General features: G+C 44.3%; 2 protein-coding genes across 5 annotated transcripts in view; one reads left to right on the top strand and one right to left on the bottom strand.

Annotated features, from left to right (window-relative positions):
* The first annotated feature begins 43,095 nt into the window (after positions 1-43,095).
* Bsx (brain specific homeobox) lies at positions 43,096-47,617 on the top strand. The gene is made up of 3 exons (XM_076924538.1): positions 43,096-43,484; positions 45,338-45,534; positions 46,471-47,617. The coding sequence occupies exons 1-3, from the start codon at positions 43,223-43,225 to the stop codon at positions 46,708-46,710; spliced, it is 699 nt and encodes a 232-aa protein (XP_076780653.1). The 5' UTR covers positions 43,096-43,222; the 3' UTR covers positions 46,711-47,617.
* Positions 47,618-64,899: 17,282 nt separating this feature from the next.
* The window catches only part of Jhy (junctional cadherin complex regulator), a 60,741-nt gene continuing 53,551 nt past the window's right edge, over positions 64,900-72,089 (bottom strand). For 3 of the 4 annotated variants that reach the window (XM_076924782.1, XM_076924783.1, XM_076924784.1), the window contains exons 7-9: positions 67,657-67,737; positions 66,808-66,936; positions 64,900-65,343 (exon numbers count right to left, since the gene is read on the bottom strand). In XM_076924782.1, coding sequence (XP_076780897.1) covers positions 65,143-65,343; positions 66,808-66,936; positions 67,657-67,737 — 411 coding nt within the window. In that variant the 3' untranslated portion in view covers positions 64,900-65,142. Of the gene's footprint in view, positions 65,344-66,807; positions 66,937-67,656; positions 67,738-72,089 lie in introns of those variants that run through there. The other variant, XR_013107496.1, reaches the window with a different exon arrangement.

A 72,089-nucleotide genomic window follows, 5' to 3' on the forward strand; every position in this document is an offset into this window, starting at 1 on the left:
CGTATATCATGTCTGAAAGGAGTTAGGAACATCTCTCCTCTCCCAGCTTATCTCAGTGAAAAGCAAGTAGATTCTGTTTTCTAGACGGCTTTCAAATCTGTCCATGTCTCTTTGTGTAGCTGGCCATCATCTCCTGTTCCTCTGGTCACCACAAAAGCCTGAAGCTGACAATCCTGGCTCCCACGGGGCCTCTGTCAGTCTCTGCTGAAGTGGGATCTTCCCCTCCTCCTCCTCCCCCTCTCCCTCCCCGTCCCCCTCCTCCCTTCCTTTTTATTCTTTAGTTGTTTGTTCACTTTTTTGGTTTTTTTGGATTTTTTAAATGTATATAAATGTTTTGTCTCCATGTATATCTGTTTACCAAGCATGTCCCTTGTGCCTGCAGAGGCCAGAAGAGGGGCGTCTGTCCCCTGAAAATGGAGTTCTGGATGACTGTGACCCATCATGTGTGTACTGGGAATTGAACTTAGATCCTCTTCAAGAGAAGTCAGTGCTGTTAACCACTGAGCCATCTCCTCAGCCCTGTTTGATCCTCCTGCATCAGTCTCCTCTATGTTGGCATTGCAGCTGTACACCACAATGCATCGCTTTGTTTTCATTGTTGTTGTTTTCATTCTCTAATAAAAAAAGATACTTATTATTTTATCTTATGTATATGAAGGTTTTGTCTGAGTGTGCGTATGTGCATTTTGAACGTGACTAGTGCTCCAAAGCCAGAAGAGTGTGTCAGATCTCTTAGAAATGGAGTTATACATGGTTGTGAGCCACCATGTGGGTGCTGGGAATTGAACCCAGGTCCTCTGAAAGTATGGCCAGTGCTCTTAACTGCTGTGTCAATTCTTCAGCCCCCTTTTGTTATTTTTGTAAAGCCCAGACTGGCCTCAAACTCACTAAGTCACTAAGGATTAAACACCACCCACACTCTTGAGAGGGTTTCACATTGTGTCCTGGCTAACCCGTCTCTCTCTATGTAGATCAGGCTGCCCTCCAACTCACAGAGATCCACTTTCCTCTGAGTCCCATGTGCTGGGATTAAAGGTATGAACCACCTTGCCCAGAGACTTTGAACTCTTGATCCTCCTGCCTTCAGCTCCTGACTTCCGGAAATATACACATGAGTCACTGGTGGATCTTTGCTTTTTGTGCTTGCCTTGGAACTGTGAAGGTTAACTTTAAGTGTCAGCCTGACAGTGTAGCATTGCCTGGGAAAAGAACCTCAAGGATAGATTATCTATATCGGGTTGGTCTGCAGCCACTGCAGCCACATCTGTAGGCACTGTTGTAATGAAGTTAATTGATGTCAAAAGACCCAGCCCACAGTGGGCGGCGGCATTCCCTTGGCAGGAGTTCATGAGAATGGAGAGCAGAGCACAGGCAAACAGGCAAGAAAAACACATGTCCTTATTCCTGCTCCACTCTTGACAGTGGATGTGATGTGACCAACTGTGCTCCTATTCCTGTGACTTCCTCCAGAGATGGACTATAATCTGGAATTGTGAGCTAAAATCAACCTTTTGTTCCCTAAGTTGCTTTCTGTCCAATTTTTTATTTTTGTTTGTGTTTTAATCAAAGCAAAAGAAAAGGAAACCAGATCGAGAACATTTTATTAAGTACCTCCCTTGTCCATATGTTTGATAACCATAATTACATATATACATATATATGTATATACATATATATGGTATTGATTCTTTAGTCATCTCTACCAAACTTTCAGACTTTTGTTGAAGGTAAGGATTATGTCAATGAATAAATGAGTTCATTAAGGTACAGGGATGTCTAAGGAGAGCTGTGGTGCTGACCCCTCTGATATGCTAAGAGTTCACTAGTGTGAAGGCTACATGATTCTTTGTTTGTTTGTTTGTTTTGGTTTTTTGAGACAGGGTTTCTCTGTGTAGCCCTGGCTGTCCTGGAACTCGCTCTGTAGACCAGGCTGGTCTCGAACTCAGAAATCCACTTGCCTCTGTCTCCCAAGTGCTGGGATTAAAGGCGTGTGCCACCACTGCCTGGCCCACATGATTCTTGATATCTTGGGAGAAAGGGAATATTGCTCAGGGTCTCATGTAGCCCAGGATGGCTTCCAACTGGCCATATAGCCAAGGATAGCTTGGCTTTCTATTACTCTGTTTATTAATTGGAATACTATAGTAAGAAAAAGCTATTTTCTCTTCTTTGTTTATTTTTCGTTCATTTAAAAAATTTTTCTGGGGCTGGAGAGATGGCTCAGTGGTTAAGAGCACTGACTGCTCTTCCAAAGGTCCTGAGTTCAATTCCCAGCAACCACATGGTGGCTCATAACCATCTTTAATGGGATCTGATGCCCTCTTCTGGTGTGTCTGAAGACAGCTACAGTATACTCACATAAAATAAATAAATTAAAAATCTTTAAAAAAAAAAAAAAAAAAAGAGCCGGGCGGTGGTGGCGCACGCCTATAATCCCAGCACTTGGGAGGCAGAGGCAGGCGGATTTCTGAGTTCGAGGCCAGCCTGGTCTACAGAGTGAGTTCCAGGACAGCCAGAACTACACAGAGAAACCCTGTCTCAAAAAACAAACAAACAAACAAACAAACAAACAAACAAAAAAGAAACTCAAAAAAATTTTTCATTGTTACCCAGGCATGGTGGCTCAGACCTTAATTCCAGTGCTGGTGGTCCACATCCATCATTCTAGCACTTGGGAGGCTGAGGCAGGAGGACGTTTTCAAGTTTGACCCTAGCCTGGGCTACAAAAAAGGTGGGAGGCTGGTAAGAAGGCTCTGGATATTAAGTGCTCGATGCTAATGGGTCTTAGTGCTTCTTTATTTGTTGGGCAACTTTGGGTATTATTACCCGCGTGTGTACAAACACACAGGTTTCTGTCTGTGTCCCTGTATCCATCGAATCTAATCTATCATCTAACTAATAAAAGCCGTGACTTCATACTGATAACTCTAATTCTAGTCCAATGTGAATAGTTCATTCTCATCCCCTTAAGGAAAAAAAAAAAACCCTAAAACTTTACATTTCTGTCCCCAACAGTAAAAGCCTTGCTGGTTCTTATTCATAATATAATGACTTTTGGTTCAACTTTACATGGTGTCGTTTCACAATACCTAACTTCTATCCTGCAACAACCAGATTTCCCACGTATACACACAATTGTGTGCACTTTACTTAGCGTATACTGTTATTTATTCACGTGTTTTATGTGTATGAGTGCTCTCTTTAGAAGAGAAAATCAGAGCCCATTAGAGATGGTCTTTGAGCCACTACTGTGTTTGCTGGGAATTGAACTCAGGACCTCTGGAAGAACGGTCAAGTGCAAGTACTCTTGACTGCTGAGCCATCTCTCCAGCCCCCAGAACATACTGTTAAAGAACGCTGGTTACTTATGGTAATTCTCTTTTTCCCCCCATCTTATTTTACTGTAGTTCTGTTATTAGTTGGTAATTAAATCATTACATGTTTTTATGGTTTGCAAGCGTGTGTGTGTCTGATGTGTGTGTGTTCTCCTATGCATGGGGCCACATGTGTGTGCCAGTGTGTGGATGTGTTTGTGGAGGCCAGGGGCTGACCTTGGGTATCTCCCTTGACTGTTCTCCATCTTACATATTGTGGCAAGGCCTCTCACTCTTCAGCTATAAAGCTGGTCAGTTTGGCTAGTCTGGCCAGCCAGCTTGCCTCAGGAATTCTGTATCTGTCCCCTACAGGCTAGGATTACTCGCCATGGCCATGTGTGTGGGTGCTGGGGATTTGAACTCCAGACAAGCGTGTTGTCAGCTGAGCATCTCCAGAGCCGCCACTAAAAATAGCTATTTATTTATGTCGGTAGGTGTGTCCTATAAGACAGCTTATAGGAGTTCTGTCATTCTAGCTGGGGTTTGAACTCTGATTGTCAAGTTTGGCAACAAGCCTTTTTAATCCACTGAGCCATTTTGTGGGCCCTGGAAATAGAATTTTTAAAGCATGTATGGAAGGTGGGTATGGCCGTTTACATCTTTGTGCTTTGGAGGCATCTGCAGGAGGATGATAGCCGTAGTGAATCTTCCAGGCTGGGAAGTGCTACATAAGGAAGACACTGACCAAAAGTATTGGTCAGAAACCATTAAGTAGGAGGGGCTACAAAGCCACACCCTTAGCTGAAAAGCTATTTGTAAGTGCTCTTAAGGATGGAGGGTCAGTTTTCTCAGGGAAATGGCCCCTGTTAGGCTGCCCAGGCTCCAGCGGATAGCCCTGTGTACAAACAGGCTGCGTTCATTAGACATAGAAGGTTAAAAATTGGACAAGAAGCGGGGTGGTATGGTGGGGGGCATTCAGGAAGGAGTTGGAGAGGGGAGGAGGGGTTGCTATGTTCAAAGTTCATTGTATATGGGCATTAAATTTTTCAAAGAATCAATAAAAATGAGAGAGAGAGAGAGAGAGAGAGAGAGAGAGAGAGAGAGCGCTATCATGCATATGTAACTGTTTCTATTTGTCCAACTCTCAGCAGCTTTGAAGAAATAACGCCAGACTAACTAACTGTGCCGGAGCTGGTAGGGGAGGGTGGAACCCTCATCTCTCACTGCCTTCCCTCTTATAACATATGCTCTGTTTCTCCATCACCGATTTCTTTAGAGAGCTACAAAAATATTTGCGCACGTTCTTTCAAGTCCTGAACGTCTGTCTAGCCCAACTGCACTGAACGCCCCTCTGCGTAGGCTTCAGTCCACATGAGATCTTTTGCCGCCTTTGGGTCTGGGGTATGGTGTGTAGAGGGATGGGGGTTTCTATGCCAACTGTGAACCACACCTCTATCAAACCCCTTTATCCCTTTTTGTTTCCACTTGCTGGAGGAGGCCACCAGGTGGCGCTCCAGAGTCTACTGGTGCCTCACTTGAAAATGCAGCTGCGTTGCGTTAGGTTGACTTTAAGAAGCGTTTGTACCCGGAAAAAGACAAGAGAGGGTTCTAGCTTCCTGTTGAATTTCATTAAGGAGTTTCCTACCGTTTAGGTCATCAAGTGTCGAAGTCACAATGGAAGCATTTAGCCTCTGACCTCTGTTTGGAAACCTTAGGGTATTTCTGTTTTTCTTTCCATAAATTCCCTTCACAGAAACCTAACTAGCCAGACCATCCTGGGAGGGGCCTGAGGACACTAAGAGCAGACTTGAGATAGAGACAAATTTCACTGACTTTTGTGATCGTGTTTGAATTTGGAACTATGTGCAAATACTATTTGTTAAAAACAAATTCTTAGCCGGGCAGTGGTAGCGCACACCTTTAATCCCAGCACTTGGAAGGCAGAGGCAGTCGGACTTCTGAGTTCGAGGCCAGCCTGGTCTACTGAGTGAGTTCCAGTCCAGGACAGCCAGGGCTGCACAGAGAAATCATGTCTTTAAAAAAAAGCAAAACAAACAAACAAACAAACAAACCCAGAAACAAAACAAAACAACAACAAGACCTCCAAACAAAGAAACAAACAAGACAAAACCAAACTAAAACAGCAGCAAATCCTTTCTTTGGAAAAAGATAATTCACCAAATGTTTGCTCCTCCTCTCTTCTCCCACACACTCACTCTCTACTTATACTTTCTCCCCCACAAGTACCATCATCTCTCCTGTGAGAGGCTGTGTTCCTCAAACCTAGTGGGAGCTTGAATCTGAATAGTTCTGAATCTCACATATATTTCCCCAGAATATATATATATATATATATATATATATATATATATATATATGCCTATAGCATAGCTCAATTTACAAATTAGGCACAGCAAGAGACTAAACACTGTAATGAAGGTAAAATATAGCAATTATAACAATATACTGTCATAAGACTGTCAGCATCCCCACTGGGGACTATTATTAAGTAAAATACTCAGTGTGAAGTAAAAACTTGAACACAGGCACCATGGTATGCCAAAGCCGATCTGATGACCGACATGATTGTCAAGTAACGAGTGGACAGGCAACATAAAAGCCATAGTTACACCAGATACCCTTTCTGGAATGGATGAACTGGGTACGACATTTCATCATTTGACAATTTGAAACTTATGAGTTGCTTATTTCTGAAAGTTTCAATTTAGTAACTTTTTTTTTGGGGGGGGGGGCATGATAACTACAGGTAACCGAATCTACAAATAAGGGTAGACTGTGGTGCTGTTTGAATACTCGTGCAGATAAGTGGTTTCCTTACAACCACGCAATATACATATAAAGGCATGGTGCTTTAACTGGACTTGTAGGAACCCCGAGCTGCACCTCAAAAGTGTGTAGTGCCCCCCATGTGAATGTGTAGTCATATATTTCTGTGTATATACCTGTGTACACACTTGCCTTTGGTGCACTTTTACCCCCCACCCCACAACCTGTGCCTGCTTCCTGGGTGGGCACCTGCAGGCAGTCCTCTGTGTGACTATGTCTGGATGGATACAAACATACTCACAAACATTAGTGCCTTTGTGTTGGGAGCCGACTTTTAGCAGAAAGCGGCTAGAAAGCAGCTATCCACGTGCTAGCCACGCCTGTAAGGCCTACGTCATATCCACTCGCCTACAAGGCACGTGGCAAAAGTGTATAAATACCCCAGATTTCCCTTCAATAAAAGAGACTTGATCAGAACCTCTGTCTTGTCTCCATTCTGTGTGTCTCTTCCCCTTATCCCCACTCTCTCTCTCTCTAGACCCTGACAGGAAGACCCGAAGACCCGGAGTGGCAGTTTGAAGCCAGGCAGTGATGGCGTAAACCTTTAATCTCAGCCTTTGAAAGCCAAGCCAGGCAGAGTGGAGCAGGCTGCAACATTGTAACTATTCAGGCATTGTTTTTTGTCTTAAGCCAGGTAGAGCAGAGTGGTTGCAACACCTTTGACCTGCCCTTCTCCTCAGTCCTCAGCAGTGCCAGCTTCCTGTGTGTGTGTGTGTGTGTGTGTGTGTGTGCGCACCTGGGCAGAAGCCCCCTAATGTGGAGAAGAGGCGGAAATGGGTTAAAAGTATCCTATTCAATACAACTAAATAGGCTTAATTATAGGTGACTGTAAAACTCTGATCAGCCAAGGACTCATTAGCTATTAAAAAGAAGAGGAGATAGTAGGCCTGAAATTAAAGGACCCCAGTGACAAATGCACTCAGACACTTGAGAGAAGGGAACTCGGGGGCTGCGGAAATGGCTGAGGGAATAACATGTGCGTGAGTGTGAGGACACCCGTGTAAAAGCTGGGTGCACGCACCGGCGGCTCGTCTGTAAACCCAGCGCTCGGGAAGCAGAGACAGGTGATGCCAGGACTGAACTGCCGTGTGCCGTCAGCCAGCTCCAGCTTCAGTAGAGACGCTGTATTAGGAATTGAAGTGTGTGTGTGTGTGTGTGTGGGGGGGAGGGGGTGATCAAAGAAGAAGCCTGAAGTCACCTTCTGGCCTCCACGAGTGTGCACACTTAGTACACACATATACACACATGCAAAAAGGAAAAGAAGGGAGATGCTTTCTTCCAGTTAAACAAAGGTTAGCAAGCCAGGATGGAAAGGCAATAACCAAACAAGGGGAGTCTTGTAGTCTTGACCTTCCTCAGCCTAGTGCCCTGTACTCCCCATGACTCTGGGGGTCAAGAGGATGATTCCCAAATTCAAGGTCAGTCTGAACAACCCAGTGAACTCCTGTCTTATAATAGGAAAGTGGCTTAGCACAGTCAAACAAACAGGGCCTTTCTCTGGGGAGTGTCCTCTTCCAGGTACTTCTGGGTCTCTCCTCTCTCTGGAGGTTGTACTTAAGTAAGCAGGGTACGGTAGGAGGGACTCTGCTATTCTTGTTACTCTGTCCCCTTCCATCTCTGAGATGCTTCTGTGCGTCTAATCAAAAGCTTTTCTCTGGGGACCATAAGCCTCGAGCCCACGGTATCTTACCCTCTTGTTATCCTGACTCAGCCACCCACTAGCAAGCAGGATGCTCTGTGGGGGTCACTTGTGCTAAGCAGACGGGGCTGATAACATCTGTCTTCCAGAGCCGTGAGCACACAGGGTGTCTACTGAGAAAGACCCTGTCATCAGCGTGCTCTCACACTGATTAGCTTCTGGGAACCAAGTCCAACGGTCCTGAGGACAGGACTTGTCTCTAGTCATCTGAGCTTTCAGATTGCTGCCACATTTTTCTTATATGGTGGGACTGGAGAATTATTCTCATCATGGGACACATAGATTCTGGCCTACCCAGGACAAAAGCCTCAGAAATGGCATATAGCTACGGTGGCCGTGTCGGTAACCTTGGTATGTATTGCCCATTTGCTGTGTAGCAGGTACCAGTGTAAGCATAGATTGTTTTCATACATGTAGTCCCTACACCGCCTGCAGTATGGTGTGTATTATCTGTATCACATCTCAGGTTAAAGAACTAACTTGGGCCGGGCGGTGGTGGCGCACGCCTTTAATCCCAGCACTTGGGAGGCAGAGACAGGCGAATTTCTGAGTTCGAGGCCAGCCTGGTCTACAGAGTGAGTTCCAGGACAGCCAGGGCTATACAGAGAAACCCTGTCTCGAAAAACCAAAAAAAAAAAAAAAAAAAAAAAAAAAAAAAAAAAAAAAAAGAACTAACTCAACGTGACACTGCTGTGGTCAGGCCGGTAGCACCTGTGATACATCCGCACTCCCAGCTGTAGCACTTAGGTAGTCGAAGATAGATGGCATTTATTTTTAAATTTTTAAAGATTTATTTTTGTTTGTGTGTGTGTGCATGCCTCCTATAAGTGTGTGAGTGCTTGTGGGGGCAGCTAGGCTGGCAGAGAGCAAGCTCTGGCAAACCACCTGTCTCGGCTCCCTCTAGTGCTGGTTACGAATGAAAGTGTCCATACCCAGATCTTTACATGTGACACAGATTCAAACTCAGGTCCTCGTGCATACGCAGCAAGCGCTACTGAGCCATCTTCCCGAACAACACTGGGTCTTTGGAAATTTTTGATTCTATAGTTCTGATTTTTATTTTTCCTTCCTTCCTGTCTTCCTTCCTGTCTTCCTTCCTTCCTTCCTTCCTTCCTTCCTTCCTTCCTTCCCTCCCTTCCTTCTTTCTTTTACAAGATTTATTTCTTTTACTTATGAGTACACTGTAGCTATCTTCAGACCCACCAGAAGAGGGCATCAGATTCCATTACAGATGGTTGTGAGCCACCATGTGGTTGCTGGGAATCGAACTCAGGATCTCTGGAAGCAGTCAGTGCTCTTAACAGCCATCTTACCAGCTTACTCTCTCTCTCTCTCTCTCTCTCTCTCTCTCTCTCTCTCTCTCTCTCCTCCCTCCCTCCCTCCCCTCTTTCTTTTCTTTCTTTTAATGCTGAGTATCAAGCCTGAAACTCGCACACATACAAAGTTGCCAAGGAGCTATGCCCTGATTTACTCAGTAAGTAAGCATTTAGCGACTCCTGTGAATGTGCTATCAGAGAGTGCACATCAACGTACAAGATTCTGACCCTCATTCAAGGAACTTCCTTAGTGTTCATTTGAAATTGAAGAAACGTGACATCTCTGCTTAGTGTTATCTTGGGTAGAAAATAGATTGACACTGGTTGGTATGCATTTTTGAGATCTTTGAAGGAAAAGCACTTTCCTTTCATCGAGACAACTCTACGGCAGATACAAACAGGTGCTTTACAATATGGTGGCAGCTCCTTGACTTGTTCCATGTGCTTCCAATGATGCCCACCACTTGGTAGATGCCCAGCACACATACTGAATCCATAAAAGAAACCATTTCTAACTTTTCAACAGTTCTGCACTGTTATCTATCTATCTATCTATCTATCTATCTATCTATCTATCTATCTATCTATTTATTTTGAAATGAAATCAAAGAATTAGAGAGATTAAGTAACCTGCCTAAGTTCTTGCTACTCTAAGCGACAGAGCAGAGGGTCAATCCCAGATTCATCTGACTTTAAATTTAAACATTGTGACTTTCAGTCAGGCATGGTGGTAAATGCCTTTGATCTCAGTACTCTGGAGTTAGAGTCAGGTGGATTGCTTAGAGTTTGAGACCAGTCTGGAAGACAGCCAGAGCTACAAAATATAGAATCCCTGTCTCAAAACAAACAAACAAACAAACAAACAAAAACAACAACAAAAAAAAAAACCCAGAAAACAAAAAACCAAAAAAACAAAAAACAAACAAACAAACAAACAAAAACTCCAAAAAAACAAGACAAGACAAAACAAAACAATACAAAAAACCTTAAAAACAAAGAAACCAACCAACCACAAAAGAACTGGCCTGGCAACAAGATATTGCTAGTGACAAGACTTTTTAGGGTGAGGGGATGGGTATTGGGTAACCAGCCACTTTCTGCTGCACTCCAAGGCCCACTCCATGAGAGGGAATGTTTGCCCTATGTCTTAGTCAGGGTTTGTATTCCTGCAAAGAACATCATGACCAAGAGGCAAGCTGGGGAGGAAAGGGTTTATTCAGCTGACACGTCCACATTGCTGTTCATCACCAAAGGAAGTCAGGACTGGAACTCAGGCAGGTCAGGAAGCAGGAGCTGATGCAGAGGCCATGGAGGGATGTTACTTACTGGCTTGCTTCCCCTGGCTTGCTCAGCTTGCTTTCTTATAGAACCCAGGACTACTAGCCCAGGGATGGCACCACCCACAATGGGCCCTCCCACCTTGATCACTAATTGAGAAAATGCCTTAAAGCTGGATCTCATGGAGGCATTTCCTCAAAGGGAGGCTCCTCTGTGACAACTCCAGCTTGTGTCAAGTTGACACACAAAACCAGCCAGTACACCCTATAAATTTGATCAAAAGCTTATGGCTAAGAAGGTCACATGCCCTAGCAGGGAACTTATTGTTTTTGGTGTGACTTATAGCCAAATTGCCTTCTAAGCACTTATGGCTATATACACAGACTAGTGTCGCTCTCAGCCTGGATCTGAAGGCAACAATTTATCGTTGGGGCAGATTCTTTCTACTGAATCAGGGTCTTGTTGGTTTCTAAGGCTTACTAGTGTTTCATCTTTATCCCTCTCTCACAAGAAAATGTCAAACCTACCTCGATTTCCCAGGTTTTTGGATATCCCCAGAGTGTGCAAGAGGCAGTGCCCTCATGTAATTTTGAAGGTAACCTTTATCCACTTTTAGCTCTGAAGATCTGCAGGAAATTAAATCTTTGCCCGGAACAAATGAGACTAGGTGTCTTTTGGAGAGAAAAACAAAGACACATTTCACCCCTCTCTGGACACAGATAGACACTAGTCTGTGAAGACCGTGCGCCTTAGTGATACACTCTTTCTTGTTCATTTAAGGGTAAAAAATAATCAGCAAGAAATCAATTAGCATCTTCTACAAGCAGGTCCTAAGCCCCTGGTACCCACTCTTTCATCCCCTCCTCTGCATATAAGCAGCATCTGTTCTGGGGATCTTGTCCTAATTGGGTCCAACCTGTTATCATGTGCTTGGCAAAGCCCCACGAGAGTCCTTCCTTTGTCTCCAGCCCAGAGGAAGGCCATGGGGAATGACTGGCCAAAGGAATCAGGGGTCAGAGGCAGAAATGACATCCATACATCTGAGACACTGATTTGCGTGCAACAAAAATAGTTTTTACATAAGTTTCATATGGTAAGTGATTTATGTGGCTGACCTGATCGCTACAGTGGCCCAAGCTAGGGGCAATAGTTAATTCCATTTGATTACATTAAAGAACAAGGGGAATGGTGGCTTTAAAAGCCTAAAAACTTGCCCGAGGTAACAGAAGGGAAGCCAAAACTTAGGCCCTGACTCTCCTGTGCTAGCTTCCGCACTCATAAGTCCTGTGCGGCACAGGCAGCTCCCGTGTCCACAGATTCAACCCAGTGAAGATTGAAAATATTTAATTTTTCTTGACAGTGCTTAGGATGAAACCTAGGGTTTTCTTTCTTCTCCCATGTATGTACATGTGTGTGTGTGTGTGTGTGTGCATGTGTGTCCATGTGTGTGTGATGTATGGGTGAGCATGTGTGTCTGTGTGTGTGATATGGGTGTGCATGTGTGACATGTGTACGTGTGCCTGTGTGTGTGTGTGTGAGCACGTGTGTGTGATGTATGGGTGGGCATATGTGTGTATGTGTGTGATATGGGTGTGCATGTGTGATGTGTGTACGTGTGCCTGTGTGTGAGCACATGTGTGTGACGTATGGGTGGGCATGTGTGTGTATGTGTGTAATATGTGTGTGTGTGTGCATGTGTGATGTGTGTATATACCTGTGTGTGTGTGTTTGTGTGTATGTGTGTGGTGTGTGGCACTGGTATGTGGAAATCAGAGGAGTTGGTTCTCTTCTTCCACCATGGGATTCAGGAACTGAACGTGGGTCTTCCTGCTGATACAGCCAGTGCCAGTTTGTTGGCCCAGAACCCTAGGATCTTATGCATGCCAAGTAAGCATATTAGCACTGAGCTATAACCCCAATAATCAGATTGAAGAATACATGAAACAACTGCACTTGAACTAAATACTAAACGTGTTTGAATTTTTTTTTTTGTTGCGGTTTACCCCACACGACTATTTAATTTTGTATTTCTCTCTCGCTCCCCCCATACCTCCTTCTCTCCCTCCCTCTTCCTCATGCTTGTGTGTGTTCTTGTGTATCCTACTTCACTGTGAGGAGTGTACATGCATGGCATACAAGTGGAGGTCTGGGACAGTTTGTGGGAGCTGGTTCTCTCCTCGCAGGTCTCGGGGCTGAAACTGAGGCAGTCAGGCTTAGTGGCAAGTGCCTTTACAGGCCGAGCCATCTTTCAAATGGCTTATTTAAGAATTAAAAACAATTCTAACTAGCATATAAGATGTTATGGCTCATTATGGCAATTTCTTGCATAGATTGGTTTTCTTGATCTTCACATTCCTCCTCTCTCTACCCCCCCTCCATGTATCCTTTCTTTCCTTTCCAATAGCTTCTTCTCTTCTTTCATTTCAATGTTTTATTTCTGCCTTCCTTCCTCAGCATCATCCCCTCATCTCACAGTCCCCTCTCTGCTTTCACACCGCATGGCCATGCTTTCAGTGATACAATAAGCATACCCGGTAGCCCAGCATTGACATTAAATTAGACAATGTGAGCAGTCTCGGGGTAATGTCAAAGTGGTACATGCCTGTCATCCCAGCATTGGGAGGCTAATGCAGAAAGATTATAAGTTAGAGCCCAGCCTAGGCTATATATAGTGAGTTTCAGGCCAGCTTTATCTACAGAATGAAAGCTTGCTTCAAAGCAAACAAGCAAACAATATGCATGTAGACCATATATCATTCTACGAACTGGACCCAAACAGCCTTGGATGTTGTGTGTGCAGGGACGGATTTCTCATGGACACCAAGCATCAACTGACTGCGTCTCACCTCTACTGCCCCTTGGCTGTACTTAGACAGCAAGGTTGACTGTCACATTACAGCAAGTATTTGATCCAGAGGCTGATGATGTGGGAAAACTCCTGCCGATAAACCCCCAAGCCCTCTTCTCTGTGGTCTGCCTGTTATATGCAGGGAGCTTGGATATACCCTAGAGAAGGAGGGTCCTGATGATGCAGAGTGGGACTTAGCTGCAGTGGAGAGGTGCCTAGCCACAAGAAGCTGCCATCACCGCCCGGTGATTCTTCCATTTCTCACAGTCCATGGTTGCTCATTCAAATGTCCAGTCGCAACCAGACAAGTGAAAGAAGCAAGAGAGGAAGATTCCAGGTGAGCTGCCTGCCGTAGCCTGTGCTACACACCTTCTGCTTGACGAGTAATAAGAGCTATGTAATGATTTTAAAAAACAGTGTCATTTCTAACGTAATATTAACAACAGCACAAGGTATAAAGTAACAATAGTAGCACTTTGCGGTCCAAGGACATGAAATGATCTGCTTGATGTTTAAAAAAGAATACAGAAAAGGTATGCCTAGATTTAATAAAACTCTATGAGTCCTAGAGATAAGAACTCTCAGAAATAAAGCCGAGTCTTTAGAAATTCTTGTAGCACTTGTTTACAGGTAACAACTTATTTGGCTAGAGAGAGACTGGAGCAGAGAAACTTAGGGCTGGAAATTTGCATTTTAAATGATTACATAGCCTTTGACATATATATGTATATGTATATATATGAATATATACATGTATATATACATATATACACACATATGTATGTACATATATACGTATGATATATGCACATATACATATATACACATATGTATATATATGCACATATATATATGTGTGTGTATGTATATATTGTTTTGTTTTCGTTGTTTAGTTTGCTTTTGTTTCTTGAAGCAGGGTTTTTCCGTGTGTCCCTGGGCTGTCCTGGTTCTCTTTCTATAGACCAAGCTGACCACAAACCCAAGAGATCCACCTGCCTCTGCCTCCTGAATGTTGGGACTAAAGGCCTGTGCCACCATTGCTTGGCTTAGTATTTGATATTTTATGAAGGGGTTTTTGGTTGCTCCACATCCTTTTGAAACAAGGTGACTGTAGCCAGCACTGACTTCACCTTCTTAGTCTTATGAGGCAGGTTTCAAAATCCTCGGATTATAAATGGGAAACGGAGGCTCACAGGGGTCAGATGGCTTGCCCACAGTTACACAGCTCAGGGCAAGTTCAGAACTTAAACTCATGTCTTCATCATACCCTGTCTAACAAGCTATGCCCTTGCGGTGGTACCTACCACTGTGGTACCTGGCACTTAGCAGTGGTATCTGAAAGCCATTGCTCCACACTAAATGCTGTGGGGGAGGGGACAGGGGTGAGGGTTCCCCAGGTACTGGCTGTGCAAGCCTGAGGGTCCAAGTTCAGATTCCTCAGAACCTATGTAAAACAAGATGTAGTTAGTGCTGCACACGTGTAGTCCCAACACTTACGTGGTGTGATAGAGAGTGGAGGTGGCAAGATGGGCGGACGAGACAAGAGAATCCCCAGAAGCTCGTGTGCCAGTTGGTCTGGTGTACTCAGTGTTAGACAGCAAAGAGCGTCTCAGATAAAGTGGAAGGAGAAGAATGACAGCTGAGGTTATCCTTTGACCCCCACACATGTGCTATAACACACACACACACACACACCACACTCACATACACACACCATCTAGTCATATACACACACATACTCACATACACACACTCACACATACTCTCTAACACACACATACACTCACAAACCCACACACTCACACAGTCTTTAAAACACACATACACACACTCTTTAACACACACTCACACACCCACAAACACACCCAAACACTCACATACACACACATATACACACTCACACACATTCTTTAACACACAATCATACTCACAAACCACATACTCATATATACATACTCACACACATACACACACACTCATACACACTCACACACACATACACTCTCTAACACACATACATACACCCAGACACTCAGATACACACAGCACACACAAACATACATACTACACACTCACACACCACACACTCTAACACACACATGCACACACGCATACACACACATACACACACACACACACACACACACACACACACACACACACACAAACACAAACACACATACATACTGCACTCTCCATGGGAAGTCCAGAGAACAACCTGACTAGACATTCCTTATATTTGAAGTGGAGTGACAAGACACTCACAGGCTGGTGAGTCCACAGTGGAAGGAATGTGGCCACTGATTCAGTTAGAAAGGAGGAAGTGAGGTTTTGTGCACAAAAGATACGGAACACACTGACCAAATGGAGACAGACAGACAAGAGAATCTGTTCTGCTCAGCCCAATTCCTGAACATTTGTCTCCTGAACTCTCAGTTTTGGGTGCCTCCAGGGCTACAGAAAGTTCCCTCTTATTACTCCTGTGTGTGTGTGTGTGTGTGTGTGTGTGTGTGTGTGTGTGTGTGTGTTTCACTGAGGGCTGGGGAACTGATAACCCAGTCTCTCTCCAGCATTCTTTGCCATTTTAATATGTTAAGTTTCCTAATTGCCTAAACACTCCCGATCAGCAAGCTGAGTAGGGATGTTGGGGGCTGGCATGTCTCCCTTCCTCCTTCCTCCTCCTTCCCCAGCGTTGCTATCCCCATGTCAATTTGAGAGGGCCCAGCCGCCTGCACCAGACTGGAACAGCTTCGTTTCCCTCCAAGATTAATAATTATGACATTAGAAGGGTGATCTGTTGCAATTCGGCCTTTCTATTTGCAGGCTGGTGCCTGCATATCAATGACGTGATTAGGCAAATGAAATCAGATTGGCACGGTTAGGAAATATTTACATGGCCAGAATGCATATGCTTCCATCTCATTGTTTCCATCATTAAGCCATTTTATAATCTCATAACATTTAGACTCACACTTTGCATTTCTAATTAACTTGAGGAGTGACTTCACCGGGAATTAATTGCAACTTGTGCATTCTTATACACACAAACTCGCCGAGGAACCAACTCGGGTTGGCAGTCATGTAACTCACCCCCCAACATGGACTCTGAGCTGACTTCTGTTCTACACCAGCCTCACTGTCAGTTGGGAAAAGTGGCTGGGGGACATTAGTTTTCATTAAAATCGGGCAGCAAATTGCATGCAGGAACAGTCTGAGTGCAAGGGTCCCCTTGGAGGAACTCTCCTCGCAGTCGCTCATAAACAAGCTGTCTGATGTGGGGCCGTGGATTTCAGCCTTGGGGATTTAATGAATCAATAACACCACTAAAATAATAACAGCAGCGTCAACATCTGGAATGCTGAAATTACTGTTCTTTGAGCCATTGGTCTGTCTTTCTTTTTTCTTCCTTCCTTCCTTCCTCCCTTCCTCCCTTTCTTTCTCTCTTTCTTTCTTTCTCTCTTTCTTTCTTCTTTCTTTCTTTCTCTCTTTCTCTCTCTCTCTCTCTTTCTCTTTTTCTCTCTTTCTCTCTCTCTTTCTTTCTTTCTTTCTTTCTTTCTTTCTTTCTTTCTTTTTGGTTTTTTGAGACAGGGTTTCTCTGTGTAGCCCTGGCTGTCCTGGAACTCACTCTGTAGACCAGGCTGGCCTCGAACTCAGAAATCCACCTGCCTCTGCCTCCCAAGTGCTGGGATTAAAGGCGTGCGTCACCACTGCCCAGCTCTCTATTTAATTTTAATGTTTATTTATTTTGAGTCCAGGTCTGATGTAGCTCATGCTAGCCTCACACTGGCCGAAGATGACCTTGATCTATCTGATCCTCCTGCTTCTACCTCCCAAGCGTTGGCATTATTGCTGTGCACAGCCTCACCCAAGTATTTATTTATTTCTAATACAGCCCAAGCGGACTTAGAACACGCTATATGGCTCAGACTGATTCAAATCCACCAAACTCCTGCTCAACCTCATGAGCCCTGGGATTAAATAGATGTACTACTGTACCTGGTTTGTGTTACCGCTATTTAAAATTGTCTCTGTATGAAGAGCAGGCCACACATTTCACACCTCAGGGTTGGACAGTTAACATTTGAATATCTCTAATCAAAAGTGCATTAACCTTGAAGTGGCTTCAGCCTGCATTTTACTGATCTTTATTTTCTTTCATCACAGAGTTTTTAGTTAGTATTCACAATTGATATTAGAATTTTTTCTCTGGCTAATAGAATGGCGTCTGTGGTAAACTGATTGAATAGACATATTGACAAGGAACTTTCTCTCACGAATGAACAGAAAGCATTCTTTGAGCCGTGCCCAGCATTCAAAACCTTCCACATCAGTGCTTGTAGTCTAAAATTATTTCCTGGTCCTGTTTTATAAGAGGCTTTTAGAGGTGTGGGCGTCTGGATCAGAATGGAATGTTTTCTGAAGCCAGGGTGTGTGAACCTGGCCAAGTGCTTGTTGGAGTGGGCAGTTCTCAACTGCAAAGAACTGTGCACACCCTCATCGCCCTTTCAGAGATTCTGTCCACATGTGTGAGGATGCTATTGCATCTAGTGGATAGAAGCCTTAGGTGTTGCCCAAACTTCTTATAACCCCACAACAGAGAATGGCCCAGGGGCTGGAGAGATGGTTCGGTGATTAAGAGCACTGGCTGGGCTGGGCGGTGGTGGCACACGCCTTTAATCCCAGCACTTGGGAGGCAGAGGCAGGCGGATTTCTGAGTTCGAGGCCAGCCTGGTCTACAGAGTGAGTTCCAGGACAGCCAGGGCTACACAGAGAAACCCTGTCTCAAAAAAACCAAAAAAACCAAAAAAAACAAAAAAAAAAAAAAAAAAAAAAAAAAGCACTGGCTGCTCTTCCAGAGGACCAGAGTTTGATTACAAGCACACACATAGCAGCTCAGAACTATCTTTAACTCCAGTTTCCAGAGTAACGCCTCACTGGTAAGTTTAAAAAGTAGTCTAAGTGGGGGTCTTAGTTAGGGTTTTACTGCTGTGAACAGACACCACGATCAAGACAGCTCTTATAAGGACAACATTTAATTGGAGCTGGCTTACAGGTTCAGAGGTTCAGTCCATTTATCGTCAAGGCAGGAGCATGGCAGCATCCAGGCAATCATGGTACAGGAGGAGCTGAGAGTTCTATATCTTCATCTGAAGGCCTCGAGGAGAAGACTCCCTTTTGGGCAGTTAGGAAGAAGCTCTTAAAGCCACGCCCACAGCGACACACTTCCCCCAACAAGGCCACACCTACTCCAACAAGGCCACACCCACTCAGATAAGGCTACACCCACTCCAACAAGGCCCCACCTCCAAATAGTGCCACTCCCTGGGCCAAGCATATTCAAAACCACCACAGGGACCCAAGGAATAGGTCACCTAGAAAGGAAGAGACACTTGCAGAAGCAAATCCCAGCTTCTCTACTTTTTCATGTATGGATGTATTCACTGGCCAAACTACAGCCGTTGCTATTCAGAATAGAAAAGGCCAGAAGCATGCAGACTTCAAAGTCTCTGCAGGAACAACCTTGTTCATACCTTTCCCCTAACTGTTGGGGTCTTCAAAATCATCCTTCTCCAAATCCTCAGCGCAGAGCACGGACTTCGGCAAGCTTAGTATGACAGGCTTGCATGGCTAATATCCCGTACGTTCAGAATTGCCCACCAGACTTGGGAAAGGAAAGAGTCTATTGTGAGAGAGGAGAGGAGAGTGGAAGCCAGGTGGGAGAGGAGTGGGCTATAGAGGGGGTTCCACAGTCTAAGGTTGATGCTTTGACACATACCCAGATTCTCCTTGCACGTTCATATTGATCGTCGCTCTCTTCTCAATCCGAAGAAACTGAATCAGCCTAGACGCCCATTAACAGAGGAACTAATAACAGAAAAGTGGTGTGTAGACAAAACAGAATTTTATTTAGCCATAAAGTCGAATGGACTCATGAAATTTGCAGGACAATGGATGGATCTGGAAAATATTGTATTAAGAAAGATAACACGAATGGAGAAAGATGACCATTGTATGGTCTCTCTCATATGTCAAGCTTAGCTTCTAATAGTTAAATATATGTGTCTTGGTGGGCAAATAAATGGAAAGGTCAGGGAAATAGATAGGGGTGCAGGAGACTGCAAAGGGGGACTTTAAGGGCAGTGATGGGGAAGATAATAGTGGGGACAAAATGTGACAGCATGGACTGGAGGACAGAGAGATGAGGGCGGAGCCAAGCAGGGAGCACCTAAAATATGTGTGGAAATTCCATATGGAAGCCTATTACCTGTAAGCCAATTAAAAATAGGTAGGTAGGTAGGTAGGTAGGTAGGTAGGTAGGTAGATAGATGGATAGATGTATAGTTAGATAAACAGACAGATTGACAGATGTACACAGATACATGGATAAATAGATGCATAGATGATAGATGGACAGATGGGTAGATAGATAGATAGATAGATAGATAGATAGATAGACAGACAGACAGACAGACAAAAGTTCAAAGTTGGAAAACTCTTCTGTTAGGTCCCTAGGGCCATCCCAGACAAAAAGGCTAGCATCCTCATCCTAGCTCTAAGGGGTAGGGAATAAATGCCTTGCTCTACTCTGTGTGAACGGAGTCAGTTTGTTTTGCCTTAGAGTAGTGGTTTTTAAGCTATGGGTCTCAACCTTTGGAGCGTGGAGCGACCCTCTCACAGGAGTCACCTAAGACCATTGGAAAACACAGATGTTTATGTTACATAACAGTAACAAGATTGCAGTTATGAAGTAACAACCAAAATAGTTTTATGGTTGGGGGCCACCGCATCATGAGGAACTGTATTAAAGGGTGGCAGCGTTAGGAAGGTTGAGAACCCTTAGAGAAAGGGAGTTCTGGCTGGCTAAGATCTTTACAAGGTATCAGGTTTCCCCTTTGGTCCCTGAGTAGGGCTCTGTCCACAGAACACCTGATGGCATCCATTACACTGGGCTCCTCTTCTTTCTCTCAGGGTTGTGCAAACCCACATCCTCCACCTGAACACTTGGCACTGGCTCCCACGGTCCAGTGTGATCTATGCACAGGTGTGGTCTATGCACAGGTGTGGCCTCAATGACCCATGTAGTTTTCACCGACTGTGGCGTGCACTCCCAGTCACTAATGCTACCGAGAAGGGTCCATAGGTGACAGAACAAAGCGATGGATGGTACCAAGGTCTTTCTGTTTGGCATTTAGAACTGATAAGTTATTTGCTCTGCTTTCAGATGGGGTTTACTTCTATAGCCCGGGTAGACCTCAAACTGTCAATTCTCCCGCCTCCACCTTCTTAATTCTGGAACTTGAGGTGTGTGCTTGGCATCAGACATGGAGATGCAGAGTTTGGAGTTTGCCCAGCTGGTTTCCTGGTTTGATTTGGGAATTAGAATTAAGTGATTGGAGGGATCTCAGAAGAGACTTTGAACTTTTAACATTGTTGAGACTGCTATAGACTATGGGGTCTTTGGAAATTGGTCTAAATGTATTTTTTATTAGGCTATGGCTAGGTATGGACCCATAGACTCAAGTGTTTGAACAAGCCTATGGGGGCCAGGGAGTGGAATGTGATGGTTTGTATAAGCTTGGCCCAGGGAATGGCATTATTTGGAAGCCTTGTTGGAGTAGGTGTGGCCTTGTTGGAGTAGGTGTGGCCTTGTTGGAGTAGGTGTGGCCTTTTTGGAGTAGGTGTGGCACTGTGGGTGTGGGCTCTAAGACCCTCATCCTAGCTACCTGGAAGCTAGTATTCTGCTAGCAGCCTTCAGATGGAGATGTAGAACTCTCAGCTCCTCCTGCGCCATGCCTGCCTGGATGCTGCCATGTTCCTCCCTTGATGATAATGGACTGAACCTCTGAACCTGTAAGCAGCCCCAATTAAATGTTGTCCTTGTAAGAGTTGCCTTGGTCATGGCGTCTGTTCATAGCAGTAAACCCTAACTAGGACATTTGTAGAGTCAGTTATTTTCTTTCACTCTTCCATGTGTCCTGAGGATCAAACTGGTACCATCAAGCTTGTTCTGCAAATGCTTTTAGCTTCTCAGCCATCTCGTTGGCTCTCTTTTTATTCCTTAGGTTAGGGTTAAAAATGAACTGGTGTTCCCGAATCCTACAGTGAATGAAAATGAAGTAGGAATTCTGGGAAACATGACTGGGAAGGAACCAGCTTTGGAATTCATGCTTGCCATAGGTGTGTCTTCAACACAAAGAGTTGAGAGCTAATCTTTTGCATAGATGGCATCATGCTTTTCAGTTTGTATGGTCTAGCTGTCTGGTCGAGTTTCTGCCATCTATAAATGCTGGAGTCATTACTCAGTCAGCAAACACAATATGTGTTTTTATGCACCATTGTTCAGATCATACTTGGAATATTACACTGTATTCAAGGGAAGAATGGTTTTAAACTCCATAGACCCATAAGAGACTGAAAAAAATCTGTGTTAGGAGGAAAAGTGCCGGATTTGACCATATGCATTTTGAGAAAAATAATACTCAGAGAAGGTGGTAGACATGTTTTTGTTTCCTGTTTTTGCTTTTGCTTTCATTTCTCAGACAAGGTCTTACCATGTAGCCTAGGCTACCTTCAAACGCATCATCTTCCTCTCAGCTTCCCAGTGCTGGAATTACAGGCCTGTGGTACCATGCCTGACCTCGATTGGTTGTTGGTTTTGATACTGCCATAGTTTCTCTATGATGCGTGTGGCATCCTAGAAAACAACAGGTCAGAATATGGATCACTTCTGTGAAAGTAAATTGAAGCCTCCTCTGGGGAAGACATTTAGCTGAGGTAGGTCTTTCAGGTGGGCGGAGCTTAGACTAGATATTATCCTTCAAGGCTCTAATAAATAATTTGTGTGAGATTTGGTGCTCTCCCTCTTCCTCCCCCTTTCCCTCTCTGTATTTTTTTTAAAGTGGGAAGAATGTGGAAAAAGACGATCTTCTATGGACACACTGTTTGAAGGATTGAGAGCATGTAAAGATATATATATACACATATATATGTATATATATGTATGTATATATATATATATATATATATATATATATATGAATGATAGGTTGTGATTTCCATTAAACAACTTTCCCATGTCAGATGCTACACTAACTAGTTTTGTGTATTGTCTCATTTAAAGCTCTAAACCACTCTTTGGGGAAGAGAAGCCATTTATTTATGTCCCCATTTCACAGAGGAGACTGAGGTTCTGGGGAGATTACATACCCTAAACCACAAAGGTAGGGAGAGCTGAGGTGTGCATCCTAACTTGTTGAATGACCAGCCTCAAACATGAGGATATGCCACTCGTGTTTAAATAACAGACACTCATTCTGAGACCACACAGGCACCGCAGAAGCCAACATTGGAAGGCAGAGCCTGATACGTACCCGCTGCTACTGCATTAGAAAATGGGTCATCTGGGCTGAGGATGGATGTCTCATTGGAAATGGGGTCTTGCTGTACAAGCTTGAGAGCCTGAACTTGGACCCCCAGAACTTGCATAAAAGCCAGATGCATAGCACAGGTGTCTGCCCTCCCACTGCTTCCTATAGAGAGCCGGGTGGAGATCCAGAGAACCTTCGAAGCTCCAAGGCCAGCTAACTAGCCTGGTGTGTGGAGCAAAGAAAACAGCATATGTCAAGCAAAGTGGAAAGCAAGGGGCACCTGACGTTGTCCTCTGACCTCCATACACTTGCCCCATTTACACACACACACACACACACACACACACACACACAGACACACACGCAGAGACACACATAGAAACACACACACAGACACACACACAGACACACATAGAAACACACACACAGACACACACACAGACACACACATAGAAACACACACACAGACACACACACAGACACACACACAGACACACATAGAAACACACACACAGACACACACACAAAGACACACAGAAACACACACACAGAGACACACAGAAATACACAGACACACACACACAGAGACACACAGAAATACACAGACACACACACACACAGAAACACACAGAGAGACACACACAGAGAGACACACAGACACACACAGACACACAGAGACACACACAGACACACACAGAAACACACACACAGACACACAGAGACATAAACAGACACACACAGACACACAGACACACACAGACACACAGACACACACACACACACACACACACACACACACACACACACACACACACACGCTCTTCTGCAGATGATCGGGCTGGAGAAGGGAAACTTAGCTGCCCGGCTGAGCTAGGGCCCCGCCCCCACTCCTTAGGGTTCCACTTGCTTCCACTCCAAGGGGCTCAGGGCAAGTAGCCGCACCGCGGTGAGTTTCTGGCCCACAACCCATCAAGCAAATAAACAACCTTCGTTTGTTTAGTAGCTTCCGTCTACGAAGCTTTCTTTGGCTTACTTGATAAGTGTGTTGTTTTGTGCCTGAACATGGACATATGCTTGTGTCTTTTTTTTTTTTTTCCCCTTCTGGTTTTGTTTTCCTAATGGTGGGTATTGACAGTGGAATAGCTGGACTCCTTCCAGCAGGTAGAAGCTTCCAGATGAATGGAGGTGGCTAAATGGGAGGCCATGCTTTTCTTAATTTGTCTCAAACAATCACTTAATGGGCACGGGAGAGTTCCGAGAAATGGGTGAATAGCTTCCGTCCATTTTCCCAAGTCCTCACTGAACTAAATAAAGTCCACCGGCTTTTAAGACTTAGACAGCAAATAAATAAATAAATAAATACATAAACAAACGGGGTGGGGGTCTTTATCCTCACACACCAAATCTGTGCGGCAGTAAAGTGCAGGCCCTGACAGGAATTTCAATTATTTAATCAAAAAGAAAATGAAAGAGGTCTTAAGTGTTGCGATTCGGAGACAGCCTTTTCATAGACCAATCTAGCGGGCGCGCACACTGAATATGAAGCAAAATGGAAGGAAATTAAGGCAGCTCCGGCTTAAATCATGTGATTGCAAATAGTAAATTAGTTTCTCGATGTTTTCATTTAAGTGTTTAAGTGGAAGGTTTTATTCCTAATGTAGTGTAGTGACACAGAAGAGAACCCTCGGCTGACTGCAGCTTCCCCATCCTGGCAACCACGATGCATTTGCCCTGGGGAGGGAGAGGGAGGAAGAGGGGCGAAGATGGAGAGGGCTGGGGACGCAGCGCCCGCCCCGCAGTCGCGTTAAGGCGCTTTTGTTTCCGAATCGCTACCAAAGTAGCTTTCACTGCAAACTCATTAATCCAGCAGATGAGCAACGTCTGTTGAAAATGTACTAAGCGAAACGCATTTAATTTGGAAGGGAAATCAGGGGCCTCATTAGTCAGAACATATAAATGGCCACATCAGCCATTCGGCTGTTTGCTCTTTTTTTTTTTTTTTTTTTTTAAATCTTGATGTGGGCTCCCTGAATTTGTGCTTAAAGGTTAGGTGGAGCCGGTCATCACTAAGCTTGAGATCAAACCAGCCCCCCCCCCCGCCCCCCTGCTCTCAAAGGCTTCTGGGTGACTTAGCCCTGCCTGGAAGCAGAGTCTGCTGCTGGGCTTCTCGGGGCCTAGTGGAGGTCACAGCAACCCTGGGGAGAGTACTAATTGGGTTGGACTCGGTTGACCTCCGGCTGGTGCAACAAGTAACCAGGGTCATTTCTTTGTAAATGAGTATCCCTTTGTGTTTGTAATTAGCTTTGATTATTCGTCTAGGAGCTTACAACCCCCCTCTCCCCGACTCCCCACAGCGAGGAGGTCAGGCGCTGGGCTCTCACTACTCCAACGAGTGGACTTCCAATGACAAATTAGGCGATGTGGCCCAGAGTCTCCGTGGGAGGGTTAGATTCGCCAGAGACCCTCACGGTGGGGATTGGGGCGTGGGGAGCCCTGTGCCTTTAAATTGACAACTGCCTTGACTCTTCTTCAGTGACACCCCTCTCTCCCTTCACCCCACTTCCTTTCCTGGTTTGGCTAACGCGGCTTCATCCACTGCCACCTCCTCCGAGAAGCACTCCTTGACTACATCCTGTCAAGAAATCGTATTTTGTTTTAAAAACAAACAACAAGCAAATAAACAAAATGAAACAAACAAACAAACAAAAAAACGAACCCCAAGACTCCTAGGAAGGTTTTTGTCTGAGGTGTTTGCTGAGTACTACTTGCTAAATACATATTGTCCACTATTGTTTAACTTTTGTGATTGAACATTATTATTCACATTAAAGTATAACAGTTATCAATCCTCTGTCCTGAGGTTTATTTATTCAGACACAGTGAAGTTCCACTGTATTTAAGAATCTCTCCGCTTGCCTGCCTGCCTGCCTGCCTGCCTGCCTGCCTGCTTGTCTGTCTGTCCGTCTCCTTACTCTCCTCCCCTTCCTTCCATCCTTTTCCCAACACTATTGTGGATTTAACCCAGGGTCTCATTTAAGCCAGGCACAGCCTATACTACATCTACTAGTGTGCTAGACTCTCTAGCCCTGTGCCCGTCATATTTTTTTCTTTGTTTATTGTAGCCTTGGCTGGCCTGGAACTCTCTATGCAGGCCAAGCCGGCCTTGGACTCACCGAGATCTTCCTGCTTCTGACTCTCGAGGGCAGGGATTAATAGGATACAGATATGTTCCCAAATTTTATCCTGTGACTAGTGGGCCTTGAACACATGCTTAGTGGTGGTGCACACCTTTAGTCCCAGCACACAGGAGACAGAGGCAGATCTCTGACTTTAAGGCCAACCTGGTCTACAGAGTGAGTTCCAGGCCAGGGCTGCACAGAGAAATCCAGTCTCGCCCCTCCAGCCGCGCCCTCTCCCGCCCCCAAATTAAAAGAATCTCATGGTCTATACCAATTAACCTAACTGGGTGCTGTGGCCAAGTCTCTGAAAACAATGCCGTTTCGTATATGAGGACTGTGGTGGTTCGAATAGGAATGCCCTCATAGATTCATAGATTTGAAAGCTTGGCCCATAGGGAGTAGCTCTATTAGGAGGTGTGGCCTTGCTAGAGTAGGCGTGGCCTTGTTGGAGGAAGCGTGTTATTGTGGCCTTGGAGGTGGGCTTGGACGCCTTCTGTGCTGAGGCTCTGCCCACTGAGGAAGATAGATCCCTCCTGGCTGCCTTCAGATCAAGATGTAGAACTCTTGGCTCTTCCAGCACCATGTCTGCCTGGATGCTGCCATGCTTCCCACCGTGATGATAATGGACTGAACCTCTGAAACTGTAAGCCAGACGCATTTAAATGTTTGTCTCTATAAGAGACCTTAATAATGGCGTCTCTTCACAGTAATAAAACCCAAACTAAGACAGACCATGCTATTATCACACCCAACATAAATGACTGCTCCTAAATTGACCACTTCCAAGTATCAGTTTATATGTCATTCATATTAAAATATTCCCGTTCTTATATTTTTTGGTTGTGAACCTAGCCTTTAATGGCTGAGCCATCTCTCCAGTCCAAAAATTTCCAATTCTTAAAATCATCCTTTGTCATTTCCTGGTTGGTTGGTTCAAAGCAGGGTCCAGTGTAAGGACCATAGTTGTGTGTGACTTATCTCTTATTTTTTTTTAAAAAAATCTTGGGGCTGGAGAGATGGCTCAGTGGTTAAGAGCACTAACTGCTCTTCCAGAGGTCCTGAGTTCAATTCCCAGCAACCACATGGTGGCTCACAACCATCTGTAATGGGATTCAATGCCCTCTTCTGGTGTGTCTGAAGACAGCTACAGTGTACTTATACATAAAATAAATCTTTAAAAAAAAATCTTTTAATCTTATGTATGTGTGTGTGTGTACGTTTGTGCCTCTGTATGTGTGGAGGTCATTGGGTAATTTACAGGAGTTGGTTCTCCCCACTCCCTAAAATCAAACTTAGGTCTTCCGACTTGGTGACAAGCACCCTTACCCACCGAGCCATCTCGCCACCTGTAGCCATTTCAATGAAAGTGACCCCCATATTCTCACAGGGAGTGGCAGTTTTAGATGTGACCATGTGGGAGGACATGTGTCACAGGGTATGGGCTGTGAGGTCTAAGAAGATCAAGCCAAGCCCAGTGTCATTCTCCTGCTGCCTGCCAATCTAGAGGAAGACCTCTCAGCTACCTCTCCAGCACCATGTCTGCCTGCGTGTTACCATGCTTCCTGCCAAGACAATAATGAACGGAACCTCTGAGCTTGTAAGTCAGCCCCAGCTAAATGTCTTCCTTTATGAGAGTTGCTGTGGTCATGGTGTCTCTTCACAGCAATAGAACTCTAAGACAGTCCCCTTGACTTGAGCTCTTAGGTCCCTAGTCCTCACTGTGTTTCTTTTTTCTTCATCCCTGGTTGAAGGAGTACAGAAATTCCCCAGTGGGTATCGGACCTCCCGAATGTGTCAGGCTGCTTCCATACAGTAGAGTTTATTTTGTTCTTCAGCCTTTCGTGAGTTCTCTAATAACCTGAACTTGGGTCTAGCCGTTGTTTAATTAAGATTAAACATTTCAGTGCAAATCCTTTTCTGTTTTGTTTTTGAGATGGGGGGGGGGGGTTGGGAGGAGTCTTCTGGTTTCTGAGGATCATGTATGTAATCCAGGCTGGCCTTGAACTCATCACTCTCCTCATCAGTATCTGGAGTGCTAGGATGATGGATGGGTACCACCACACCTGGCTTGGGTCCAAACACTTTATAGGTAGACTGGTTAAGATCCTAACAGAATCAGGTTCTCTCCTGTTTAGGTGTGCCAAGGCAGACCTTTGGTTTGAGCTGCTAGCTGAAGTTTAGGCTTCGATTGATGAAATAGTAAGTAATCTGTTGAGCAAAATGTAGAATTCGAACTTCAGCTTCCCCATTGTCTTAGTTTGGGTTTCTATCACTGTGAAGAGACGTCATGATCATGACAACTCTAATAAAGGAAAACATTTAGTTGGGGCTATCTAACAGTTCAGAGGTTTGGTCCATTATATCATGGTGGGCAGCATGGCGGTGAACAGCCAGGCATGGTGCAGGAGGAGCTGAGAGTTCTGCAAGCAGCTGGAGAGGAGAACGAGTCAAACTTCCTCCAAGGCCACACCTCCTGATAGTGCTACTCCCTGAATCTGTGGGGGCCATTTTTATTCAAGCCACCATACCTGCTTAACAGCACAATCATACAACGTCCCAGGAGCTTGGGTTAGAGTTTTCCGTAGTGCCCCAGTGGTGCGCAGTATGTAGTAACACTCAGTAAATCCAGGTCGTAGGATGAATGAGTAAGTGAATGCCCAGGACTTCACAGTTTCCGTGACTGGAGATACTGTAGTTCTGACCGGGACTGATATGTCTCTGCTAGGGTCCACTACCTTTGGGACTCAGTCATGGGATGCTAACACCTCACTGGATTCAGACTCTGGTTTTAATCACCTTCTCTAGAAACTATTTGTATGACAAAGACTACCATGAAGAGAAATCTCTAAGGCTTTAAGGTTTTACTAATCTTGTCACTCTAAGTTTCTTACACACACACACACACACACACAAATATATACACACATACATACATACATACACAGACAGACAGACAGACAGACAGAAATTCATTTCATAAGTTCTGTGACTCTGGAGAATCTCAAGTAATACATATGGGTACACCAATCTCCTTAAATAACCTTCATTATCTATCCCCAATACCCTTTTCTCCTCATAATTAGATCTGTCTCTGATGATCTTTCAAAGACACAGTCATACTTCAAATACTGCCTGAAATATCTCATGCGGTTATGTTAATCTCAGTGTCCTGCAAGCAAACTATGTTTCATCCCACTTGTGAGCCCTGGCGTGAGCTAGAACCAACTCTACTCCATAATCCCACATCTTCCCAGTCCTTTTATGCCCAAGTCCATGCTCCAGACTCACTATGCTTAATATATAATTTAAATAAAATTTCAAAACATAAAGCAAGAACAATAATTTACTTCTTAATATAAACAAAAACATGATTCTATAAAAAAAAAGTCTGGTCCCTTGGCCTGTATAAGCCTTTCTTTGAATCTTCTTCTGCCCCTAACTAGCTGGAGGTTTTACAAGGCAACTCTCTGGCTTTCAGTTCCTTGAAATATGAAACTAAATTAATTGTGTTACTCTGCAGCCTGGATTAGTGATTAAATATAAAGTACCAGATGCCTGACAGAAGCTATTGTCCTTGGTATTCACCAGGTTTCATATTTCCAGACAGTTTTTAAAGCTTTACATAATCAACCCCAAAATACTTCCTACAATAAGCTGTGTAGCAGTTTCCTCTGAGACGTTCCACTATAGGGAAGCTCTTTAAACCCAGGAAGTAAAGAAAAGGAAGTCCCTGAAACTGAACAGATACATGAGGCCCCTCCCTACCCATGCACATAGAAGCAGTAAGGATTGCTGAAAGGCATTGTCAGGCTGGCCTACCTGCCCAGAGGTGCCTCAGTAAGCCTAGGCTCAGAGTACCTGGGCCGCCTGAGACAGACAGCTCTCGTCCTGCAGGCTGTACAGAGTGCTCTAGGAATGGAACAAACAGAAAATTATTCTTTAATCTGGTAACTGTCAAATAACCCAACATCCAGTCAGGGAGCGTTTGTGTTCTATTTTGGAAGGATCCAATACTGTGGACTGGAAAATGCTAAATTTACAGTCCATAAGGTACTTACGATACCTTGGTAGTAGGATATGTCCTTGTAAGAAAAGCCATCCCCGTGTCTTCTCCGAGGCCTATTCTCAGCAAACATTTGCAGATAGTTGCTGCAGAAAGCACATTTTTTTTCCTAACTGAATCACAAAACCAACTGGATTTGCATCACTTTATTTAGGGCACAGAGAGGTCTTGGTTTTGATTATGACTCTTGCATGTTTGGGGTGCATGTGTGTGAATTCGAAGCACAGCTTAGCCTTTTATTTGTTCTGTTTTGTTTGTTTTTTTGGTTCCCTGTATTTTTCCCACCTTGTGTCTCTTAACTGCTCCGCACGGAGCATGGTGTAAGGTAGACAACCAGGAAATGTTCTTTGTCTTATTAGTTTCCCTCTTTCACACCCACGAAGGAACAGACTTGATGTTGATCTTATTGTCTGCTTTCCTTTCTTTCTGTTTTACTAAGATAGTCTGTTATGTAGCCTAGGCTGGCCTTGAACTCACTTTTCTCCCACCTCAGGGCCCTATTCTTGGGATTATAGGCAAGTACTAACATGTCTAATGAGACTTGTTTTTATAAGCTGCAAAGCCCACCATCATCAGAGCTGACACTACCACCTCTTCACCCTCCAACCCCAGCAGCACCCATTGCATATTAGCTGAGCACTGAAAAAATGCTTTTATATACATGACCTTGGCTGCTCTTCAAAACTGTCCTTTGAGGTATGAAATATCATCATCTCAATTCTGTAGATGAAGGTAATAGGTCATAGAGGGCAAACGAAATTCCCTGGGTCATATGGGTAGTGCATAACGGTGATGGAACCAATCTCTTACTAAGTCTGACTCCAAATCTTGGTTTGTTAAGCACTAGTAATACTTTCATTATCATCCAAGGTAAACAAAAGTACACATGTATACACACACACACACACACACCATACATTCCGATCTTCACATGTTCTCTACTCCTTTGGGTTCTAACAACTACAGATTATGTTATTGTCTTAGTTTGGGTTTTATTGCTATGAAGGAACACCATGACCAAGGCAACTATATAAAGTAAAACATTTCATTGGGCCTGGCTCACAGTTTCAGAGGTTTAGTCCGTTATCGTCATGGCGGGAAGCATGGCAGTGTGCAGATAGACATGGTGCTGGAGGAGCCAAGAGTTCTACAGGAGACTGTGCCGCACTAGGTGTAGCTTGAGAATAGAAGACCTCAAAGTCCACCCTCGTAGTAACATACTTCCTCCAACAAGCCACACCCACCAACAAGCCACACCCACCAACAAGCCACACCCACCAACAAGCCACACCCACTCAACAAGCCACACCCACTCAACAAGCCACACCCACTAACAAGCCACACCCACCAACAAGACCACACCCACTCAACAAGGTGACATCTTGTTTTGACTCCCTGTTGTCCAAAGATTCAAATATATGAGTCTATGGGGGCCATACCTATTCAAGCCACCACATTCCACTCCCTGGTCCCTATGTAGCTATGACATAATTTCAAAAGTCCCCATAGTCTATCACAGTCTCAATAATGTTTAAAAGTTCAAGGTTCAATGCCTCTTCTAAGATTCGTGCAATCTCTTAACTGTAATCCCCTATAAAATCAAAATTAAAAAAAAATCACAAACGTCCAACATACAATGGCACAAGACATACACTACAGATTCAAAATGGAGGAGAGAGTAAGGAAATACCGGACCAAGGCAAGACCAACCGACATCAGCTGGGCAAACTCCAAACTCGGCATCTCCATGTCTGACGTCAAAACATCCTTCAGATCTCCAACTTCTTTCTGCTTTGTTGACTGCAACACACTGCTCTCTCCTAGGCTGGTTCCACTCTCTGTTTGCAGCTTTCCTCAGCAGCTATCCCAGGGCTCTGGCATCTCTAACATCATGGAGGCACCAAGGGAATCCAGGCTTCACCTTCTCAGCTTCACACAATGGCCTTTCTAAGCGTCCATGCAAAAACAGCACTGCCACACACCTCAGTGTGGCCTCAGTGACTTTCCTTAGTCACGGAGGGTGGTTCCATAACCTCTTTCTTCTATCCTTGACTGTAAAGCCAGAGCCATGTGGCCAAAGCTGACAAATTCTACTGCTTGCTGAGGGTGAAACATGGGCCCCTTGTTCAGTTGCACCAGCTTTCTGTTTTTGATGGTCTCCTTCACTGCCTAAGCTTGGCTGTCCTGGAACTTGCTCTGTAGACCAGGCTGGCCTTTAACTCAGAGATCTACATGGCTCTGTCTCCTGAGTGCTGGGATTAAAGGTGTGCACCACCACACCTGGATCTAACCGTTTCTTTAATTCCTTTTCACAAGTTGGAAGCTTAGCTGGGTGGGGTCTTCCCCCTGCCCCCAGGTCACCACTCCCTTTATTCCACTTAACATCTGGCTTTTCTTTAATCTACTTATCTCCTTGAACACAGGGTTTAGCTTCCTTCTTCCTGGTGCCCCCTTTCTTCTCAAATTGCACATTTTGTAACTTTCCTTGCTTAGTGCCCTCCTTTTCATTATAGATCTTTATAAGCACGGCCACTAATGACCACACTAGGCTGTTTTGTAATCCTCTCTGCAGATGCAATTAATCCAAAACTCTTCAGGTTAGCCTCAGGCACATTTTGGGGGGGGGGAGGATGGGGGGGGCAGCTATATTCTTTACCAAAACATCTCAAGAGTGATCTCTAGGCAGCACACTAAAATCCCTCTCTGAAATCTCTTGAGCCAGACCCTCACAATTCAAATCACCCTCAGCACCGCTGTCTTCCATGTTCCTGCTGGGATGACCCATGAAGCCCCAATTCCATTGCTTTCCTAATCCGATGTTTCAAAATTCACATTCCTCCAAACAAAAGCAATACCCCAGTCCCTAGTACCTCTTCTGTCTTATTTTGGATTTTATCACCATAAAGAGCCACCCTGATCAAGGCACCTCTTGTAAAGTAAAACATTTAAATTGGGCCTGGCTTATAGTTTCAGAGGTTCAGTCCATTATCATCGCAGTGGGAAGCAGTGGCAGTGTGCGTACAGACACGCTGTTGGAGGAGCCAAGAGTTCAACATCTTGATCCCAGGGCAGCAGAAGGAGACTGTGGGCCACACTGGACATAGCTTGAGCATAAGAGACCTCAAAGCCCGCCCCTACAGTGATATACTTCCTCCAACAAGGCCAAATAGTGCCACTTCCTATGAAGCCTCCTAACAGTGACACTCCCTACGGACCAAGCATTCGAATACAAGTCTATGGGAGTCATACCTATCGAAACCACCACAGTTATTGAAATAAAACTTTGAAATAGGCCCAAACTAATAAAATAACAGGGCCCTGTGATTCTTTTTCCTAACCTAAATAGTTTAAAATGCCCGTCAGCAGTTTTGGGGCTCAGTTAATTAGTTACAGAAAATATAAAGTTATAGGACAAGGATAGGGGCCTGTAGAGCCCTCCAGAAGCTGACTGACCATGAAAAAGATAAAAAGTATACAAGGACATTCTTAGAAGAACAGAGATATGTCTAAATGAGTTATGGGCCATCTGGTGTTCCTCCAAACCCTTTCCCCCTCCCCTTTGAGGTCTTCTCAAGGTCCAAGAAACTGCAATTTAAGTTTAACTCGATACTATGCTAACTTAGATAAGCTTCCACCTGCAGGAACTGCCCTCTGCCGCCTCGACCAGAACAGCCTGCTGATGTAAAACAACCAATCAGGTATACCCATGTAAAAATCTCCCATTCCCCCCACCCCTTGCCTATAAAAAGTCCTAATCCTGTGAGCTGGGGGTCAGTCCCTGTATCCCCTATGTGAGATATGGAGATATGGACTGGCCCAGATCTCTGATATTATACTGCCTCATGTATTTGCAGCAAGCTGGTCTCTCGTGAGTTTTTGGGTGGACGACGTCCTGAGACTCGAGTGAAAATCCCCCTTTGAGTTTTTTCATTATGAGTGTTTAAATCCAACGAGGAGCAGAATTTGGAGACCAGCCTCTTAAATCAATGTCTAAGGTTTCTGATTTTACCAGAGCTTGGAAACAAGCAGACTCTGTTATTGCTTTAGGTGTTTATTTTTTTTTTTAAAGGTAATATAATTAATAACAGAATCAGAGACTCTAAGGGCAAGCTGAGTTCAAATTCTGGCCTACAAGCAGTGTGGTCTCGACTAGAGAGCGTCTCAAAAGATAATAGTGCTTGCCTGAAGGCTTGAATTCTGGCCCCAGAGCTCAGGAACCTATGTCAATGTGAGAGAACCAACACAATTAAATAGTTCTCTGACCTCAGCATGCTCCTTCTGGCTTGGGTGCCCCACCCCCACACACAGAATTCATGCACACTTGCATGGGCACACACACAATAATAATTACACATTTTAAAAATAAACTAGCCATGTGATCTTGAGGACACAACTATTCCCAAGGGATTCTTATGTTTCATGATCTGTAAAATAATATAAGAGTTATGGAATTCAAGTGAGAAGGCAGAATAGAAATATGTTGTATAATACAAATGCAAAAAACTCATCCTATAGCCAAAGAGTTACCAGGGTAATAAAATTATTATTATTATTATTATTGGTAGTGTTTCACATAGCCCAGGTTGGCCTGGAACTTGCTATTCAACTGAATATTAAAGGTAATATTTATAACAGCAGCACCCGATCTGTCTTGTGGTATGAGGCCACCATCTTCCCAACTAGGCAAAACCTGAGGCCATGAGCGGCCGTGTATTCTCACTGTTGCTTGGCTCAGGCAAGCCAGAAGCACCAGCCCTGCCACCCACGAGACGCCAGCGTGGGAGATGGCTCTGCCAGTCTGCCAGACTGTCTCCACAATGCTTGGCTGAGCCCAGACCATCCACGCAGTACCCGGTAGAAATGAGACTCTAATGTTTAAAGATTATCCAAAGGCTTTATAAGTTTGATGATGCTCAATAAACAAGATGCCTCCACAATTAGAAGTGTTAACCAATTAACTAACCTAAATATAAGTTGTTACCCAGGACTGCTGTTGATACATGAGTGGCTCTCCGTGGCTCCTACATCTCTGCCTCCCTGCTCCTCCTCTTCCTTCTCCTCCTCCTCCTCACTCCGCCCACCGCTCATACAGCCCAATCGCTGAGCTTTATGCAAATGTAGGGGGATGCTATCCCGCTACAACTGAAGATGATCCGCCTTGCCTCTACTGCTCGAGTGCTGGGATTATACTACCATGCCCATTGTAAAACCTTTCAGTGGTATTGTTTCTAATATATAATTATTTCTAATATATTATTAGTGGTATTTGGGGGTAGGACGGTGTTAGCTCTCTGAAGTCACACCTAATGAATATGAAAGCAAGAATTGCATGATTCTTACTAAGGAATATAGGTTTAGTTAACCACAACTCCCGGGATCAATAATTTACGTAGCTGAAATAAACATTATAATACAAAATATACTACATTTTGATTTGGATATTTACGTAAAAATAAAATAATACCTTTTCTGTGTTTTTACTTTTGAAATTTTAATTTTTTTCTTTTAAAAATACATTTGTATTTGTATGTTTTGTATTTATAAGGTCCAAAGGGTCAGGGGGAAACAAGCTTTACCAGGTCCCCAGCACCTATGTTGGTCACTGGAGGCCACTAATGTGTCTTGGGCATGTTTCCAAGTGATACGGGTACAGGTAATCAAATTTGTTTTTTCCTCTGCCTCTCCTTGAAAAAGGAAGTTCATATTTGGTGCTTGGTTTCTTTTTCTTCATTTATCCATGTATCTTAAATTCTTTTTATTCAGGCTTCTGTAATTTAGCTATGGTTTGCGGTCCACAGATGGTGAGTAAATTCCAATGGGAATTGATAACTTTGATATTATCAAGTCGTTCTTCATAAAAGATTTTTTGTGGATGAATGCAAGAAAGTAAGCATTCCACAGAGATTCATCAACAGAATTCTTGAGCTGATTCTGCAAATTCAATAGATGAGGGCTGGCAAGATAGCTTGGTGCGTAAATGCACTTGCTGTCCAGCACACCTGACTACCAGAGCTCTCCTCTCGGGCTCCACAGGGTAGAGGGAGAAAACTGACTCTTAAAAGATGTCATTTGACCACCACAAGAGAGTCTCCTCCCAGCAAAGTAAATGTATGCTTGCTTGGCTTTTTTTTAAAGGTAGGTTTATTTATTTATTTTTTTGAAAAATGTAGATGGAAGATTTTTCTCAGTCATCAAACTGACTTTATTATTTTAATTTCATTTTAAGTCTTTCTTTCTTTCTTTCTTTCTCTCTTACTTTCTCTTCCTTCCTTCCTTCTTTTCTTTTTTGAGGTAGAATTTTACTAAGTAGCTCAGATTCGCCTCAAATTCACAGTCTACCGGTCTTAGCCTCTTAAATATTGGGTTTACAAGAATGTGCCATCATAACTGGCCAATATTATTCTTGTTTTTTATCTTTTCAAATGTTTCAAGTGTGTGTGTGTGTGTGTGTGTGTGTGTGTGTGAGAGAGAGAGAGAGAGAGAGAGAGAGAGAGAGAGAACTTTCATTTTAAAATTATACTATTTGTCTGCAGAGATGGCTCAGAGGTTAAGAGTACATACTGCTCTTCCAGAAGACCTGAGTTCAATCTCATGTTTGGAGACTTACAGCCACTGTTATTCTAGGGGATTTGATGTCCTGTTCTAGTTTTTGACACACCTGCACTCACATGTACATGTGCACATAATTAAAAATAAAAAATTTCAAAAGTAGGCTTGAGCCAAGAATGGTAGCACATATTTGTGACTTCAGCAATTAGGGAACTGAGGCAGGTGGATTGAGAGTTTGAGAGTGAGTTCAAGACCAATTTGAGATACATAGAAGGTCCCCTGTTTCAAAAAAAAAAACACAACACAACACATATATATCTTTATTTTTCTAATGACTCATAGGGATTTACATGTAGTAAAACACCCTGATGTCTGATGAATCAAAAACATTTTCTTCCAGTTTGTGACTTACCTTTTTTATGTTGTTTAAGATTAATTTTGCTATGTAGATTAAAAAAAAAAACTAACACAACTAATGTTATTGTTTTTTAATGGCTTCTAAATTTTTATGTCACAGGCAGAATGCCCTTTCTTGTTTTAACTGTATTTATTTATCTATTGACTGGTTGGTTGATTGGTTTTGAGACAACTTCTCTCTAAGTAGCTTTGGCTGCCCTGGAATTCACTAAGTAGACCACGCTGGCCTCGAACCCATAGAGATCCACTTGCTTCTACCTCTGAAGTTCTGAGATTAAAGGCGTATGACATCACTCCTGCCTATGTTTAAAATTGTTAGTTTTATTAAACAATGCTCTTTCAATATTTTTCCTTCTGCTCCCCACTTTAGGAATATATATATATATATTGGTGGTCATTGGAAAACAAATTCAATATTATCCTTTTAGAGTGACAAGACCTATATTTCCTTCCTTCACTTAGTATCAACAAGAGTTAAGGGAACAAAAATCAACTTGGCTTTATGAATAGTATTTAACACTAAACATTAAAAAAAATGTGACAAATGTCTGTCTCCAGGCATGAATCTCTTTGGGGGAATGTTCACAAGCTCATTTTTGATTCTAATAATAGAATTTTATATATTATATAATATGATAATATATTATATATAATATACAATATATTGAATGCATATATATCATGCAAATCCAATGAAATAAGGAGTATAAGCCCTGCCATTTGTTTCCAAAGACTTGTGTAACTTAGGGTTAGAGAGATGGCTCAGTGTTAAGAGCCCAAACTGTTTTTGCAGAGGGCCAGAATTCTGTTCCCAGCACCCACATGGCATGGCTCACAACTGCCTGTAAGCCTAGCCCAGGAGGAGCTGAGACCTCAGGCACCCTCCGGTACTCATAATTAAATGCATAATTAAAAATAATGAAATCTTTTTTTAAAGAACAATACCTGTATAACTTAGTAATGTGATTACCAGTTTGTCTTGTGAAATCTGTTTGCAGAACTCAGTTGTGCTTTCTTGAGACAGAGTCTCATCAAATCCAGGCTGGTCTCAAGCTCACTAGCGATCTGAGGCTGGCCTTAAAAGTTCTCGTACTTCTGTCTTTACCTCCTAAGTGCACCATCATGCCTTTACTATATAATATACACCATAATATAATGGTATATATATAATAGTGTGTATATAAAAGCACCTGTCCTCCTTTCAAGACAGGCTTTTTCTGTGGAGCCATGGCTGCTCTGGAACCCACTCTGAAGACCAGGTTGGCCTCAGACTTGTAGAGATCTTCCTGCCTCTGCCTCCTGAGTGTTGGGATTAAAGGTGTGTACCACTATCATCTGCCTTTTCTTTTCTATCTTTCTTTTCTTTTCTTTAGCTCACTAATGCCTGCCCCTCAGTAGTATATTTGGTTACTCTTTCAGATTCTGATGGAGAAATGCAGAGATAATAAAAAGAGACAGACTAAAGAACATTCTCACTTCACTGTGTATCTTTCGGAGAGTTAAGACACGAGATCAGGTCTCTTGTATTTAAAACTGAATTCTCCCTTCCAAGCCCCCTTTTCTAACAGATCGTGAAGCATGTTTTAATTTGAGATGCCCAAAGACAGCATAGCAAACTTCAGGAGGGAGATGGAAGATTTAGTCCTACGGGTTGTCCCACTCCCCAGTGAGCAAACTGGGCGGATCTAGTCTTTGTCATGTTAGAAATGCCGGGGTTTTCCATATCACATCTTTGAATGTGTTTCTCATGAGGGTTCACATCCTCACTTCCCGTGCAAAAGCGTTTGTTTTGAAGATGCATTTTGCTAGAAGCAGCCAGCGACTCCAGTTCTTTTTGCAGACGTGTCATCCACTTTTGTAGTACTTTAAAATAAAGTACTCCGATAGAAGGTAGGCTGAATCAGACGAGCAATAGAATACAAACTGTTATGAGTGGAGTGTGTTACTCAGATCCCACAGAAACACACGTCTCCTTTATTTTGCTGGCAACTTGGCTAATGGAATCCATTCTTCCTTTGATCATCAATAGGACCATCTTTTTGGGAAACTAAGTCCCATCTCAGATGTGGGTTTTAGCTGAGGCTGACATGAAAGAGAGAGGGGGCTGTTTAATTATCCATCCCCTGAAGAGCATGTCTTTTCTCCCTTTAAATTAATGATTCTCCAGCTGAATCCCGAGCAGTAATGACATTGGATCCTAGATGGGGAGACAGAAGCTCATTTGATCTTGATTATTGTTGTTGTTGGTTTACTCTTGGCAGTATATAGTATCTGGATTTATATGTCAACCCAAACCAGCTACAGCTTGCTGGTCCTGGGTGACAGACTTTTTTTTTTTTTATCCAAGTGAGTGAGAATAAAATAATATAGAAATGTACTATGGATGCATTTATAAAATTTCCCAGGGCTTGGAGAAAGGAGCCTTTGAATAATAGGTGTTCAGTGAATTCTCACAATAATTAGAAGTTGCAGTGATCTCAGCAACTGCTTTCTGGTTTTCCATTTTCTTTTCTTTTTCAAAGATTTATTTATTTATTTATTTATTTATTTATTTATTTATTTATGTATGTGAGTATACTATCTCTTTTCAGACACACCAGAAGAGGGCGTTGGATCCCATTACAGATGGCTGTGAGTCACTTGTGTTTGCTGGGAGTTGAACTCAGGAACTCTGGGTATCTCCACTTTCTGGTTTTTCTTTCCCCTGTGTGTCTGTCTACATTTAAAAGAAGTAAAGGAGAGGCTGGCAGAGAGTTACACAGGTACAGTACAGTTCAGTAGTCCTGAATTTAGTGTGGCTACAGGGCACTTGAAACACAGCTACTGTGAGTTCAGGTTGCAGTAAATGAAAAATACACACTTCTGTTTGAAGATTTCGTTTGAAGCTTTGCATGGTGCATAGCAGAAATCCCAGAACTTGGGAAGATCAAGAATCCAAGGTTATTCTTGGCTGCATATTGAGTTCAAGGCCAATCTAGACTACATGAGACTGTCTAATTAACAAACAAACAAAAAGATGCAAATAATATGTATATTGATCACATGTTGAATAGTGATACTTGGGATATTATTGGGATTAAATACAGTACACAAATATTTCCCTGTTTTACTTGTTCTTGTTTTGAGATGGGATTTCTTTATGTATCCGAGGCTATCCTGAAACCAGCTATGAGACTAGACTGGTCTTAAACTCGCTGGTATCTGTCTTCCTTTGCTTTCTTAGTGCTCAGATTAAAGGCAGGTGCCTTATAATTTGACAAATATAATTTAAAATAATCAGTGTGGGCCACATGCTTTCTTACTGTCCAGCACAGTTCTAGGCTTCAGGGTTAAGCCAGACAATGGCACATCTGTTTTTGTTTTCTTTTTCCTTTTTTTACATGGTTTCCATGCAGTTCATAATATTTACTTCTTATCTAAAATCTATCACTGACTTCGTTACCCAGGCCATCTTGGACCTGAGAGAGGGGGACTTGGAAGGTAAAGAGCGAAATGGCTGTCACCGAGAAGTTGCCCACTTTGCAATACCCACCACCCCGTTACCTTAGAACAAGCCAGGACTGGGACCCAGAGGGGGCTGCACACCTTGCACCCTGCATTCACCTCAGAACGCAGTAGGACTGCGTCAGAGTTGGTTTGGGTCACTCTAGCGTTTTCCCGCAGAGTTTCTGCACAAGAGCCCGGCCAGTGGGGAAAACTTTCCAGCATTCGGTGCCTCAGGATTTCCTCAAGAGTCTGGGACATAGTCAGGCCTGGAACCAGAGGCCAGGACAGGGCTAAAAAGCCTTTTGAGAACTAACCTATGTACACCGCCCCTATCCGGGCTTCTCTCTTTTTGGCGCACTGGGCTCAGGCCCCACCGTGTCCTTTATTAGGGTGTGTCTGGGACCTTAGGAGAACGGGTCTCTCTTCTGTCATGGACAAGGGTAGCGGTGGCACTGAGATTGCCTTAGAATCCCCAGGGGTCTGGCAGCGGTATTCATCCAAACCTTTTAGCATTGTTCGCTGTCGGCGCTAATGGGAAAAGGAAAGACGTCAGCGCCCCAGGTCCTGCTCCTTTCTCCTTTCTTAACTTCTTAGGTTCCTATAGCGACCTAAAGAGGCAAAGGCAGGACGGCCGGATTTCTGAGAAAAACGCCTTCTTGGCTCTGCTCGAGGTTAGCCTGGGCGTAATCCTCGACCGCTCTGTCTTGGGGAGAGCCACAGGCTGCGTGGAGAATACAGCGTCTATTTCCGGTATACAGGCTGTCAGAAACCAAAGGACCAAGAAGGCAGTCTGACTCTCTTCTTCCCCGCTGCGATTCCTCGGGCAATCTGAGGAGTGTAAAAGAGAGTTCTCTGTGTCACAGTACAAAGACTGGCACCCAAGGACATTTCTACTAACCCCGTTCCCAAGTGACATTCAGTCTCTTCTTGTTTCTAAGGTATAAGTTATTCCCTGACCCAAAGAAGTTGAAAGCCTGCCCCCCGGAGGCCGGGTTAGGATCTGTACAGTGGCTGGGAACCTAGGTCGAGGGCTGAAGCTGACATCCACAAAGTCTGGCTGTGAGACACCCGCCCTACTATAGTTTGCCAGCCTGTGTTTGGAGATAGAATAGATTGATATCCATTTGCTGGGTAGGGATGATTGATGTCCACTTGCTACATTCACATTTCGAGTAGAGGCGGGTGGACTTTATACGTGGACCATCACCCAGTTCCCCTTTAACATTTTTTTTTAATCTCCCTCAGTCCCAGAAACTTGACCAGGAAGATGGTTAGGGAACTTCTGTAAAGTCTACCGTCTTTCCTTTCCGTGGCCATCTCCTCTCCTGTCTTCTCTTCCTACTATTTACAAACTTTCAAACACAAGTCCCCTCTCAGACAAAGAGAAACAGTTCTGACTTCATTTACTCCTTTCCCTGTCTGCTACCATGCTTTCTTCCTCTGCTTCCTTCCCTATCTGCGTACCAGTGTGTCCGTGTGGAGCAGGACGCTTCTACTTCCGGGAGCACTGAAATTTGGGGCCTAATTGATTCTGGTAATTAATTTGTTCTACCTGCTAGATCAGATCCTACTGCAGCGCCCCGAGGATTAACACTTGACTTTGCAGCACCTCCACTAATTATCTAATAGCATGGGTTGTGGGGACTCAGTCTCTGTTAAAACACTTTTGCTATTAGCGGTAGTGATTGGAATTGTGATGACGACTAGATATCAACAAATTAGAGCTTAAAAACGGGGAGATGGAAGAGAAGTGGCTTCTTTTAATTTCCCCGAGTTTAACATCAATAATTAGAGCAATTTTCAGAGATACGAGCCCAAATTACTCCTGCTGTTCTGTAGATGATCACCTTAATTTTAGCAAATTGACTCCAGGGAAATAAATGTGACGGATTAGAAGAAGACAAACGGGGGGGGGGGGGGAAGATTGGAAGGAAGAGTAAGAAAAGAGGCAGAGGAAAGAGGTAGGGAAGAAAATCCAATGCAGTGGCTGGAACTGGTGATGTAGCAGAAACAGCAGAGACTCATAAGACTGAAGAGAAGAGCAGCCAAAAGGGTGGCACAGGGAGGGTTGCTATGAACAGATTTAAAATGACCATGTCATGTGGGTGATAGACACAGACCCCCCCATCCATTCCTTAAATTCCAGAGAAAAAATCGTCCGCCTGTCCCCCCCCCCCCCAACAATTCAATCATCCCTGCTGTCAATTTAATCTAACTCTCGCAACTTGGTGTAGCAGACAGACTTCATCTTCATTTCTTCACTTCTCTTCTCCTTTTGCTTTCGATTACCGAGAAACTCTTTAAAAGACAACGAGCTGGCTCAGACGCTTGAGTAAGTGCTTTATCCCTACGCTGTTGGGACTCTTTTGGTGTTCTAAGAGGCAGGTTGTTAAACAACGGTGAAAAAAAATTCATTTTCTTTTAAGAAGACGGAACACGGGAAGCAGCTCTTCCCGTTGCAGAGGAGGGGTAGAAATTGGGGTCGAGAAGTCTTATAGGAACCCAACCCATTTGGGCTCAGCGCTCCCCGCTTGGCTAGACGCTTTCAGCACCGCGGACAGATCCCGCCCCGCCCCGAGCCCACCTCACCCTCCCCTCTGCCTCTGCAGCCTCCCTATTGGTTCTCCGGGCTCCCCTCTCCAAGCTGCCAATTCTCCAACACACAGAACCAACCTACCCCGGCGCTGGAGAGGCAAGAAGACAAGCGCCGGGGATAGCCCAGCTTGGTAGAGCTGCCGGGGATCTGAGCCTGGGCGATCAGGAGCAGGTGCAGCCTCTTGAGTAGGCCTGCCGGGAAGCTGTTTGCTTCCTGCACTTTGTCCGGGCCCTAGGCCGCCGTGTGACAGGCGCTCTGCAAGATGAATCTCAATTTCACTTCCCCTCTCCATCCGGCATCTTCTCAGAGGCCCACGTCGTTTTTCATCGAGGACATTCTGTTACACAAGCCGAAGCCGCTGAGGGAAGTGGCCCCTGACCACTTTGCCAGCTCTCTGGCCTCTAGGGTGCCTTTGCTAGACTATGGCTACCCCCTTATGCCCACACCCACCCTCCTCACCCCTCACGCTCATCATCCCCTGCATAAGGGGGATCACCACCATCCTTATTTCCTGACCACCTCAGGTAAGTAACAGAGGCCTCCAGGAGTAGGGAGCGGGCTTCTTCATCTTTTTTTTTTTTTCCATCCCCCAGAGCAGAGACTATATTCGTCTCGGTGGCCTTTCTCTTTCTGTAGCAGTAGGTTAGGGACACGGCTGAGAGCTCCCTTGAAGCACACCAACAGAGGGAAGCAGTTTCTGGTCACTTCACAGTTTGTGTAACTAGACAGGGATTGTGTCTGGCCAGAGGCAGCGGGAGTGGATAGACATAGACGTGACCATATTCCTGGTGGGCAGTGTTTGGTCTTACTTCTATTCTTCCGGGCAACTTTGGCTCATCCCTCAAGGCCACTTCTAAACTTCCACCACTTCAGGAGGTCCTCAACCATCTTGTCCCAGGAAAATCCCACTGAACTTTCCAGTGCGGGGGAGTGGGGGTGAGGGAAATGAACAGGCTTCGCCTGGCCAGCTCTCTTCCGCTAGGTTGGGTCTGGAACATTTGCGGATTCTGCGAGGAGACATAGAAATGAAGGAGGGCCTGGGGGTAGTCAGGAAAGGTTCAGGACAGAAGAGAGCTTCGGTTCTCAGTTCTGGAATGTCCTTCACTTCCAGTCTGTAACATTTAATTCATAGCCAGTCTGCTTGGCTTCCTTGTTCTGGCCCAGTTGCTGGAGTCTCTGGAACCAGGTGCTGAAGTATTTTAAATTTACTGTATGGCAAGGAGGATTGGTAAAGTAAGACTGGGCCTGGACATGCCGGGGAATGTCTGGGTCGCGTTCATTTATTTGTTTCTTTCAGTCTGCACGAACACGTTCTCCCCTTGTACTTCCAGCTCAGTCATAGAGAGAAATTCTTCTAGTCCAGGCGCTGAGCACAGTAGTAAATTGGTTCCAGTGGGGGCTGAGGGAAGGGAAGCAGGCAATGTATGAAATATAGGCACTCAAATCCAGGGAAAAAAATGCTGAAAGTGCAGGGCGGTAAAACCCACTCAAAAGCGCTAGGCTAGTGAGGAGGTCTTAAGGCTCGGGTGAGATCAGCATTGCTCCCTGGTTTTGACAGAAGGCTGAAAACGGACTCTTTTCCCAGCACTGGCGTTGGGCAAGATCCATGGTGCTGAAACAGCTTGATTCCCCCCCCCCCCCCTTTCCTGGGCATTAACAGATCACTGGTGTCAGAGGCCTGGATGCTTGGGGCGCTTAAAACACCGCTTAAATCCGAGAAGGGTCGCGAAATGGGAGCACCCTTCCCTGATCGCCAGAAAAAGGCGCTCCAGCTCTCCTGATCGGAAAGAAAGGATTTAGGATCAGGGTCTCCTGGGTGACACTGCTACTGACAAGGAAATGTCACGGGCCAGCGCCACAATTTCTCTGGCTATGCGTTTTTTACGCTGTTGTATTTGGTTGCTGGAAGGGTGCGTGCGACCGGGAAAAAGTGCTTTTTAGAGCTGAGTTATTTACACCATAGCGCAGCACTCGGTTGTAGGTGGACAACCCTGGTCCAGCTTCGGACTTTTACGAGCAAGGTTTGCAAGGCCCAACAGATAACTGGGAGTGCGTGCAGGCTCTGAGAAAGTTGCCCAAGGAAGATAATTTCTTGTTTTTAAAAAGGGCTTCTAGATCTTCGATCTATTTTTCTTTTGTTTTATTTGCTGTTTTTAGTATTTGTATTTTGGTATGGCCTTCTAGGAAAAGATCTCCAAGCATTATTTTGCGGTTCATCTCCCTGCTGTCCTAGGGTTACTGAGAGATGGGCTTCAGGAGCTTTGGGGAGAGTAGGAGAGAGTGAACGCCGGGCACCGGAACGCGGTGGAGCGGGGAGGATGGAGGTTGCTTCCTGCGAATGCGGGTTCTGTCCTTCAGACTGCTCTTGTCTCTGTAGGGATGCCGGTCCCGGCGCTGTTCCCTCATCCACAGCACGCGGAGCTGCCCGGGAAGCACTGCCGCCGCCGCAAAGCTCGCACGGTGTTTTCTGACTCGCAGCTCTCCGGCCTGGAAAAAAGGTTCGAAATCCAGCGCTACCTGTCGACCCCGGAGCGTGTGGAGCTGGCTACCGCTCTCAGCCTCTCTGAGACTCAGGTGAGCAGGAGCCGGGAGGAGGTCCCGGATTCTGCGTCCTGCTCTTCTCCCCTCAACTCTGAAATAATAGTTCCAGAAGGACCAAGTAAATATGATCCTCTCTCTTCGCTGTTCAGGATGTTCCGAAGATCCGACAGAACTTATACCCAATTTTCACATTAGATTTATCTACTGGCCTCTGCTGGGGAGGAAAAAAAAATCACTTTGATTCGGCTGTCACTTCCAAGTCACACTGTGATTCTTTTTATTTCCCCTCTACCTTTTCTCCTAAGGGTGTGACAAGCTGGGTTAGAGAGGTTCTTGTTTGTGGAGGAACTTTAACAATTTATTCTTTGTTTTGTTTCCGGAGACGGTTTTCACTGTGTAGCCCAGGCTGGCCCAGAACCCAATCTTCCTGCCTCAATCTCTGTGTGTGGGTTGCCAGTTCACACCACCACTCGGTGCTCCTCTTCCTCCTCCTCACGGCTTCCCCCTTATGTCTTATTTCGGTCAGTGTCTCCTGCCGCAGCAAGTCTTCCCGGGTACCCCAGGGCTCCCACGCACTGTAGTGTAAGTCTCTCTCTCTCTCTCTCTCTCTCTCTCTCTCTCTCTCTCTCTCTCTCTCTCTCTCTCTCTCTTCTTTCTTTCCTTCCTTTCTTTCTTGACTTCCAATCCACGGGTCCGTTGGACCCGGGATTTAGATGTCTTCATCACAGTAAAGGAGACTCCAAGCACACAGCGCTTGCCGCTCTTCTGGAGCAGTCTCTCCTAGAATTCAGCCTAAAGGGACAATGTGTGACTTAATCAAAACGCGAGGCGACCACGGGCGGTAGGACCGAATTCAGTTCAGTAGACAGAGTGCCTTTTTTTCCCCTCTAAACTCCACCAATCACTCAGATCTTTCAGTCACCGTTTGTGTGACGAATGATGTGATCTTGTTTGTCTCTCCGAAATCAGGTGAAAACGTGGTTTCAGAACCGGCGGATGAAGCACAAAAAGCAGCTGAGGAAAAGTCAAGACGAACCCAAAGCCGCAGACGGGCCTGAGAGCCCCGAGGGTAGTCCCCGTGCTCCCGAGGGCGCGCCCGCTGATGCTCGGCTGAGCCTGCCCGCCGGTGCCTTTGTGCTTACCGAGCCGGAGGACGAGGTGGACATTGGAGACGAAGGCGAGCTCAGCTCAGGGCCTCACGTGCTCTGAGTGGCCAGGCTGGGAAGGGAAACAGGAGCGAGGAGGCCGCGGGGCCAGATCGGGTTCTTCCCGGGAGGGAAGACTCGCGGAGACTCTAGACTGTTCCTGCGATCTGGGCTGGAAAAACGAAAGGCACTCACTCATCAACTTGCAGCCGCCAGCGACTCCCTTCCCTGACTCCGATCCCCGTCCAACGCGTCCCCGTCGGGGATCACTAACTTGATCGCTGGTTCCTGCGGCCCCGCGTCTTCAGCGCCCGGGACCTGCCCAGTGTCGCTGCCCAAACTAGCAGCTGGGCTAGAGGCCGTACAATTCAACGGAGCGCCCCCGGCCCCACGCGCTGACAATGCAGAACCCCTCCATCCTCACCAGCCACTTGTCACCCAGCTCTGTCACTTTGTCCTCTCCACCCAAGCGGTCGCTCTCCCTAAAGCAGTTCAGTTGACCACAGATAAAGAAAGGGACCAGGTGTCTGGGGATTATGCCGCGATCCAGGCAGAGCCACATCGGATTCTTTAAATTCTTCAGTGCCCTGACTGTGTCGTTGGCGGCAGTTGACGACGTCTGCTCGCACCCCTATCGGGACCCCCACATCTCTAATTCAACTCTTTAGGGGAACCCCTTCTACTGACTGCGCTTCCATCCTCTTGGTGTCCCAAAAGTCATCGGTGCGCTCGGCGTCCCCGGGGCGCTTGTAGCGCTGGTGGCCGGAAGGCTCCCACAACCCCCCGCTCGCCACAGAACCGTGGGCAGAGAACAACTGCAGCGCGATGTCTGCTTCCTGAACGTGTTGCACTCCCGTCCCGCAACCCTTCCACGTCCCAAAGACTACAGAGATTTTTAAGTGATTGTCCTCGGGTTGTTTGTGGACGCGCTCACTTCCGTGCAGTGTTTTAGCAAGGCTTAGGCTCGCGACGAACGCACTCAAGCGCCTTCCGAATTAAGGCAAAAGGGGAAGTGGGAGCGCACCTGTTGGGGGCGGGAGGGGGGGTGGTGGACATTGAAGCTGTCACTCGTCGCGTCCCTCCTCTCCTTTGCCCCGAAGGTCTTCTATTCTCTTACTAGGTCTGCAGTCTATTTAGCTAATAAAGGACTTGTGGGGCAAAAATGAGAAAGAGCTTGGGTTTCCGGGAAGCGTTTGTTGTCGAGTCACCTCCCTCGTCCCAGACAGTTTCTTATTCCCAGTAGAAAATGAATTTGGCTAAGGACCTTTCCTTAACAGATTCCGTCTCCCTGACCCCGACTTTCCTGTTTTCAATCATTTGATTAACGGAGATTAATGGATCTCATCCACGTGAAGGTCACCGCAAACAGTACCTTTTCACCGCAAAACGCTGAAGGGACCCGGGCCTTTGGCATTTGGAATGTGTAACTATGTTAAAGAACTCTGTGAGGCGTCTCCAACAGAACAGCCTGGGGGAGGAGACTTCGGCTTCCGACCTGCCTCGGCTTCTGGCTGTTTTTCAGATCTGAGAGCCCAGGAAGATTGGAAAGGAGTGAACTTAGCAGGCGTGTTCCTCCCCTTAGGGACCAGAGATAAATAGTTACAAGACTGCAAGGGTTTGAGTTCCCGTTGCATTTTATTCTTTTGTTTTTCTTTTTTTTCCCCAACGAGGGGATGAATTCTAAAGAGTCCTCTAGGTGAACACTCTGAGTCTAGGGCTGTAGCAAATGTACCGATGCTAAAACAAACAAACAAACAATCAAGCGGCAGAAAGAGCTTTAGCTATTCCGCATCATTTTGGAAGCAAAAGCACCACCTTTAAAAAAGAAACAAGGTGTCTGTAGCCTTTGGTCTGCTCTGTAATCAAAGGGGCTTAGACCCTCAGATCAGGAAACTGAGGCCTGCGGAAGTTGAGAACTGTAGCCATGAAATCCTGGCTAGCTAACAGAGGAGGTGGGGACAAATTGATCTCCTTTGACCCTGATCCCTTTTTTCTGTTGGCTCTCTCCTGTTTATTTACTTTCTGGTACCAATGCCTTAGCTTGCAGTTTGCCCCTGTGGCTTTATTAGAATGCTATCCTCATTTCTTTAATTTGTGTTGTTGTGGCTGATGCTGCCAATCCAGGCTCAGACTTTTCCCTCTTCTGTTTAGATAACGATAGGATTTCTTCAAACCCAGTCTCTCCAGGCAAGCCCTCTACCTCCAGCTGCACAGAACCTTTTAAAAGGAAGTAGTTTACAGAAAGTTGTAGGCTTGGATTTTTTTTTTCAGAAAATGCAACACAAAACAACAATAACAACAATAACAAAAACAACAAAATAACAATAACCCAACAGAAAAAAAAAAAAAACCTTGGGTTAAAGGAGAATGATTTGTTAATAAGGGAAAGATGCTCTCACACGAGAACACGGAGCCAAGGGGAAAAAAAAAAAAGCTAAAATTGTTCCAGTCCTGCTGACAACCGCTAAGGTTTGAAAAGAACCTTTAAAGTGAGTAAAAGAAATAATACGAGAGAGAGAGAGAGAGAGAGAGAGAGAGAGAGAGAGAGAGAGAGAGAGAGAGAGAGAGAGAAGCACTGGGCATTTATCTCTTACTTACTCTATAAGGAATGGAGTAGGGACATTTCGTGAGCTTTTGTCTTGAAGAATCAGATAAAGAGAGAAGCTTCTAGTTTAAGAATTGATCTTCCTGATTGGGGCACAGTGAGTCTGGAGCCCTGGGAACTCGGATCTGATTTAGGAGCACCGCCTACTTGGGATGATGCCCCACTCAGTCACCCTGCTCTTTAATATTGGGAAGGCTGGCTGTGGGAGTGGGGACTCTGAATGCAGAACCAGATGTATTACCAAGACACAGTTTTCTCACCAGCCCTTCCCCCGACCCTGGAATTGTGGTAAATAAAGTCCTGTCCTTTCTTCTGCTCTTCTTGCTCCCCCCCCCATTTCTTCCTTTCTTCCAGATCAGAGATGACATTTAAAGACAGATGCAATTTAGTCTTAATTGAGTGTTTTGCTTTTGACCTCTGAACCAGATCAAGTCCTCAACAGTCTGAAAATGGAAATGGACCAGGCTTTTGCCTCTACCCAGTTCCAGTTCCACTTGCTAGTATACATGCAACAAACCTATGTCTATTACATTCTAGAAAGACACATGGACCTGATTTTGAAGAAACAAATCTCTTTGAGTTGCCAAGGAAGGTAAATAATTTCTCATCTAATCCCAAATGGGATCCCCCCACCCTATTTTTGTCCTGAAGATTGTGATTTTGAAGGACTTGATTTCAAGCTTCTGAGAAAGACTTCCGGTAATATTTCTCAGCTTAGTGTTGTCTGACTGTCACACTAAGACATGCTTAACTCGAATGCATGACACCACTTAGAGAGGATTGATTCTCTGAAAAGTACCAGTGAGGAGAGGTACACTAAACAGGACTTCCTGGAACTGAGGGACTCCGTGCAATAAACAGATTTGGTTGAATCAGTAACTCCCCGGCTCTTCCTGAATTTGGCCCAATCTACAAAATAATGAATTAATTGACATATCTATATGTTTATGAGTCCCTGCCACCACACTTCAAGAGAGTATTGACATGCTTAAATTTACTGAGAACCCTGGACACTTATTGCTGAAAAAAAAAAAAAAACCAAACTCAACAAACCATAAATAAAGAACCATTATTAGCCTTTTGGCTTGTCAGAGGAAGGCTTCGGAAAGGAGTAGAGGAGAAGGCTAGCTGTGGTAGCTGCAGCTGTAGGGGCATCTTTTCTGCCATGCTAAAGATAAGGCTGGCTCCAGAAACAACAGAATAAGTCCACAAGCCACTAAACACATTCTCACTAGGGAGATTTAGGCAGAGGTTACAAAGTCCAAGGCGTTTTCTATGCAAAGTTGGGCTAGATACTTCCTCCTGGGAATTGAACCCACAGCCTCACGCCTTTTAGGCAGGGCAGTGCCACTGAATGCCTTCTCCAGCCCTTATGTGGTCCTTAATCTTTAAGCTCTGACATTTTATCATCTTCTTTCCCCAAGAAAAAAACTGCAAGTTTCACGTTATTTAGACGGTCCGCCATTTCATGAAAACTTCAGTTTATGTAACCCAATTTAAATAAATAGATACACAGCAATTAGAAGGCTTTGGAGAAACGGAATAGGAGAGTGCATATTTTAATCCATTAGGTTCCAGTACTTCATTCTAGAAAGCGAATGAAAACAAACTGGCATTTTACTAAGTTAAGGACAAAGTTACTCGCAGGAAGAAGTTATTGGTATTAGGAGACACAGTTAATAAGTATAAGCCCTTCATTTTATACATAATACATGGGAGAAACCAAGTCTCAGATGACTACAAAGACAGAGTGGAAGGCTTAGACTAGAAACTGGCTTTATTGATATCTCACAAGCCACTCAGGTTGTTATGGGGATGGCAGTTCTGTTATTGTAGCCCGCGAACAACAACAAAAAAATTTGTAGCAATTTGGGATGTAAGACTTTAAAAAGAAGCTGTAGCTGGCAATTGTCTATTAAAATCTTAGGTCAACTTTTGAAAACTCTTCTGGTCAAGAGCAGTCTGAGTCTGGAAGGACTTTCCCTGGGAGCTTCTGAGTACCTTCACACTCTTTTCATCCAAGCCAAGGTTGCTGAGGTATTTTATCTAAAAGGATGAGATGGCTCTTCCTGAAGAAGCCTCATGTTCACACCTCTCTCTTCAAAAACAAACAAACAAACAAACAAGCAAACAAACAAAAACAAAAACAAAAACAAAACCCAGCTGATCTCATTATAGATAAGTCAGTTATCCCAGACACACACAGAGAGGAACATGTTCAGTCTTCCAGCTTATTTGAGGAGTAGAGTCAAGACATCTAGTGGGTAAGAGAAAATTCTAGTAAATGTTTATGAGTGGGAAGAAAATTCCAAGTGGCGCTCATATTTCTCTCTGGTGTGTTTTGTAGTTAAGTCTTTTGTAGTGCAGGCTAGCCTTGAGTTCATGGTTCTTCTGTGCCACCCTCTCAAGGGCTAGGATCGCAAGCTTGCACCCCATGCCCAGGGCCCTTGCATTTTTTTATTGTTGTCACCCCTCTCCTCCTACCTCGTAGAGCAAGAGGATGCACTAGACAGCCAAGCCTCCATGATTTCGTTTGTAGTTACCCCTTCCTCTTTATCTCATGCTCCTCCTGTGGTATTGGAGAGTCGCCGTTGGCTGGACGTGCCCCCTAAAGGAGTCAAGAATGGTGGATAGAGTGGGGTAAGAGCTGGGCAGGTACCTACCATGCCGTCTCCTCTAGAAGAACGTAATAGACTACAAAGTGGGTGAGAACGCATCAGTTATAAGGTCTTTGACATCAGACTACATAAGATCGCAACCCATTCATATAAGTCACATGGTTAAGCAGATACCTAAGCGTCGCAACACTTCATCACAAAGGGGTTGGAAATGCCGGGCGGTGGTGGCGCATGGCTTTAATCCCAGCACTTGGGAGGCAGAGGCAGGCAGATTTCTGAGTTCGAGGCCAGCCTGGTCTACAGAGTGAGTACCAGGACAGCCAGGATTACACAGAGAAACCCTGTCTCGAAAAACCAAAAAAAAAAAAAAGGGGGGGGGGAAGGGTCTGGAACGTCCCCGACGAGCTGTATGTGGGTCCTTTCACATTTTGTCTTGCTTTTTTTTTTCTCAGTGAAGATTTTTTTTCCACAGCCCAGAAGGCTTTAGTGAAAATGGCTTCCTGACACTGCACCTTTTTTTTTTTTTTTTGCTTTACCTATCCCTGCCCCATTCTGCCCCAGGGTTTCTGCTATCTGGTTTGGGGACAGGGCATATAGAAAGGGAGGTTCAAATTCATAGGGACCTTTGTAAGTGACAAAGAATTGCCTCCAGTCTTCAGCCTAGGAAGAGAAAGGTCATAATTTAGGTTCTAGCTGAATCTTTACGTTATCCCCTAGGAGCACAAAAACAAAACCGACTCCCTCCAAAGGCAGAAACAAGACTGGCTGTAATGGTCTACATCTGTCATGCTAGCACTTGGGAGGTGGAGGCAAGAAGATCAGAGAGAAGTTCAAGTTTATTATTGGCTTGATGTATGAATAAGAGGCCAGACTGGGAGACATGAAATTGTGGCTGGAGGAAGGGCTGAGTCCAATCCGTGGGGTCACGAGAGAGATGGCTCTGCCGGAAAAGTAAGTGTCACGCACGCCCAGAGACCTGAGTTCCATCCGGGGACCCATGTAAAGATAGAAGGGGAGAAACAACCCCACAACGTTATCCTCTGACATCCATATATCCACCATGGCTTGTGTACCTGTCCCCCCAACACACACACATAAGAGTAATATATTTTATAGTATAAGAACACAAACACATACATTGTGATTTTTTTTTAAAAAAAGAATTCATCTTAAAAATTAATTGAAATACTGATGAATGTATTCCTTGGGGAGCAACTGAATTTCCATCATTCAGTGTCTCTCTAGAGTCCATGTTTATACTTGATAAGGTAATAGTTTGCTTCAGTGCAAGCCAAAGAATAGCCCACTGATATTTTATCTTTTTCTTAGATTTATTTTTATTATTTAAAAATTATGTACATACGTGTGGTTACGTGCATGTGTAAGTGCAGGTCCATACAGAGTCCAGAAAAGGATGTGGGAACTTTCAGAGCTAGAATTACCGGTGATTATGACCCACCCAACGTGGTGCTTGACCAAACCCGGGTCCTCTGTGTGCACTCTTAACCAACGAGCCATCTCTCCAGTTTTGTGTAGCCCAGGCTGATCATGAACTGGCTATATAGCTGAGGATGACTTTGAACTTGCACTCCTCCTACCTCTACTTCCTCAGTGCTGGCGCTACTGGTATATACCACCCCAGCCAGTTTATGCGATGCTGGAGACTAAACCTGAGGTTTTATGCTCATTAGACGAGCTCTGTACTATTGAGCTACACCCCTTGGCTACTCAGCTAGTCTTTACTCTGCCACCTCAGTGCTTGACTTAGGACTTGAAATGGGTATTTATAAGTTAAGATCAAACAAAACAAAACAAAAACCAACAAAACAAAAACCAACAAAACTCCCAAAACAAAACAACCAACCAGCCAAACCAACCAAACCAAACCAAACCAAACCAAACCAAACCAAATGTGTATGCGTGAATGTGTGTGTGTGTGTATGTGTGTGTGTGTCTATCATAGCATGTGTGTGAACATCAAAGGATAACTTGTGAGAGTTGGTTTTCTCTGCCTACCATATGGTTTCTCAAGGTTGAGCATAGGTCCTCAGCCTTGACAGCAAACACATTTACCCACTGAGCCATCTATCTCACTGACCAAATCTTTCCGTTTTCTTTGCTACAGAGACAACAAACCATCTTCCATCTTCAGGCTGATGGCTTTGGTGTGTCTTCTTGTTGTTTCTAAGAGATGCTACCGAATAGTTGCTTTTTAGTGTTTCTGGCTTAAGAACTTCCTAGAGCTCCAGGCCAGAAAAGATGGAAATAGTTTTCTTTCTTGCCTGCTTCTGCTACACACGTGTGCCCTCTCCACTTGTCTCTCACTAATGTAACGTTAGTTACATCATTATGATGATGTACACATGCCATATCCAGGTAGCCAATGACTTTACTGTGGGGCTTATCTTCCTTTGACTGAATTATCTCCTTGTTTTAAAACTTACTGTGCTTGTGACTCATTTACTCTTAAGCTCCCCTGTCTGTCTCCTACTCCTGAGATAGTCACTGGCTTCTAACATTTCATTTCCCTAAAAAAATCTCTCTCAGAGACCCCTCTGATACAGACAGTCTACGCTATTCCCAGTGTCAAAGCACCATCCGTCTCTGTCACCCTGGGGATCCCTCTCATTTTCTTCTGCTCTTTCTCATACTATCTTCTTTCTCGAGTTACCCTCTCTGCTTGGGTTTTGTTTCATACTTGGGACTAAGGATCCAATGGCAGTCAAGAACTCTACTACAGATCTGTAGCCCTTGCTTTGAGAAACAAATCTACCGTGCTTTCTGAAAACTGCTGCCTGATGGGTAAAAATATTGAAGTCCTCCTTGTATTTTTTTTTTTTTTTTTTTTTTTCCCATGAGACGCGGGAGGAGATGCGCAGGAGCTAGCGGGATTCGAACCCCGCGGGTCAGAGAGAGAGCGCTGAGGGCCCCGCGCCCTCTGCAGGCGAAGTCCTCCTTGTCTAAAGCAAATCTTTATTCCTATCGCATGACTCTCAGTGCTCCTAAGTAGAAAAAATTTATGAATAAGCCTGAATGCCAGACTCCATTGGTTTAGCTGCCAATTGCAATTGTTAATCCCAACCCACCTTTGTTCTTGACTGCTGCTGGGCTGTTTCTCTGTGTCCTTTCTGGAAGCCAGCAGGAAAGTCTCTTTGCAGCCAGTGTACTGAAGTTCAGTTCTGAGGCTTGCTTTGGCTTTCTCTTCACCTCTTCTTCTGCACGTTCAAAGGGCCCCTACCAGCAGTCTGAATGTCCACTCAGTCTTTCACTGAGAAGCATTTTTCTTGAGTTATTTCTTTGATCACTCTCTCCCCCCACCCTGTTTGTTCCTTATCTGATGCTTTAGAGTTTTACCTACCAGATTCAGTCTCTACAATTCTTAATCTCTTTGCTTTATTCTCATCCCTTTTGCTTTCACTCTGGTTGCGGGGGGGGGGGGGGGGAAGAAGGGGGAGAAGGGGGATTCTTTTCGGTTCTTTTCTAACCCTTTGTTTGGGTTGATTTCTGTTGTCACACTGTCCCTTCTCTCCGACTCAGATGATCTGTTTTAAGGCCATTTGTTCTCCTTCCTTTAAAAGGTGTCCTCTGTGATTTGCTCAGACACTTGGAAATCCATACATTCTCACCCTATTTAAATGAAAGGTGGACATGTTGGTGAGATGTTGGTGAGTTCTGGGCTGGGGTGAGGTGGGAGCACTATCACAGGCAGCTGAAGAACCTCTGAGGCCAGGATTTTTAGGTCTTTTCTTTTTAAATTTATTTATTTACGTGACAGAAGAGTCTTGTGTAACATAAGAGGAATATGTGTTTGGATAAGGATGAATGCAAACTTCTAGTCCTCTGCCTCTACCTCTGTGGTGCTGAGATTATAGGTGTGCACTGTACTTCCAGATTCTGTAGTCCTGGAGATGCAACTAAGGACATGGTGCAGGTTTGGAAGTCACTCTACCAACTGAGATACATTTCTGCCCCCTAAAGTATGGTCAAAGCAATCCCAAGTTAATAGTTTCTTCCCCCCGCGCCCCCCACCCCCTACTACAGATTGAACCTAGGGCCTCCTGTATGCTACAGGATTGCTCTACCATTGAGCTCCAGCCCCAGGGTTTTTCTTGTAGGCTAGTCAGACTTCCTAAAGAAGAATTTTCTAAACGCTTCCTTGTGGGATGAAGCCTCAACTTTCTGAGAGCCAAGGGAAAGAGGACTAGATGCCTCCAGGTGTGCACACATGCTTTCTGCTGATATAGTATGTGCTACTTCAGCAGAGATAGTTGTCCCTTTTCCCAGAAGCCCTCTTCTGACACCTTCAGAAGGTGGACCAGTCCTTGGGCAGGGGAAAGCCGAGGTGTAGCTTCGCGGAGAGTGGAGGACGACGCAGATCTACCTGCTTTGAACATATTTCTACCCGGCCCTCATTCACTTCCTCATATCTACTCCATTCTGTTTCTTCTTTAAAAACCTTGTCATTCTCTTAAAATATTTCATTCTAGTCTATGCACATGGGTGTTTTTGCCTGCATGTATATGTGTGTACCACATGCATATGGTGCCCCTAAAAGTTAAGAGAGGGCATTGAAATTCCTGGAGCAGGAGTCACAGGTAGTTATGAGCTGCTATGTGGGTGCTGGGAACCAAACCAAGTCTTTGCAAGAGTAGCAAGTATTCCTAAATCCCTGAGCCATCGCTCTAGCTACTTGGCCCTTGTTCTAGAGATGATCAACACCATCAGCTCTTGAGCACCCTTGGTGTTTACTGAAGTGAGGCAGACTGACTGAAGGCTTTTTCCTCTGCTAGTTTATAATATACTACTTTGGGAGTTTGTTAATTTTCCTGAAGTGTGGCACTCATCTGTTTTCCCCCCGATTTTAAAATTTTGTTACAGATGTCGATTCACCTCCTTGGGACTTGTTAGAATTATTGTTATGTAGCATTTTTTTTTTTTCTCTTTAAGATTAAAACCTTCCACTTTGAAGGAAAGTTCATCAAGATACAAGATGTTTACAGGGAGGTAAATTACTCTATATTCTAATGCGAAGGTGAAACACTCCATCCTGCAGGGAAGCTTCTAAAGATGGCATGCAGGAAGTCCCTGAAACCGATCAGATTCACTAGGCTCCTTCTTTTCCAAGTGTGTGCATAGGCTGTAAAGACAGCTGAGAGTCACTCTCAGACAAGCTACACTGCTTAGCTGAGTCTCACACTAAGCAACCTGGAGGAAACAAAGGCAAGACAAACAAAACCCAGAGAGCAGCTGAGCTGGCTGGAAAAGGCCCAGACCAACTGTGCTACTGGGAAAGGACATCCTCAAACCCGTTGAGCTGCCTGTAGGCTGTGCAGTGTGCTTTAGGTTCCCAGCTTTGTGAGCTGTCACCCATGCCAGGGTGGGCTTCGGTGATGCAGCTGTCTTTGAGTCATTTCTGCTCCTGTCAGTAACCCTTCTCCCTTATTTCTATGCATAACTCCAATGAAATTCATTGGATCACTGAGTTTGGTAGTATCTGTACTTTGATCTGCTGTTGGTTCCCTATCCGGGATAAGTGAACTTGTTCCTATTTCCCCAGGAATAGTGTCACACAACTGTTTCCTACGATTCATCTTGAAAGTGAAACAAGTGTGTGTAGTGTGTCTGTGTGTGTTTCCAGTCTACCATATTTATCCAAAAGTTTTACTGTCTGAAATTTTTTATCTTTGGCCTTTATTTGTCCCGATGTTGGAATTGAATTGATCCTTCATCTTTATTTCTCAAGAATGAAATTAATTTGCTGAGATATGGGGCGAATCGCTTTATCAACTAGAACAGATTTAAAGCTGAGGGCATGGGGAAGCTCACAGCCCGATAACAAGGTGGGGACAGGCTAGCCGGGCTCATTAAGATGAGTTTGACAGTGCTCTAGATGGCCAAGATAAAGCACAAAGGGGGATAAATTTGTCACCAAGAACAAGTATATAAAGGGCCCAAAGAATTTTAGAACATACTTTTATTCAGTGTATTCCCTCTTTTGTATGGAAGGAAGGAAACACAAAATAGCCCTTCTGACACCAGAGTAAGAGACATACACACCCATGGCTTGGTTATGAGTTATGAGGATAAGAGCATAGTGCCTAAGCATTGTGTCTGTGGAAGGCTCTGAACAGCTCCAGATGTTTGTAGACATCACAAAGAGTGGGCCAGACACATAACTCAGTGGGTAAGGGCACTTGTGGCCATTCCTGGTGAACTAAGTTCCAAACCCAGGATTTACATGATAGACGGAGAGAACAGACTCATACACACATATATACACAGAAAATAAGTAAATGTAGTTAAAAAAAAATTTCCTAAACGTGGTTGTCTGCATTTGTTTGATGGTGTGGATTCAAACAACAGTGGATTCAATCACCCATTAAGAATATTTGAAAAGATATGTTTTCTGTGGGAACAGGTTCAGCCTCTGTTTTCTTGTCACCATTTCCTGAACAATGCAATCTGACAGCCATGTTTATAGTGTTTACCTTATGTTATGTTAAGCTTCATAAATAACCTAGAGCTGATTTAAAGTAAGTGGGAGGATATGCAGAAGTTACACACACACACACACACACACACACACACACACACACGCACGCATGCACATACGCACGCACGCACGCACGCACGCACGCACGCACGCACACGCACACACACACACGTGCGTGCCACCATTTTAATCAAGGGCCTTGAATAGTCACGGTTTTCCTAGCTGTAGGAAGTCCTGGATCAGATTCTGATGATGGATGTATTGCCTTTTTCTTGAACTGAACTTCATTTAAAATCTAGTTATGTAGCTGAGTGAAGAGAGGGGAGAAGCAAGAGAAGAGAGAAGGCCAGACAGGACACAGACAGACAGACAGAGGGATGGACAGATGGACACACTTGCATATGCAGGCTCTCAGGAGAATGAGATGAACAGGACAGGCAGAATTGGAAGGTGACCAATTAAGACATTAAGCATTTTGTGACACACGGACGAGTCTGTATTGGGCTCTGATAACAAGGCCATCAGCTCATTTTCAGGGGGCTGCTGCCTTCTTCAGCTCAGTCCTCAGATCAAAGCGGAACTGTCCGCCTGCATTTTTCAGTCAGAATGGGGATGCTAATTTATCCTCCTTAATGTGTGACGGTGAGAGACCCCTTCAATTAACTGAATTCTATAGCCAGCAAAATAAAGGGTACACAGAAAAGAGGTGCAGGCTGGAAGAGCCGAAATTCTCATTAAATCAAAAGGTTCAGTATTCATTACCTCGTGCATCTGAGGCTAAACACTAAATATGGGGATCATCAAAGGAGATTTAATGGGTTAAATTGAGACTATAATCTAATTAAAATATTAGACACGGCTAAATAGTTCTTTGATATTCATCTAAAGCTTTCATTAAAAATAGGTGCTTGAGGTTTGTAACATAGGAGATTATCAATTTTAAGTAGGGACAACAAATTTGGGGACCTCATCTGCACCACTTCAAAGTGTCACCACTGTGTGGGTTCAGGGAAAACAGGGAGGGACGTCACTGCCAGGTGACAGAGTGGCAATGAGAGGCAGGGCCAGCCAGGCTTTATGATACTAATTTTCACTACTGCTTGGACGTGAAAGACTATAGTGAAATACTAAATGAGGAGAGGGGTTGCCATAAAGGAAAAAAAAGGGGGGCCCAAATTATTCATTGTAGTTTACTCAGAATATTCTCTGCTTTTCTCTGTGTAGACAGTTTTTCAAAAGACTCATTTTTTGAGTTTGTTTTTTTTTTAACTGTCATATTTAAAGTATGGGTGTAGACTTGGGACCCAGGGCTGGGGAGACGGTGTGGTGGACAAGAGCTCTTGGTCTGTAAGCATAAGGACCTGAGTTTGAACCCCCAGCATGGCTACCTATGCCTGTGACCTCAGCACTAGAAAGTAGAAACAGACAGCTCAACAGCGCTCACTCACTGGGTACCTTAGCCAAAACATCTGTGAATTTCTGGTTCAATGAGAGGCCATCTGTATCAAGGCAATAAAGCGAGAAACAGCAGAGAAAGGCACCCAGCATCTTGTTCTAGCCTCTTGCATTGAACATGGCTGTAGATAGATAAATTCACCCGGAGCTTGGGACCACAACAAGGATGATCAACTAAAAAGCAGGTTAGCGGTCCCAAGATCATGGCTGGCCTCTGTGAACTGACATTTCAATAAAAGAGTCTGTATGGAGTCTTCGGAGGAATGCCAAGGCCTTACTAACTAAGTTTGCCTAGAATTCTTGCATTGCTGTCACTCCCCCGCCCCCAACCTGTTAGAGCGATGTAATAGCAAAGACCATTTATCCAGCTTATTGAAAATTAATTACTTATGTGACCCAAGTTTGCAAGGGGGAAATAAAAAGATAATGGAAAGGCACCAAGAGACATAAACCTGTCCACCACCAAATATTCTTTTTTCTCTCTTCACATTTTCTAAAGAGCACTGCTCAACAGAGAGATGAAAAAAAAGAAGCCCCATTTATTTTACACCTTATTGAGATTCACAATGTGTTGTCTTTATAACGGTTTGGGAAGCCCCAGCTTTCCAGTTTTTTTTTTTTTTTTTTTTTTCTGTACAAAATTAAGTCATTAACAGTAAAATCTGTGGATGTCTCGAGTTGTGGCATAATTTAGGGAGTGAGAGGAATAGACGAAAAATCTGCCATTGGAAGCCGTTAGCTTGAGAAGTCGGTATTTATATTTTCTCAGTCCCTCTATGAGAAGAATGTATACTGCTGCTTACGGAAGCCACTGAGTGGAAACGGCCATGACATTCAGTACAGAAGCAGTGGGTAGGGGACAGTTCTGAATGCCACTGGCTTTCAACCATGCTGAGCGACTTCTCAGTATAGTTTAAAAGGTGAAATAAATTAAACATAACTGAGTGTGCTTGCAGGTGTGTGTGTATGTGTGTGTATTTTCAAGTGAGGGTTAAGCGTGGATGTTGGGTGTCTTTCTCAATTGCTCTGGTTTCTTATTGACTTCTGAGGTCATTGAGTCTGCCGGACTGACTGTCCACTGAGCTCCAGGGGTCTATCATTCTTCACCTCTCCCACCGGACAGTGTTTGGATTACAGATGTGTGGGTACCAGGGATCCCACCTCAGACCCTCACGTTAGAATGAAGCCATCTCCCCTGGCCTTAAGTGTAACCTTTTTTCTTTGAATGTAACTTTTCAAAGAGTTCATGTTACTTTTCAAAGAGTGCATGTTTCACCTTAATTTTTTCCTTTATAGTATAGAAATAGCATTGTTACCTTTGACATGGTAGGTAATTTCTTACAGTCATCAGCCTAGAGTGAGCACCACGCGGACAAACAAAATCTGTCCCAAAGCAGAGAGATTTCACTCTGTTGCTAAAGTTTTCAATCTTTTCCTCTCTGGGAAAATAACAAAAGAGGCAGATGGAGCAGATGGAGCATTTTGGTACCCCTGTCTGTTTCCACCCACTGGGAACAGAACTATGGAACCATACTCAGCCGTAGGGATGAGATACCCTATGCCTATGAATACCTGAGAGTTGGCTGAAGTTCGAATTATCCATGGTTTGCTACATTAGGTAACAGTAATGCTAAAAAGACTGTACCGAGGAGAGCAATTGTAATTTTCTTTCCATAAGAAATTCCTATTTCCAAATGCTAATACCTCGATATATATGTCATGATTATGTACATGATATGTATTTACAAACCAATAACATCTTAGGAAGATTTAGCTAATCTTGGTATCTGCATATTGACTGCCAAATTCAATTTCCTTCAGTGCTATTTTTTCAATAAGTAATTAGAAAAGAAACCCCCGTCTGAGTTGACCGAGTCTGCTATTGTCGGCTGTTTGCTGTCAACTCAAAGTTCTCAATTAGCTCCTGTGTTGGTGTAATTACTGGACGTGTTTTCAAACAACTCCCAGTTAATAACTGTTGGGATGAAGAGTCGTTTTCTCACTGTAGATGAGACTGTGCACGCTCGTGCTTGCTGTGATGTTTTGACAATGATTCATTAGCCAATAATAAGCCCCAATTGGACCCATTAGGCATCATTGCCTTTGCTAGGCTTACCCTTCACTTTGTTCCTTGATATTGTCTTTTCTTGACTTGGTTTCTGGATACGTCCCAAGAGGCTCCTTACTACACAAAACAATATCGAGAAGACAGCTGTCATTAAATACAGCTACTTGTAAAAAAAAAAAAAAAAAAAAAAAAAAAAGGTTCCGTGTAAGAGGATACTCTTGTTGAAACTTAAGATGGAAAAAAAGCACTGTGAAAATGAAGGTTGTAATAAGGAGAATGCGTGGCTTAAAGAGCTTTTATCTGGACCAGCTCACAGAGACCGAGCAGAATTGTCCTATGCCTCTCTCTCTCTCTCTCTCTCTCTCTCTCTCTCTCTCTCTCTCTCTCTCTCTCTCTCTCTCTCTCTTTTTGAGACAGGGTTTCTCTGTATAGCCCTGGCTGTCCTGGAACTCACTCTGTAGACCAGGCTGGCCTCGAATTCAGAAATCCTCCTGCCTCTCCCTCCCAAGTGCTGGGATTAAAGGCGTGCCACCACCACCGCCCCCGGCTTCCCCACGAGAAGTGGGAGGAGGTGGGCGGGATCGAACACACACAGAGAGAGGGCAGGCAGACGCCTTATGCCTCTCAATGGCTCCTATAAGGTCTGGTCAAATACATCTTCCTCCCCAGGCCCCCTCCCCCTCCTCATCTTCCTCATGCTACCACTCAAGTCTTAACCTCTTCTTGCTTCTTTCCTTCTTGACTTCCATGCCTCTGCTCTTTCCTTCTGTTAGCCAACGTCCTTGTTTTGTCAAAACTCAAACATTTCCTAGATTGTGGTATTTTCTATCCTCTATCTATCGTGTGTGTGTGTGTGTGTGTGTGTGTGTGTGCTCGCTCTCGGGTGCACGCTCCTGTGGTCAGAGGACAACACTCAGGAGTCCTCTCCTTCCACCATGGGCCCCAGGGGTTTGAACTCAGGCTGCCAGGCTTTCGTGGCAAACACTTCTACCTGCTGAGCCTCTTGCCAGCCCTCCACACGTTCTAATAGATTTCGATGCCATGTTGATGAACATGGTGCTATACATGGCTGCCTTCCATTAGGCAGGGTCTTTTTTTTTTTTTTTTTTTTTTTTTTTGAGTTTCTGAAACAAATGCTATAAAATTAATCACTTAGGTTTATGAAAGCAATATCATGCAATGTAAAGAAGGAGAGGCGAAGCAGTTGTCCTTCACTGCACTGACTCCTGTCTGTTTCTGGATGATGGCAACTTAGTGACATTCCACTGAACCTTAAGGGATGAGCATAGATTGACGTCACAGGAAAGCCCATTGGATTCGTTCCTTGGCTTCAACCCTCAAACTTGGAGCGACTATTGTATTTTTTTTTTAGCTGAAGTACTTTAGATGCCATGTGGCTCTGAGTAAAAAACTCTGATGTCCTGGAACAGTGCTTCTCAAACCTTCCTATTGCTTCAGCCCTTTAATATAAATATAGTTCTTCACCCAGTGGTGGCGCACGCCTTTAATCCCAGCACTTGGGAGGCAGAGGCAGCCGGATTTCTGAGTTCGAGGCCAGCCTGGTCTACAGAGTGAGTTCCAGGACAACCAGGGCTACACAGAGAAACCTTGTCTCGAAAAACCAAAATAAATAAATAAATAAATAAACAAATAAAGTTCCTCATGTTGTGGTGACCCTCAACCATAAAGTTATTTTGTTGCTACTTCATAACTGTTAATTTTGCTACTGCTATGAATTGTAATGTAAATATCTGATAAATGACCCTGGGGGTTTTGACCCACAGGTTGAGAACCGATGTTCTGGGGAAGGGGGGGTGGACCCTGTGAAATGGTGTTTGCAGTCTGCCAACTCACTTCCCCTCCTTTAGCTAAGCATTGGCTCCTCTGAAGGTGAGTGTGGAAGTGGTGGGAGGAATTGAAATTCGTAACAACATCTTTTGTCCACCGGAGGTTTCATGTAGGCAGCATTTGTACCCATCAGACATACAACTGCAAAGTGAATTTCTTTTGCTGTTGTTGTTTTGGTTTGTTTGCTTGTTTTGTTTTTTTGAGACAGGGTTTCTCTCTTTGGCCTTGGCTGTCCAAGAATGAAGAGATTGGCCTACCCCTGCCTCCCAAGGGCTGGAGTTAAAGGTGTGTGCTATCACTGCCTGGCACATTAAGAGTGGATTTCCGAAGCTAATCCATATACCACATGCCTAGACTTACCCTTAGTTGTTAAAACGGCCCATTTCTAGACATACTCGTCAAAGGATGCAATGTCCAGCAAGAAGGTAAGAAGTAAGTCTTTCAGTAAATTTGTTGTTGTTTTGAGACAGACTATCACGATTTGCTTTGTTGTTCTGAAATAGACTATCAGTATTTGCTACTACGTATCAGGCTAGCCTCTATCTTGAAACACACCCCTATCTCCTCTTCCTCAACTTTCCAAGTGCAGAGAGTACAAACAGATGCTGACACTCCTGATTCTTCAGTAATTTTAAGACTACGACTCTTGAAAATGCTTCAAAAGAGAAAAATAGAAATGAATATGAATATTTATGTTCACAGTAATCTCTGAAGTGCATGCATTTGATAATATTTGGAGATAACCACAATGATAACAAGATATCCCATACATTTATAGATGTGGAGTCAGTGGCTTTGACCATAAGGTGATGTGAGGTGGATTTGCCTACACTGTGGGATTTATGATTAATGTCTTAGTTTTGGTGCTGTGTTAGAATGGAATCAGGATTTTTCCCCCCTATTCCAATAAGCACATCTAGACGTATCATCAAATTCTCAACTTTATATATAAGACTTTTTCTGAGACTTGAAAGCGGGAGTATTATTTTGGATATGTTATCTCTGTGACTCGGTCTGCCAAACCCATTTTAGGGAAAACTGAAGTAGGTACACTCTGTCTTGGGGCGGGGTTAGAGACACATGCAGACAAATTTATTTGGAAGCACTTGTAAATTTTCATTGTGTGGAAGAAGGGCAAAGGTAGTTTAACAAATGAGAAGATCCAATATGAAACCAAAGGCTTTATTGTCTAGCCATCTACCAGTCCAAATTCTAACAGATTTGAAAAGAAACAATTGTATGTATTTTTTTTCTTTCCAGAAGGTTAAACATGCCATCACTAACTTCTGCACGGAGCAGACAAGGGCAGCAGGCAGGCGGCAGTGCCAGCTCACCACTCAGCGTGGAATTGTTTACTTTCTCTTCTGCATGTCCCTTGCATCGTACTTTTGATCCCCACTAAATGCTGTCTAGACGATGTGGAGGACTTTGAAGGCCGCCACGGCCTGCTTTTCCCGCTCGTGTCTGCTCTGCAGGATCTCCAGCAGGGAGATTTCTGGTAAGCCTCCTTCTTTTTCACTGTGCCTTGAGTTCTTAGTTTTCTTTGCTGTTTGATCAGGTAGACTTGGCGGCGGTTTGGGTTTGGGGATGGTCTTGGCATAGTCCAAAGCCTAAGGGCATAACAAGAAAAAAAAAAAAACTTCATTTAAAGTGGGAAGTTAGTCTTAGGAGAGGTTTACGATATAGACGGAGATCGTGGCTACAATGTGGGCAGCAATGGTGGTTGGACAGAAAATGCAGGCGACCCATTATAAGGCACAGGTTGAACAAAATAAATTAGTCACCAACAGCATTTTGTGAAGCAAAATGGAGCTGGGGATGTGGACAGCTGCTGTGTCAGTCGGATGTTTTTATAGCGAAAGATTCTTTGAAGTGTTTGCAAACTGACTTCTCATGTGTTTCATCTGTCAACTTTCTGAAAGTCTTGCCAACGCCAAACTTCTAATAGAATTAAGCCTTTCTATGCAGCAAAGACTTGTAGCTGGAGAGTGAAGGCATCACTGGTAGTTGACGAAAACTGAACTTCGTTCGTTACATTGGATCCTCTGGATCTGAAGTTCCAGATGGTTGTGAGCCATTGTATGGGTGCTTGGAACTAAAATCTGGGACCTCTGTAAATAGTGTTTTAAAACCCTGAGCTTTGGTTGTTTTGAGACAGAGTTTCTCTGTGTATCCTTGGCTGCCCTAGGACTCACTCTGCAGACCAGGCTGGCTTTGAATTCACAGAGATCTGCCTGCCTCTGCCTCCTGAGTACCGGGATTAAAGGCATGGTTACCACTACCTGCTTCAGTTTTAAGAAGAATTTACTGAAAGCTGAAATGAGAATGTAGCTTCAAGTATCAAAAAGGGTAAAAAAAAAAAAAAACAAACTGTCAAAACATAAAGTTTACATTCTGCACGAGAATGAGACGGCTATGGGAATTCCCTGTAGATTTGTCGCTGTGAACATCTTTATAAAAATGCAATTGGTTGGAGAAAGAAAGAAACGGTATCATGGGCATTTGGTGAGGAAGATGAGGTCATCGAGGTCTGAAGAATTGATAGGACGGTCGGCAAATGAGAACACACAGCACACACCCCTAACAGCAGCAAAGGACTGCGTCTTCACTCACATCCCAACTCTTGGTTAGATGGCATCTCAGAGGATGGCTGCTCTGTATTTTTTAAAAATCATTTGTTTTTCCCACCAGAGGAACCTATACAATCCCTCTGGAAAAGTACAGAGAAATGAACTTAAAATCAACAATCAAGGGTTTGTTTGTTTGTTGTGAAGAGCAAGAGAGCTCTGTTCCCTTGAATGTTAGTTAATGGTAGAGAATGAGACCCATAATTAATTTGACTGCAGGCTCTTGCCGAGAAATCACTTTGTTATTTCTACGTGTGATGAACAATTTAGACAATATTCTGGCTCCTGTGTGTGTGTGTGTGTGTTTACATCGGTACTCTTGGATAACTTGTAAGTGTAGGGATGGCTGTTTCTGAACATCCAAGCCCATCTTTTGAGGTGAGGAGATGGCCACAGTGTCCCTTTAATTCTGACTGAAGCAATAAATGCCCCAGGAGAACGTCTTACCTTCTTCCGAGAAATTGCTGATTTATTCTCAGTTTTTGACTTCTGCGGTTTGGACAGGACAGACAGCGTCTTCATGTTATATTCCTTGACTTGCTTTGCATATTCTTTTTGCTGCAGCAACGCTTGCATCTGCCAGGAGAAATGGAGGAGAATGAGCGAATCTCTGCTAATTCTCTCAGTGACATTGTTTTAATGGAGGTGGGTGGCCCAGGAGGGTGACCTGTTTGCCATGGCAGCAGTGAACTGGTTAACGTTTCCCTGGAGAAACCACTGAGTGCAGCCACACCGCATCCGCACCCCCGGGTGTTCTCTTAACAGAAGCTGAATCCTATTGAGGCTGTTCTTTTTGCATTTACCCAATTTATTTTCATTTTTGCTTCCAACTTTGAACTAGGCTCTTTTTATGCCTGAGTGCAACTGCAGTTCAAACACATTAAATGAAGATCTCCTTTCACCAGAGGAAAGAGAATAAAGTGGATGCACTTCCTAGGGGCTGGGGAACTCGGATCCTAAGTGTCTTCTCTGTAGCCACTTCAAAGTTACCAAGACAACTCTATCAGGGAGACCAACAGCACAGGCATCATTGTCCACACTCATGCACCCCACTCTTCTGGGAGGCTTTCAAATCTAACGGAAAGGCTGTGCATAAAATAACACAGGCTAAGAATGCTTTTTTTTTTTTTTTCAGCAGGAGAATCTGGGACTCTATTATGTCTGCATGGCTGTTTCAGAGGGGTGTCTACTCAGTGCCAGAGGTTTGCACTGATGCTGGCATGGCATGCATCTTCACCCACATTCCTAAAGGACAGGTAGAGAACACTGAGGCTGAAAATGCCGCACACTGCTTACTTTGTCTCTGACGGACGCAAAGTCAGGTCCCAGGCCTCCAAGATTCACGTCTCTTTTCTGATAACCTTTCAGCTTGGAACTCTAAAAAAAAAAATACAACCACAGAAATGGTTCTTTTCAAGGACTGGTGTCCCTTAAAGAAGTCATCACGGCACAGGGAGGAAGTACAATGAAGACCAGAAAGCTCTGGTGGGAGGCAGGAGAATGAGGACATTTCTTAGCAATGGTGCTGTTTTATGGTAGTTACTGACCGCATTCTATTTGGCATTTGTAGCTGGTTAGCTAATGTGTTCTGAGCCTTTCACTTCTGAGATAAAAGAAATTGAAATTCGGAAATAATAAGTAATTTCAAGGAAACAGTTCCCTCTTTGGCTAACACTTTTAGCTGAGGCAGAGTTAACACAACTCTCCCATGCAGCTGTTACCATGAGCAGTTTGCAAAATCAAAGGAGCCCTCACCAACACGGCAGGCAGGCCAACACACAGATTCAGAAAGTTCCTGTCCACTGAGGTAAATCCTGCCTTTCAGAGACACATCCGTAGACAATGAAACCATAGGTCACTGGTAGAATAATAGATAATTTTGAGGATGAAAACCAATTGTCATTCACTGATAAGACACAAAAGAGAGCAGTTGAGTCTTGGCAAGACCCACTGAGAAATTCATTTTGTTCTGTTAGTGCGACTTTGGAAAATTTGACGGGCATCCAGAAGTCAGAAGAGCACGTTGGATCTCCCAGAGCTGGAGTTACAGATAGCTGTGAGCCACCATGTGGGTGCTGGGAACCAAACCCGGGTCCTCTGTAAGAGCAGCAAGTGCCCTTAACCACTAAGCCATCATGCCATCCTGATGGGTTGTGTATCTGGTGAGCCTTTTCTGAGACCCAGTTTGGCAATGATTATCAGATGAATGAAAACATTTTATCAGGTCAGTTAGAATTACTTCATGTAGCTCCATGATCCTAAGAATGAACAATGCATACACTGTATCAACTGTTTATCCCAATGTGGTTTTTACTTACAACTGCACTGGCTGCTCCTTGGACCCCCTCCCACTGCAGAAACTGGGAAATCCACTACAGTTAGTTGTCCCACATCACCTGCGGGTATGTGGTTTCCAGGGCACACTGTGAATACCACAGCCTAAGATGCCCAAGCCCTTATGTAACAAGCAGTATCAGTCTATAAACTGTGCACACTGCCCATAAGCTTGCTTCCTCTCTGGATTACTAATACCTGGCATGACATAAGCACTACTCAGTCGTTCTGATGTTATAATGACTTGGAAAAGTCAGTTACATTCGTTGAAGGTGTGCTGTTTCCAGAACCCACGGATATGGACCAACTCTTTCCCTGAAATCTTCCCAGCACAGAGCTCTGGCCCCGTGAAATATATTTGAGTTTGGTGGAGAGTGCTTAGATTTTTGGAAACTTTTGTTCAGGCTGGCATAGCCCCTCCCTTCTCATCCTTCCATCCTTCCTTCCTTCCTTCCTTCCTTCCTTCCTTCCTTCCTTTCTTTATTTTTAAAGATTTATTTATTTATTTATTTATTATCTATTTATTTAATGTGTGTGAATACACTGTAGCTGTCTTCAGATACCCAGCAGAGGGCATCAGATCCCATTACAGATGGTTTTAAGCCATCATGTGGTTGCTGGGAATTGAACTCAGGACTTCTGAAAGAACAGTCAGTGCTCTTAACTGCTGAGCCATCTCTCCAGCCCCTCGTTTTTATTTTTTATCTCCACCCCCAAAGTGAATGGGATTCCTGGAGCTGGAACAGCGCTCCTTCAGGATAGGAGAACCACATAGTTCTTGGTTCTGATGTTTTGAGCTGCGGAAACCCTGGTGTTAGCAACTGCCTACCTCTGGGTTAATTGTATGAAAGAGGAATGAACCCATGGTTTTGAAATTGCAGGGCAGCCTGTCACCGCTTTGGAAGGCAATATCGCCAGCACACCAGGGCTTCAGTGTCACTATTCAGAAGGAACAAAATAGTGTACCAGTCAGGGGCAACACTTCTGCCCTTCAAGGATTAAAGGCTCTGTAAACAGAATTGGCTCAACATTTATGCTCAAAACGTTCTCAGTGCATCAAAGTCTAAGGAACAAGAGAAGGCAAGGTTTTACTTTAAGGACGCCTGAAATCATTAAAAGTAACATTAAAACAGACAGAGGGAATTATTGCTTATCGGAGGACATTCCAAAGTGTAAATCTTTAGGAAAATAGTCTTTACGAAGATAAAAGCACCAGATCTGTTCATGTCTGTTCCCTGTCCACTATATGATCGTGTCTTTCTTTTGGGAGGGTGGGGCTGGTGCTGTAACCCTAGCTGTCCTTGAACTCGTAGTTTTTCAGCTCAAGTGTTGGGATTATAAGAACATGCCACTATGTTTGGCTTCTTCATACACTTGTTTTTAATACAAAATAGTTTTTGGTTAAAAGCATTTATTTATAAGTGCGTGTGTGTGCATGTGCGCATGTGCGTGCGCATGCTCATGCTCACACGAGCTAACATCATTAGTCCTGTGAGACAAACAGCTTTATCCGCTGAGCCATCTTGCTGTCCCCTCTTCTTATAAGAGCATTTATGTACTACAATTATTTTAATACTTTTACTAAACTGTTTTGGTTGTATAGTTTACTGACCTGACACCAAGTGGATTTCACAAATGTGAATTTTAGGCAAATAATCTTATCATTTAGTGTCATTAAATAATGTAGGTGTTTCTCTAAATGGTGACCACTGAAGATACGCCAAGGTAAACACCGTATGTTACTTTAATTCTTTGAAATAAATTGATGGGAGTATGGCTATCAAGATCTAACGAACACTTAAGGCTACCAGTCAGTATTTCGGCCACCATGGGAGTGGTAAGACGGTTCTTTTTCTCAAACCTTGGTTACAAAGCTGGGCATTAACACTCCTTAAAACCTCCAGCTGCTTTTAATTGTTGGCTGAACTTAGACAACCTATGCTTATGGCTACAAGCCCCGTCTTCTTATACTTTTGGTTGTGAGCCGAGCCTTTAATGGCTGATCCATCTCTCCAGCCTGAGCCCAGTCTTCTTACATGTGCCCTCTGTGCCACTGTTTTGAAATCACTAAAGTATGATCTATTTGCCAAAGTAAAAAAAAAAAAAATTACAAAAATAGGTTAAAAGAAATTAAACCACCACTCATATCCAAACCATAAATCCAATTTGTTCAAAGATGATGAGAGAGAAATGATCAGCGAGCAGAAATCTCATCCTTAGCCTGGTGCAGCTTAACTTTTAATCATCCTACCACCTCACAAAGGCCGTGCCAGAAAGGCAGGGATAATTGTCTGTTGGTCTTCAGCCCTGCTTCTTGCTAGCAACTTCAGAAAGCATCAAGGTTAGGGTGAAAAAAAAAAAAAAAGAAAGAAAAACCCAAAACCAGAGCCAAGGATCTAGCTTTGCATACCGCCTCGAAGGGAAAGCATGTGGCCCAAATGGGCCATCCCCATGGCTGCTGATCCCTTTAGAGGATGAGCTGCCCACAGCCCTGCGACATCTCTCAGGGGATGGGGGTGGCTCCTAGGGGAGTTTGTTCCGGGTGACTGGCGGTGAGAATCTTGGATCTGCTTAGGTTTGGCGCAAGGCATCAGGAGGAGCTCAGGGCTGCGATTCTGTTTGATCTCTCTCCATCTGAGGTCTTAACAGCACTGTTGGGATGTAATTCTCATACCACGAGATTTACTCATTTAAACCTGTTCAGTTCGATGGTTCTTAGGATAGTCACCGAGTTGTGTAAGCATTGCCCGATCGCATTGTGCAACGTTTGCATCATTCTGAGAGAAAGGGAACAAAACAAAAATCTTCCAGGACCCATTGACCCTCACTTGCCTTGCCCAACCCCTATGTGTCCTGCCCTAGGCAGCCAAGCTAACTTTAAGCTTCTTCAATAGTCTTTTACAGTCAAACAATCCTCAGACATTTTTTTCATTTACTTCTTGTTTTTTGAAAGACTAAAACGCAGCACGGTGCCAAAACAAAGAGGATGGTGACGTTGGTGACAATGACGGTGACACTGGCAATTCTAAGAAATCAACACTGCAGTTCTACTGAGTCTCTGAATATAGGGACCAAACAGATAAATACAGAGTCACATTCTAGACAAATGCCTAAGCACAGTCTCCATTTATCTCTGCATAAAGCTCACAGGAACCCAGGCTTGGTGGCTTTCACCTATAACACTAACACATGGTAGGTTGAGGTAGAAGGACCACCACGAGTCAGGTCAACTTGGGCTAGAGAGTGAGTGACACCTTGTCTTAAAAAGTGTCCCAAAGTAAAACCCAAAATCACCACCACCACCAACAACTAAAATCAAACAAGCAAAGCCACACACTAGCTGACATCTACCGGGGCTGACTCCTCAAAAGGAGGCTGCATGGGACTTCCCTGCA

This window comes from Arvicanthis niloticus, chromosome 26 (genome assembly GCF_011762505.2).
Source record: "Arvicanthis niloticus isolate mArvNil1 chromosome 26, mArvNil1.pat.X, whole genome shotgun sequence".
Lineage (NCBI taxonomy): Eukaryota > Metazoa > Chordata > Mammalia > Rodentia > Muridae > Arvicanthis > Arvicanthis niloticus.

Excerpts from the sequence above, each read along its gene's own strand:
- Bsx (XM_076924538.1), top strand. The coding sequence starts at position 43,223 with ATGAATCTCAATTTCACTTCCCCTCTCCATCCGGCATCTTCTCAGAGG. Across the intron at positions 43,485-45,337 it reads TTATTTCCTGACCACCTCAG|GGATGCCGGTCCCGGCGCTG; the intron begins GTAAGTAACAGA and ends TTGTCTCTGTAG. Across the intron at positions 45,535-46,470 it reads TCAGCCTCTCTGAGACTCAG|GTGAAAACGTGGTTTCAGAA; the intron begins GTGAGCAGGAGC and ends CTCCGAAATCAG.